Below are 72,089 nucleotides of genomic sequence, written 5' to 3'. Positions count from 1 at the left end.
CTCGGTGTTCTGTGCTCTGTGTTCTGTGCTCTGCGTTCTGTACTCTGTGTTCTGTTCTCTGTGTTCTGTGCTCTGTGCTTTGTGCTTTGTGCTCTGTACTCTGTGAGGTTCCTCTCCCCCTTCTCTTTTTCTACTCTCAGTGCAGTCTATTCCTCTCCTCTCTTCTCTCCTCCTCCTCTTCTCCTTCCCCTTCTCTCCTACCCTCTTCTCCATCTCTCCTCTCCTATTCCACTCAGCACAGCATTTATCAAATCAAATCAAATCAAGTTTATTTTATATAGCCCTTCGTACATCAGCTAATATCTCGAAGTGCTGTACAGAAACCCAGCCTAAAACCCCAAACAGCAACCAATGCAGGTGTAGAAGCACAGTGGCTAGGAAAAACTCCCTAGAAAGGCCAAAACCTAGGAAGAAACCTAGAGAGGAACCAGGCTATGAGGGGTGGCCAGTCCTCTTCTGGCTGTGCCGGGTGGAGATTATAACAGAACATGGCCAAGATGTTCAAAATGTTCATAAGTGACAAGCATGGTCAAATAATAATCAGGAATAAATGTCAGTTGGCTTTTCATAGCCGATCATTAAGAGTTGAAAACAGCAGGTCTGGGACAGGTAGGGGTTCCATAACCGCAGGCAGAACAGTTGAAACTGGAATAGCAGCAAGGCCAGGCGGACTGGGGACAGCAAGGAGTCATCATGCCCGGTAGTCCTGACGTATGGTCCTAGGGCTCAGGTCCTCCGAGAGAGAGAAAGAAAGAGAGAAGGAGAGAATTAGAGAGAGCCAAGATTCAGAGCCTTCCAGAGCCTTTCGGTTCACCTTCACACTCCTGGGCCAGACTACACTCAAATCATAGGACCTACTGAAGAGATAAGTCTTCAGTAAAGACTTAAAGGTTGAGACCGAGTCTACGTCTCGCACATGGGTAGGCAGACCGTTCCATAAAAATGGAGCTCTATAGGAGAAAGGCCTGCCTCCAGCTGTTCGCTTAGAAATTCTAGGGACAATTAGGAGGCTTGCGTCTTGTGACCGTAGCGTACGTGTAGGTATGTACGGCAGGACCAACTCGGAAAGATAGGTAGGAGCAAGCCCATGTAACGCTTTATAGGTTAACAGTAAAACCTTGAAATCAGCCCTTGCCTTAACAAGAAGCCAGTGTAGGGAAGCTAGCACTGGAGTAATATGAATCAATTTCTTGGTTCTAGTCAGGATTCTAGCAGCCGTATTTAGCACTAACTGAAGTTTATTTAGTGCTTTATCCGGGTAGCCGGAAAGTAGAGCATTGCAGTAGTCTAACCTAGAAGTAACAAATGCATGGATTAATTTTTCTGCATCATTTTTGGACAGAAAATTTCTGATTTTTGCAATGTTACGTAGATGGAAAAAAGCTGTCCTTGAAACAGTCTTGATATGTTCGTCAAAAGAGAGATCAGGGTCAAGAGAAACGCCGAGGTCCTTCACAGTTTTATTTGAGACGACTTTACAACCACCAAGATTAATTGTCAGATTTAACAGAAGATCTCTTTGTTTCTTGGGACCTAGAACAAGCATCTCTGTTTTGTCCGAGTTTAAAAGTAGAAAGTTTTCAGCCATCCACTTCCTTATGTTTGAAACACAGGCTTCCAGCGAGGGCAATTTTGGGGCTTCACCATGTTTCATTGAAATGTACAGCTGTGTGTCATCCGCATAGCAGTGAAAGTTAACATTATGTTTTCGAATAACATCCCCAAGAGGTAAAATATATAGTGAAAACAATAGTGGTCCTAAAACGGAACCTTGAGGAACACCGAAATGTACAGTTGATTTGTCAGAGGACAAACCATTCACAGAGACAAACTGATATCTTTCCGACAGATAAGATCTAAACCAGGCCAGAACTTGTCCATGTAGACCAATTTGGGTTTCCAGTCTCTCCAAAAGAATGTGGTGATCGATGGTGTCAAAGGCAGCACTAAGGTCTAGTAGCACGAGGACAGATGCAGAGCCTCGGTCTGACGCCATTAAAAGGTTATTTACCACCTTCACAAGTGCAGTCTCAGTGCTATGATGGGGTCTAAAACCAGACTGAAGCATTTCGTATACATTGTTTGTCTTCAGAAAGGCAGTGAGTTGCTGCGCAACAGCTTTTTCTAACATTTTAGAGAGGAATGGAAGATTCGATATAGGCCGATAGTGTTTTATATTTTCCGGGTCAAGGTTTGGCTTTTTCAAGAGAGGCTCTATTACTGCCACTTTTAGTGAGTTTGGTACACATCCGGTGGATAGAGAGCATACACATCCGGTGGATAGAGAGCATACACATCCGGTGGATAGAGAGCATACACATCCGGTGGATAGAGAGCATACACATCCGGTGGATAGAGAGCATACACATCCGGTGGATAGAGAGCATACACATCCGGTGGATAGAGAGCATACACATCCGGTGGATAGAGAGCATACACATCCGGTGGATAGAGAGCATACACATCCGGTGGATAGAGAGCATACACATCCGGTGGATAGAGAGCATACACATCCGGTGGATAGAGAGCATACACATCCGGTGGATAGAGAGCATACACATCCGGTGGATGTTCAACATAGGAGGGCCGAGCACAGGAAGCAGCTCTTTCAGTAGTTTAGTTGGAATAGGATCCAGTATGCAGCTTGAAGGTTTAGAGGCCATGATTATTTTCATCATCGTGTCAAGAGATATAGTACTAAAACACTTAAGTGTCTCTCCCGATCCCAGGCCCTGGCAGAGCTGTGCAGATCCAGGACAGCTAAGCCCTGGAGGAATACGCAGATTTAAAGAGGAGTCCGTAATTTGCTTTCTAATGATCATGATCTTTTCCTCAAAGAAGTTCATGAATTTATTACTGCTGAAGTGAAAGCCATCCTCTCTTGGGGAATGCTGCTTTTTAGTTAGCTTTGCAACAGTATCAAAAATAAATTTTGGATTGTTCTTATTTTCCTCAATTAAGTTGGAAAAGTAGGATAATCGAGCAGCAGTGCGGGCTCTTCGATACTGCACGGTACAGTCTTTCCAAGCTAATCGGAAGACTTCCAGTTTGGTGTGGCGCCATTTCCGTTCCAATTTTCTGGAAGCTTGCTTCAGAGCTCGGGTATTTTCTGTATACCAGGGAGCTAGTTTCTTATGACAAATGTTTTTCGTTTTTAGGGGTGCAACTGCATCTAGGGTATTGCGCAAGGTTAAATTGAGTTCCTCAGTTAGGTGGTTAAAAGGTCATTTACCACCTTCACAAGTGCAGTCTCGGTGCTATGATGGGGTCTAAAACCAGACTGAAGCATTTCGTATACATTGTTTGTCTTCAGGAAGGCAGTGAGTTGCTGTGCAACAGCTTTTTCAAAAAAAATTGAGAGGAATGGAAGATTCGATATAAGCTGATATTTTTTTATATTTTCCGGGTCAAGGTTTGGCTTTTTCAAGAGACTGCCACTGCCACTTTTAGTGAGTTTGGTACACATCCGGTGGATAGAGAGCCGTTTATCAGCCCTAAGTAACTCTGACTAAAGTGATGGTGATGGTGCCAGGCGATCGCCAGCAGGCCAACAGCGTCCGTTCAGTCCCTCCTCTTATCGATCCAGCCAGCCCCCCCCCCCCCCCCCCGAGTGGCCTGTCCAGCTGCCCGCCCGACAACCCCGTCAGAAAGTCAATACCCTGATAAACACTGCCCTCCGCTTGGGCCCTGAATCCCTGAATTACCACTTTAGGAGCCAATTGTCTTGACAGTCAGAGAGAGAGAGAGAGAGAGAGAGAGAGAGAGAAAATCCCTGCTCCTACTAAGTGGTAACTGAACATATTTTATCGAAAATTAGATTGTGAAATGTATTTATTTTTCAATGGACCCTGGAGGTGCGGTGTGTCATCGAGGTGCAGCCTTTACACACTCGTAAACAAGACAGGAAACATACGTAGAGCTCTGGCAAAGTACTCACAGAAGTGAGATTTATACAAGGTCTGGAATGGAGGCCGATCTGCTTCCTAACTAAATGCTTGTGATTTACGCTCTAATGCTGAATACCAATGAGGTGCTTGAAAAACGATATGAGATGAAGTCTGATTTTAATTAACTGCATTGCAGGTTTTAAAACAACATTAAGTAAATGATAAAGGAGTCCCTTAAAGGGGGATGGAAACACTGTGATTTAGAACGCCAGATGTACATCCTAAAGTGGATCCATTCCCCTTTAAAGCCGAACTCTATATGCATCACTTGTACATGTTAATGCAATGTGCAAGTGACATTGTCCTACGTCATACTTCATGGTCCTGCCCCCTAATCTTTTGAATGCGCTTGAAAATGATATCATCAAATTCGTGAAAACTCACCCGTTAAAGGTATTTATGAAGTTGTATTTGTGTTTATGGATGAATTTATATCTGCCAGGAGTCTTTTATTACGCACTAAGTTCTTTGCCCATTGAATACCATTAAAAAAGTTTATATTTTTTTTAAACGACAAGCCTACTTCCTCGAAATTACATGACACTGTACTGAGTAACTATTCAGTAGTGTCCCTCAGGACCTAGCTCTTCCTAGCCTGGTCCCAGACCTGTTTGTGCTGTCTTAACACCACCTACGGGATTGACAAGAGAGCACAAACAGACCTGGGACCAGGCTAACTCACTCTCACTTTGTCATTGGCTTTGAGTGTCTCCTCTATTGAAAGCTGGCTAAATCTATGTGTCACAATGCATAACCTACAGTTATCTAACGTTCGGAAACTATTATGACACAACTCTCTGAGAACATCAGACAAAGAAAGTGAAAAAGAACACGTCTCTGTCAAATGTTTCTGCATTCCAAACTGCACCCTATTCCCACAGTCTGGCCTCAAAGACGTAACATATTAAACACACGTATGTGACACTCAAATTAGTAAAATATGTTACGTTTGGTATGGTTACAGACATCAGAAAGTTACTTAACCCTTTAAGCTAACCCTTCCCTTACCTTAACCTTAAAACCCTTAAAGCTAACCCTTCCCCTAACCTTAACCTTAAAACCCTTTAAGCTAACCCTTCCCCTAACCTTAACCTTAACCCTTTAAGCTAACCCTTCCCCTTACCTTAACCTTAACCCTTTAAGCTAACCCTTCCCCTAAACCTAACCTTAACCCTTTAAGCTAACCCTTCCCCTAACCACAACCATAACCTTAACCCATTAACCTAACTCCTAACCTTAACACTTAACACTTAACCCTAACCTTAACACCTAACCTTAAGCCCCTTACCCTAACCCATAGCCTAGCTAATGTTACCCACATAGCCACCTAGCTAAGGTTGGTCACAACAATGTGGAATTTGTAATAAATCATATGTGTTGCAAATTCGTAACGTATTGTATGAATTGAAATTCATAAGGTATCACACGAGTTGGAATTCGTAACATATTATACTAAATGGGGGGAGACAGATTTACATTTACTATTTTACGTCAATCCCTGAGTCCAGGTTGTGTCCCAACATAGTGCACTCTAGCTTTTTGGGCCCTGGTGTCACGACTTCTGCCGAAGTTGGCTCCCCTGCCTGTTCGGGCGGTGCTCGGCGGTCGTCGTCACCGGCCTACTAGCCGCCACCGATCCCTTTTTCGTTGTCTGTTGGTTGTGTCTTATTAGTTTCACCTGTGTCCTGTTGTATGTGCTTGATGAGCGTCCTTATTTATAGTATGTGTCCCCGTCCTTGTTTTGTGCGGGATTGTTTTGTGTTACGTGTGTTGTTAAGGTAGAGGTGTTTATGTTCTGGACCTGGCACCCTGTGTTTTGGGTGGTCCAATTGATTTAACCGCGCCCTGTGTTTGGGCTTGTGGGTTTTTGTGTGCCGTATTAAAGTGCACCTTTTTCCCCTGTGGAACTCTCTGCTCCTGATTCCTTCCTCACCCGCCTAGTCCCGCGTGACACCTGGTCAAGAAGAGAACACGGAACATTGGCCCAGTCAGGGAACAAGAAGAGAACACGGAACATTGGCCCAGTCAGGGAACAAGAAGAGAACATGGAACATTGGCCAAGTCAGGGAACAAGAAGAGAACACGGAACATTGGCCCAGTCAGGGAACAAGAAGAGAACACAGAACATTGGCCCAGTCAGGGAACAAGAAGAGAACACGGAACATTGGCCCAGTCAGGGAACAAGAAGAGAACACGGAACATTGGCCCAGTCAGGGAACAAGAAGAGAACACGGAACATTGGCCAAGTCAGGGAACAAGAAGAGAACACGGAACATTGGCCCAGTCAGGGAACAAGAAGAGAACACGGAACATTGGCACAGTCAGGGAACAAGAAGAGAACTGGGAACATTGGCCAAGTCAGGGAACAAGAATAGAACACGGAACATTGGCCCAGTCAGGGAACAAGAATAGAACACGGAACATTGGCCCAGTCAGGGAACAAGAAGAGAACACGGAACATTGGCCCAGTCAGGGAACAAGAAGAGAACACGGAACATTGGCCCAGTCAGGGAACAAGAAGAGAAATCTAAACGACAAAAAGCATCTGGGACGGTATTCAAAAAGCATCTCTTAGTAGGAATGCTGATCCAGGATCAGGCCCCCCCATGTAATCAACCCCCCTTCCCCCATGTTATCTTATCCATTGTGATCAACAAAAGAAAACTGATCCCAGAACAGCACTCCTAGTCAGACTCCTCTGAGACTGAATAGAGAAACCAATGAGTCATGTTAGAGAATAATGAATGCGATGTGTGTCTAGGTCCTTAATTTGAAACAATAATCCTTGAAACTTCCCACAAAGACTCCTGACTACAGTATAGCTGTATAACTGTATAAGCTGTATAAGCTTGATTGAGACCTTTTAATTGAAGGTCTTTCCAATGTCCCTTTCATGTCCTCAAAGCGTTCCAATGTTAAACAAAAGATTCTCTTCCTTAATGCTGACTACAGTCCATGTGTTTCTCCTCCTTAATGCTGACTACTGTCCATGTGTTTCTCCTCAACACTGACTACTGTCCATGTGTTTCTCCTCAACACTGACTACTGTCCATGTGTTTCTCCCCCTTAATGCTGACTACAGTCCATGTGTTTCTCCTCCTTAATGCTGACTGATGTCCATGTGTTTCTCCTCCTTAATGCTGACTACAGTCCATGTGTTTCTCCTCCTTAATGCTGACTACTGTCCATGTGTTTCTCCCCCTTAATGCTGACTACAGTCCATGTGTTTCTCCTCCTTAATGCTGACTACTGTCCATGTGTTTCTCCTCCTTAATGCTGACTACAATCCATGTGTTTCTCCTCCTTAATGCTGACTACAGTCCATGCGTTTCTCTTCCTTAATGCTGACTACTGTCCATGTGTTTCTCCTCCTTAATGCTGACTACAGTCCATATATTTCTCCTCCTTAATGCTGACTACAGTCCATGTGTTTCTCCTCCTTAATGCTGACTACTGTCCATGTGTTTCTCCTCCTTAATGCTGACTACTGCCCATATATTTCTCCTCCTTAATGCTGACTACAGTCCATGTGTTTCTCCTCCTTAATGCTGACTACAGTCCATGTGTTTCTCCTCCTTAATGCTGACTACAGTCCATGCGTTTCTCTTCCTTAATGCTGACTACTGTCCATGTGTTTCTCCTCCTTAATGCTGACTACAGTCCATGCGTTTCTCTTCCTTAATGCTGACTACTGTCCATGTGTTTCTCCTCCTTAATGCTGACTACAGTCCATGCGTTTCTCTTCCTTAATGCTGACTACTGTCCATGTGTTTCTCCTCCTTAATGCTGACTACAGTCCATGCGTTTCTCTTCCTTAATGCTGACTACTGTCCATGTGTTTCTCCTCCTTAATGCTGACTACAGTCCATATATTTCTCCTCCTTAATGCTGACTACAGTCCATGTGTTTCTCTTCCTTAATGCTGACTACAGTCCATGTGTTTCTCCTCCTTAATGCTGACTACTGTCCATGTGTTTCTCCTCCTTAATGCTGACTACAATCCATGTGTTTCACAGTTCTCATGTTTCTCGGCACCTCTCCTGTCGGGACAAAGTGTGATATTGCTAGGTAGTTATAAATGCCTGCATATTTGTATGATTGTCGTTGTATAAACCTATCGCAGCCAAGCAGAGATCCATGCTGAAGATATTTTACCTGTAATTATGGGATGGCTAGCTTTCCACAGTGCCTGGGACGCCTACCAGCTTGCCTTGGTCTTCATGGGGATTCTGGTCTTTTCTTGTGGTTGTCGCGCTGCAATTAACACTGTCTCCGTTTGCTGGGTGGCAAAACGCACTGAGACTGACACACACACGCGAACCCACGCACACAACACACACACACACACACACACACACACACACACAAACACACACACACACACACACACACACACACACACACACACACACACACACACACACACACACACGGCATGAACGGATACACACACACACACACACACGCACACACACACAGAGGAGCCTTTGGCTGGAGGCAATGGGAAAGAAAGCACATGATAGGAAAAACATAGTTAATTATGTTTGACAGGTATCTATTAAAGTGCCTTCTAAGCCAGACCTTGGAGGTCTTCACACATCTAATGGAAATATAGGCTGTGTCCCAAATGGCTCCCTTTTACCTATGTAGCGCACTACATTTGACCAGGGTCCATATACACTCTTAGAAAACAAAGGTGCTGTCTAAAACCCAAAAGGGTTCTTCGGCTGTCCCCATAGGAGCACCCTTTGAAGAATCCTTTATGGTTCCAGTTAGAAATCTTTTGGTTCCAGGTAGAACTCTTTTTTGTTTCAGGTAGAACCTTTTGGTTCCAGGTAGAACCCTTTGTGTTCCATGTAAAAAAAAACATTTCACAGAGGGTTCTACATGGAACCCAAAAGGGTTCTCCTATGGAGACAGCCGAAGAACACTTTTGGAACCCTTTTTTCTAAGAGCATAGAGCTCTGGTTAAAAGTAGTGCACCACATAGGGAATTGTGCAGTTTGGGGATACAGACATACACTCAAGTAATTGACATTTAGATCATATTTCTGATCCGAGGGGTTACATTTATACCAAACGATTTTCAAACATCATTCTAAAAATATGTTAACTAATCAAAATGTATGGTAAATAAGCTATCATAGCATTATTTATGGGGCTTAAATCAACAGAGAGAACAGCTCCTGGTTTACCCAATAAACCCTCACACCGCCTGGTATACTTTCTTTCATTGGCGTGATTATACTTATGGTGTGTTATCTTCATTTTGGTAATGGAAAAAGTGACAAAGTCAACGTTGTTTTGAATGGCAACACATTAACCCTGGCCTCCAGTGTCATGGACCCCTCTGGAACTTTCATTACGCACACCTGTCCCCTATTCCCACGGATTAGTACCTGTATAAGTGTGCCCTTTGGTTTCCATTGGGCTGTCGATTATTGTTCCAAATTACGTTGGTGCGTGTGAGTGCATGCGCTCTGTGTTTTAGCTTTCGTACCATTGTGGATCGCGCAGATGATTACGGGTCTCGTCCCGTGTGATAATCATTGTGCTTGTGTGTTATTTATTCGAGGTACTCCTCACTCTTTTGTTTTGAGTTTCTACCCTACGTTTTGTTACGTGTTTGTTTGGTCTTCGTCCCCGTGCCTTTACACGGCGCCTGTCTCCCAAACCTTCGTGTCAACGTGACATCCAGGGAAAAGTGGTGTTTGGTTATAGTGTCTCCAATAGGACCTGAAGGATAATAAAATGACATTTTATAAAATGCTATTAGTCACATGTGCCAAATACAACAGGTGTAGACCTTACAGTGATATGCTTACTTACGAGCCCAAAAACCAACAATGCAGTTTTAAAAAATACAGATAAGAATAAGAAATAAAAGTAACAAGTAATTAAAGAGCAGCAGTAAAATAACAATAGCGAGAGGGTACCGGTACAGAGTCAATGTGCGGGGGCACCCGTTAGTTGCGGTAATATGTACATGTAGGTGGAGTTATTAAAGTGACTATGCATAGATGACAACAACAGAGAGTAGCAGCAGTGTAAAAGGGGGGAGGGGGGGGCAATGCAAATAGACTGGGTAGCCATTTGTTTAGGTGTTCAGGAGTCATATGGCTTGGGGGTAGAAGCTGTTTAGAAGCCTCTTGGACCTAAACTTGAAGCTCCCGTACCACTTGCTGTGCGGTAGCGGAAAGATCAGTCTATGACTGGGGTGGCTGGAGTCTTTGACAATTTTTGGGCTTTCCTCTGACACCGCCTAGTATAGAGGTCCTGGATGGCAGGAAGCTTGGACCCAGTACACCTGCGCCATTCGGCCGGAGTGCCTTGCGGTTGGAGGAAGAGCAGTTGCCGTACCAGGCAGTGATGCATCCCGTCGGATGCTCTCGATGGTGCAGCTGTAGAACTTTTTGAGGATCTGAGGACCCATGTCAAATCTTTTCAGTCTCCTGAGGGGGAATAGGTTTTGTCATGCCCTCTTCACGACTGTCTGGTGCGCATGAACAATGTCAGTTAGTTGGTGATGTGGACACCAAGAAACTTGAAGCTCTCAACCTGCTCCTCTGCAGCCCCATCGATGAGAATGGGGGCATGCTCAGTCCTCCTTTTTCCTGTAGTCCACAATCATCTCCTTTGTCCTGATCACGTTGAGGGAGAAGATGTTGTCCTGGCATCACACGGCCAGGTCTCTGACCTCCTCTCTATAGGCTGTCTCGTCGTTGTTCGGGCCTACCACTGTTGTGTCATCGGCAAATGTAATAATGGTGTTGGAGTCGTGCCTGGCCGTGCAGTCATGAGTGAACAGGGAGTACAGGAGGGGACTGAGCACGCACCCCTGAGGGGCTCTGGGGTTGAGGATCAGCGTGGAGGATGTGTTGTTACATACCCTTACCACCTGGGGGCGGCCCGTCAGGAAGTCAGGAAGTCCAGGATCCAGTTGCAGAGGGAGGTGCTTAGTCCCAGGGTCCTTAGCTTATTGATGAGCTTTGAGGGCACTATGGTGTTGAACACTGAGCAGTAGTCGATTAATAGCATTCTCACATAGGTGTTCCTTTTGTCCAAGTGTGAAAGGGCAGTGTGGAGTGCAATAGAGATTGCATCATCTCTGGATCTGTTGGGGCGGTATGCAAATTGGAGTGGGTCTAGGGTTTCTGGGATAATGGGGTTGATGTTAGCCATGACCAGCCTTTCAAAGCACTTCATGGCTACAGACGTGAGTGCTATGGGCCGGAGGTCATCTAGGCAGGTTACCTTAGTGTTCTTGGGCACAGGCACTATGGTGGTCTGCTTAAAACATGTCAGTATTACAGACTCAGACAGGGAGAGGTTGAAAATGTCAGTTGGTCAGCGCGTGCAGTCCACGTCCTGGTATTCTGTCTGGCTCTGCGGCCTTGTGAATGTTGACTGTTTAGGTCTTACTCACATCGGATACGGAGAGCGTGATCACATAGCGTCAGAGCTGGTGTAGTACGATTCCATCTTTGTCCTGTATTGATGCTTTACCTGTTTGATGGTTCGTCTGAGGGCATAGCAGGATTTCTTATAAGCTTCCAGGTTTAAAGTCCCGCTCCTTGAAAGTGTCAGCTCTAGCCTTTAGCTCAGTGTGGATGTTGACTGTGATCAACGGCTTCATGTTGTGATATGTATGTCCTGTCACTGTGGGGACGACATCGATTCACTTATTGATGAAGCCAATGACTGATGTGGTGTACTCCTCAATTCCATCGAAGGAATCCCGGAACTTATTCCAGTCTGTGCTAGCAAAACAGTCCTGTAGCTTAGCATCTGCTTCATCTGCTTTTTTATTGATGTAGTCACTGGTGCTTCCTGCTTTAATCTTTGCTTGTAAGCAGGATTCAGGAGGATAGAATTGTGGTCAGATTTTCCAAATGGAGGGCGAGGGAGAGCTGAAAACTCTCTAGGTAGATAGTGTGGACTACAGCCTATCATGAGATATGCTAACTCAGGCGAGCAATAGTTCGAGACTTCCTTAGATATCGTGCACCAGCTGTTATTTACAAAAAATACATAGTCTGCCGCCCCTTGTCTTACCAGCCGATACAGCGTACAAACAGCCAGCTGTGTGTTGATAGTGTGGTCGTTCAGCGACTCCATGAAGCATAACATATTACAGTTTTGAATGTCTCGTTGGTAGTTTAATCTTCCGCGTAGGTCATCTATTTTATTGTCCAAAGATTGCACGTTTGCTAGCAGAATGGAAGGAAGTGGGGTTTATTCGATCACCTATGAATTCTCAGAAGGCAGCCCGCCCTCCTGCCCCTTTTTCTCTGCCTCCTCTTCAGGCAAATCACGGAGACCTGGGCCGGCGTCGGCCTCGTCAGACTCGTTAAAGGGAAAAAATAATTCTGCCAGTCCGTGGTGAGTAATCGCTGTTCTGATGTCTAGAAGTTATTTTCGGTCATAATAGACGGTAGCTGCAACATTATGCACAAAATATGTAAAAAATACATTTAAAAAAGTTACAAACAACGCAAATAAACCAACAAAAAACAGAATCGTTTGGGTTCTGCCTTCTTCTCCGGGTGTGTCTGTGTGTGCCTGCTCTGCTAGAGCCTGAAGATGGCAGACATGTATATAGCAGGGAATCAGGTACACCTGACCATGTCATCTCTACCTGACTGTCTGTCTTTCTGTCTGACTATCTGACTGTCTGACTGTCTGACTGTCTGACTAACTGACTGTCTGACTGTCTGACTAACTGACTTTCTGTCTGACTGTGTGTCTGTCTGACTGACTGTGACCATGTCATCTCTGTCTGTCTGTCTGTCTGTCTGTCTGTCTGTCTGTCTGTCTGTCTGTCTGTCTGTCTGTCTGTGTCTGTCTATTTGTATTTCTCACTGTTTCTCTCTCTCTCCCTTCAGTGTGAAGGGTTTGGGGATCACCTATAAAGCCAGGGGAGATTAGGGTGATAGTTGTGTAGCCTCGTTCTTTTGTCTCCGTCCACATTCTTCAGAAATGTAAGAAGGCACCAATTATCTTTCAGGTCCTAATGCCCCAGGTCTTAGACGTGCACCTTTAAAAGCTCCTCAGGTTCATGTCCCCCAGCCATAGAGAAGACCATGGGATGTAGATGGGTTATCTTCCACTGCAATTATACTGTCCACCTACTACGCAAAAGAGCACAGAGAAAAGATTCCCAATATAAAGCAAACACACCCAAAGGTCAGTTAGTGTACCCCTCAAAGAAAAACAACATTGTTATGTGTATCCTAGAGGAAGTACTGTAGGTCAATTACCAGGTTTGCTTAAAAAATTATTACACATAAATTATACAATAATTTGTATATGATAAAAAAGCTTGATCTGTGGCACGTACTGGGAGATACTGGGAGATACTGGGAGATACTGGGAGACACTGGGAGAGTGAACTGCCCAACACCACGTCATCTGGCCAGTGCTGAATATAATCAACATTTTTTAAAATGATATTATCTCTGCTCTCCAAGAGGCTCTGAGGTGTGAGATTATGGAGTTCGAGCTACTGTAGCTTCCTCTGCAGTGCCCATTTTCCTGCTTTCTGGTCTCTGCAGATCATCAAAGTCACAGGGCACATGTAGTGTGAGGGATTACAGTCTAAGGGACAGCCCTGCCCCAGCCCCATTCACATTTTGGCATGGGCGGGCAACAGCCTCGGTACAAGTGAGTTTTTAATGCATTCCATCTCACTTTAATTACTCCAATCTCTGCGAGGGCACACAGGAAGAAAAAAAAAAGAAATCCCTGAAAGCTTTCTCCGTTTTCTTGCCGAGCAGATTACCCCACTGCCCTGCCAAGTCCGCGCCACGCTGCATCCTAAGATAGAATTCAAATTCAAATTGTGAGGCTAAAGAAAGTGCAGCTGTCACCTCGTGCCTCTACCCCTCTGGCCTGCGAAGTCCCCACCGCCCCCCCGTCGGATCAAAGAGGAGCTGTCCTCCTCCTCTGCCCGGGTAAAAATGAGCGGTCCTGGCTGTAAGGCCTGCCAGTGTCTGGTCCCCCTGGGGCCGGGGCCGCCTGCCTAATCCCTCTCTCCTGACTCCACACTGACAGGCTGAATAAAGGCATTAAACCCCACAAAATAATTACCAATTTAAACATGGGGAGAAGCCATCAGGTATGGGGGGGGGGGGGGGGGGCAGATGAGGATGGTACTGGGTACTGTAGTGATGGTTTCCCTGCCAAAAACAACCTGTATTTCTCCTCTTGTTTGGTTGGTTTGTGGTTCCAGAAGTTCTGGATGAATGACCTTACACAGCGGTATCAGACCAGGGACAGACTTCTAAAAGGATCCAGAAAGAGCCCCAATGTACGGGAACGTTTCTGCTGTCAAGGATGTGTCTGAATGTGGCCTCCACGACAGCAGAAATATGAAGGTTTGTAAGGGACAGTGTTCATGTTTTAGGAGTGAGGTGGTGTTGAGGTGTGTGTGTGTATGCACATGCATGTGTCTATGTGCGTGCACATGTCTGTACGTGTGCGTGTCCGTATTTGCCATCTGCAGATTAGTGTGCTACGAGGCCTGCGGTTCTAATCCAACAGCGCCACACTGCCAAATCCAGGTAAAGTGATCCTAAATCCACCCAGCGTTCACCCTCCTCTGTTCTCCCTCTCACCCTCCTCTGTTCTCCCTCTGCCTCTCTCCTTCCTATCTTCTCCCTCCCTCTCTCCTCTCTTCTCCCTCTTATCTTCTCCCTCTCCCTCTCGCCCTCCTCCCTCCTTTCTCCTTCCTCTCTTCTCTCTCTCCTCTCCCTCTCTCCCTCCTCTCTTCTCCCTCTCAACTCTTCTCCCTCTCCTCTCCTCTCCTCTCCCTCTGTTCTTGAATCCCTGTGGTAAGCCCCAACTATTAGTGCTGGAGAGATCAGTCTCTCTGCCATCCTCCTCTCTAAAGACCGGTAGGCTGCAAGACCCACGCACTGACAACTTAATCTCTTCTCTGATAAAAGAAGGAGTGAATAGGGGAATTGCCGTGTGACAAAAGAGTTCAGACTTGACCATGATTCTTTTCCTCTGTCTTTCTCTGTCTGGGTGATTGGAGGCTGAGACCAGAGGTTTACCTGTTCTCTCTTCAAACCAGAGAAATCTGTGAGGTTGGAGGCTGAGACCAGAGGTTTACCTGTTCTCTCTTCAAACCAGAGAAATCTGTGAGGTTGGAGGCTGAGACCAGAGGTTTACCTGTTCTCTCTTCAAACCAGAGAAATCTGTGAGGTTGGAGGCTGAGACCAGAGGTTTACTTGTTCTCTGTTCAAACCAGAGAAATCTGTGAGGTTGGAGGCTGAGACCAGAGGTTTACCTGTTCTCTCTTCAAACCAGAGAAATCTGGGTGGTTGGAGGTTGAGACCAGAGGTTTACCTGTTCTCATCAAACAGGTTAATATCTGTGACTGTACAGCACGACACACAATACTATATTTGTCAAATTATTTGAAACCATTTTTATGTAGTTTCGTGTTCTCCATATTCAAGGCTTCAATTATGTAAAATAACTATATAAATCAAAGATGGTGTAATCTGACAGAAATACAAGTCCTCGAGAGGCCTGAGAGACTGTGCAATATGTCTTCTCTTCAGTCATGCCAAAACCAAAATTCTTGTGCCCTGATCAGCTCGTCTTAACACGCACGACTGACTCCTCTTGGCAGAGTGACAGACACATCCTGTAAATCAACCAAGAATTTACATACGTGTTTATCTTCCTCTGCATTCAATAACCGCCAATGATTGAGCAAGCAACAGTGACGAATGTACACACACACACACACACACACACACACACACACGCACACACACACACACACACACACACACACACACACACACACACACACACACACACACACACACACACACTCACACAACGAAACCGCTGAATGCTGAAGCGCGTAGTGCGTAAAAATGGTCTGTCCTCGACTGCAACACTCACTACCGAGTTCCAAACTGTCTCTGGAAGCAACATCAGCACAAGAACTGTTTGGTCGGGAGGTTCATGAAATGGGTTTCCATGGCCGAGCAGCTGCACACAAGCCTAAGATCACCATAACGCAATGCCAAGCGTCGGATGGAGTGCTGTAAAGCTTGCCGGCATTGGACTCTGGAGAAGTGGAAACGTTTTCTCTGGAGTGATGAATCTGGCAATCCGTCTGACTATTCTGGGTTTGTCAGATTCCAGGAGAATGCTACCTGCCCCAATGCATAGTGCCAACTGTAAAGTTTGGTGGAGGAGGAAGAATGGTTTGGGGCTGTTTTTCATGGTTTGGGCTAGGCCCCTTAGTTCCATTAAAGATACATTTTAACGCTACAGTATACAATGCACTTCTAGATGATTCTGTTCTTCCAACTTTGTGGCAACTGTTTAGGGAAGGCCCTTTCCTGTTTCAGCATGACAATGCCCCCGTGCACAAAACAAGGTCCATACTGGAATGGTTTGTCGAGGTCGGTGTGGAAGAACTTGACTGGCCTGCAAAGACCCCTGACCTAAACCCCATCAAACACCTTTGGGATGAATTGGAACGCAGACTGCAAGCCACGCCTAATCGCCCAACATTAGTGCCTGACCTCACTAATGCTCGTGTGGCTGAATGGAAGCAAGATCCCGCAGCAATGTTCCCACATCTAGTGGAAAGCCTTCCCAGAAGAGTGGAGGCTGTTATAGCAACAAAGGGTGGACCAACTCCATATTAATACCCATGACTTTGGAATGAGATGTTTGACAAGCAGTTGTCCACATACTTTTGGTCATGTAGTGTATGTAGATATGCACACACACACACGCATATACACATTAAAACACACACAAGAGTCCGCTTCAGGGCACGCTGTTAGATCCACCTGCTCTGCTCTGTTATGGCTGGTATTCCATTGATGTTTCTCATTTTATTCTCCATCCGCTGGAGACAGGGTGTGTGTCTGATATGACTTCTGGTTTGAGGTGTCTGACAGTGCCAGAACTACACTTTGTGTGTATGTATGTGTGTGTCTATGTGCGTGCGTGTGTGTGCTTGTGCCCATGTGAAAAAAAATACTATAGTGTAGTATGGTATAAATACTGTAATATTTGCTGTAGTGTTTTTGCGGACTTTACTGTAGTATTTAAAAGTCTGCAAGTATTTACAGTTAACTATAGTATAAATACTGAAGTAAAATAAAACTTTAGTATGTACAATAGTAATTAAAGTAGTATTTTTGCGGACTGTACTACATACAGTAGTATTTACTGAAGTGTTTTTGCAGATTGTAGTATTTGCTATAGTGTTTAAAAAAAATCTTTAACACAGAAGTGTAGGTTTTCTCCTTCAGGAAAGTGGATGAATACATAAAGAGTACATTTTCCATGACCTGTAACTAGGACCAGTTACCTCAGTGCGTCTGCTCTTTTCTATAACGGAACACATTACATTGTCTACTTGGCATGTAGATTTCTCACTTAAGGGTGGCACAAATTGCGATATAGAGTATATGCAAATGAAATACTGTGGTATTTACTCAAGTTTAAAAAGTGTTGTGTTTTTGAGGACCGTAGTGTTTTTGTGGACATTACTGTAATATTTACTACGGTGGTTTTTATGGATAATATTCTAGTAAATCGTGAAGTACGATTACAAAAAACTGATATGTGGAAATCTATTTTTCATCTTCGTATCCTAAAATTATCATTTCACGGTCAAATTATTTCTGATTTATGAGTTGGGCTTTGTTTTCCAACTGCCAACTCAATTCGAAGGTACTACTTTTATCTTGTTGATTGAAAATCTGCCCTTGGTATTGTTTGGGGCTAAACCCATAATCCGTTTACCTCTCTACTGACTCCGTTGTAACCCACAAGATGATGTGTATGTTCCAAATGGCACCCTCTTCCCCTACATAGCGCACTACTTTTGACCAGGACCTATAGGGCTCTGGTCAAAAGTAGTGCACTAAATAGGGAGTAGGGTGCCATTTAGTGTACATCCTATGTCAATGCCACTTTCTGAACTGTGTATGATTCACCAACGAAAACAATTATGTAAGTAAGTCTAAGTTAGAGAACAACTATAACAGGGTTTCTTGTGTTCTAGGACGTTACCTTTTAACAGGCTTCCTGAATACACTCTTTGTTATTATGGCCAACTTCACCAACATTCCCTTGACGATATAGCCTGGTCCCAGATCTCTGTGTATGTATCTATCTTCTCTGACTCTAACACGTCTCTGACTGTTTGTTATAACTAACTCACTAAATACATTTTTCCTGACATTCAAGGAGATGACATTCATGGAGATGGCATTCATGGAGATGGCATTCATGGCGATTTGCATTCATGGTATTTGCTTTGCATGTCTGCTCAGCTGTAAATTACCTTCTCCGGGATCAAATCAAATCAAATCAAATTTATTTATAAAGCCTTTCTTACATCAGCTGATATCTCAAAGTGCCGTACAGAAACTCAGCTTAAAACCCCAAACAGCAAGCAATGCAGGTGTAGAAGCACGGTGGCTAGGAAAAACTCCCTGGAAAGGCCAGAACCTAGGAAGAAACCTAGAGAGGAACCAGGCAATGAGGAGTGGTGTCCCGCCCTGAAAATAGAGAGCCTTTTTATTCTCTATTTTGGTTAGGTCGGGGTGTGACCAGGGGGGGGGGGGGGGGGGGGGGGGTGTTCCTATCTAGGTGTTATGTTTCTATGTTGGCCTGGTATGGTTCCCAATCAGAGGCAGCTGTTTATCGTTGTCTCTGATTGGGGATCATATTTAGGCAGCCATTCCCCCACTGTGTTTTGTGGGATCTTGTTTTGAGTTAGTGCATGTAGCACCTCTTATGTTACTGTTCGTTGTTTGATTCCTTTTGTTTTTTTGTAAGTTTCACATAAATAAAGATGTGGAACTCAGAGCACGCTGCGCCTTGGTCAGTCTCTACACACAACCGTGACAGGTGGTCAGTCCTCTTCTGGCCGTGCCGGGTGGATATTATAACAGAACATGGCCAAGATGTTCAAATGTTCATAGATGACCAGCAGGGTCAAATAATGATAATAACAGTGGTTGTAGAGGGTGCAACAGGTCAGCACCTCAGGAGTAAATGTCAGTTGGCTTTCATAGCCAATCATTCAGAGTATCTCCTGCTCCTGCTGTCTCTAGAGAGTTGAAAACAGCAGGTCTGGGACAGGTAGCACGTCCGGTGAACAGGTCAGGGTTCCATAGCCGCAGGCAGAACAGTTGAAACTGTAGCAGCAGCACAGTCAGGTGGATTGGGGACAGCAAGGACTCATCAGGCCAGGTAGTCCTGAGGCATGGTCCTAGGGCTCAGGTCCTCTGAGAGAAAGAAAGAAAGAAAGAAAGAAAGAAAGAAAGAAAGAAAGAAAGAAAGAAAGAAAGAAAGAAAGAAAGAAAGAGAGAGAGAGAGAGAGAGAGAAAGAAAGAGAGAAAGAGAGAGATCATTAGAGAGAGCATACTTAAATTCACAAAGGGTACCGGATAAGACAGAAGAAATACTCCAGATATAAAAGACTGACCCTAGCACCCCGACACCAAAACTACTGCAGCATAAATACTGGAGGCTGAGACAGGAGGGGTCGGGAGACACTGTGGCCCCATCAGATGATACCTCCGGACAGGGCCAAACTGGCAGGATATAACCCCACCCACATTGCAAAATCACAGCCCCCACAACACTAGAGGGATAACTTCAACCACCAACTTACCATCCTGGGACAAGGCCGAGTATAGCCCACAAAGATCTCAGCCATGGCACAACCCAAGTTGGGGGCGCCAACCCAGACAGGAAGATCACGTCAGTGACTCAACCAACTCAAGTGACGTACCCCTCCTAGGAACGGCATGGAAGAGCACCAGTAAGCCAGTGACTCAGCCCCTGTAATAGCGTTAGAGGCAGAGAATCCCAGTGGAGAGGGGAACCGGCCAGGCAGAGTCAGCAAGGACGGTTCGTTGCTTCAGAGCCTTTCCGTTCACCTTCACACTCCTGGGTCAGACTATACTCAATCATAGGACCTACTGAAGAGATGAGTCTTCAATAAAGACTTAAAGGTTGAGACCGAGTCTGCGTCTCTCACATGGGTAGGCAGACCATTCCATAAAAATGGAGCTCTATAGGAGAAAGCCCTGCCTCCAGCCGTTTGCTTAGAAATTCTAGGGACAATTAGGAGGCCTGCGTCTTGTGACCGTAACGTACGTGTAGGTATGTACGGCAGGACCAAATCGGAAAGATAGGTAGGAAAAAGCCCATGTAATGCTTTGTAGGATAGCAGTAAAACCTTGAAATCAGCCCTTGCCTTAACAGAAAGCCAGTGTAGAGAGGCCAGCACTGGAGTAATATGATCGCATTTTTTGGTTTTAGTCAAGATTCTAGCAGCCGTATTTAGCACTAACTGAAGTTTATTTAGTGCTTTTTCCGGGTAGCCGTAAAGTAGAGCATTGCAATAGCATTGTAATATCCTAGAAGTGACAAAAGCATGGATTAATTTTTCTGCATCATTTTTGGACAGAAAGTTTCAGATTTTTTCAATGTTACGTAGATGGAAAAAAGCAGTCCTTGAAACAGTCTTGATATGTTCGTCAAAAGAGAGATCAGGGTCCAGAGTAACGCCGTAGTCCTTCACAGTTTTATTTGAGACGACTTTACAACCATCAAGATTAATTGTCAGATTCAACAGAAGATTTCTTTGTTTCTTGGGACCTAGAACAAGCATCGCTGTGTTGTCCGAGTTTAAAAGTAGAACATTTGCAGCCATCCACTTCCTTATGTCTGAAACACAGGCTTCTAGCGAGGGCAAAGTTGGGGCTTCACCATGTTTCATTGAAATGTACAGCTGTGTGTCATCCGCATAGCAGTGAAGTTAACATTGTGTTTTCGAATAACATCCCCAAGAGGTAAAATATATAGTGAAAACAATAGTGGTCCTAAAACGGAACCTTGAGGAACACCGAAATTTACAGTTGATTTGTCAGAGAAGAAACCATCCACAGAGACAAACTGATATCTTTCCGACAGATAAAATCTAAACCAGGCCAGAACTTGTCCGTGTATACTAATTTGGGTTTCCAATCTCTCCAAAAGAATGTGGTGATCGATGGTATCAAAAGCAGGGATCAGTGTCCCTTCCACGGGACGGTTTAGCTAATGTAGGCTATTGCGATTAGCATGAGGTTGTAAGTAACAAGAAAACTTCCCAGGACATAGACATATCTGATTTGGGTTTAAAGTTTAAATTCTTGTTAATCTAACAGCACTGTCCAATTTACAGTAGCTATTACAGTGAAAGAATACCATGCTATTGTTTGAGGAGAGTTCACAATTTTGAACATGAAAAGATATTAATAGACAAATTAGGCACATTTAAGCAGTCTTGATACAATATTTTGAACAGAAATGCAATGGGTCGTTGGATCAGTCTAACACGTTGCACATATACTGATGCCATCTAGTGGCCAATATCTAACTTGCACCTGGGCTGGAATAATACATTATGGCCTTTCTCTTGCATTTCTTGAAGCTATATAACAAATAGTGCTGACACTAAACACTACACATAGACAATCACCCACAAACTACCTAATGACTATGGCTGCCAAAATATGGCTCCCAATCAGAGACAACGATAGACAGCTGTCTCTAATTGAAAAACAATCTAGGCAACCATAGACATACATACACCTAGACTAAACACTGCCCCATAAACATACAAAAAACTCTAGACAATACAAAACACATACATCCCCCATGTCACACCCTGGCCTAACTAAAATAATAAAGAAAACAAAGATAACTAAAGCCAGGGCGTGACAGTTATCTAACCCACTAACTCACTAAATACTAAATTGTTACCTAACTCACTAACTCTAAATAATATATTGTTATCTAACTCATTCACTAAATAATATATTATTATCTAACTCACTCTCTAAATAATATATTGTTATTTAACTCAATAACTCACTAAATCATATATTGTTACCAAACTCACTAACTCTAAATAATTTATTGTTATCTAACTCACTAACTCTAAATAATGTATTGTTATCTAACTCACTAACTCCCTGAATAATATATTTTTATCTAATCCACTAACTCTCTAAATAATATATTGTTATCTAACTCACAAACTCTAAATAATATATTGTTATGTACTTCACTCTCTAAATAATATATTGTTATCTAACTCACTAACTCCCTGAATAATATATTTTTATCTAATTCACTAACTCTCTAAATAATATATTGTTATCTAACTGACAACCTCTAAATAATATATTGTTATCAAACTCACAAGCTCTAAATAATATATTGTTACCTAACTCACTAACTCTGAATAATATATTCTTACCTAACTCAATAACTCACTAAATCATATATTGTTGCCTAACTCACAAGCTCTAAATAATATATTCTTACCTAACTCACAAGCTCTAAATAATATATTGTTACCTAACTCACAAACTCTAAATAATATATTCTTATCAAACTCACAAGCTCTAAATAATATATTCTTACCTAACTCACAAACTCTAAATAATATATTGTTACCTAACTCACAAGCTCTAAATAATATATTCTTACCTAACTCACAAGCTCTAAATAATATATTCTTACCTAACTCACAAACTCTAAATAATATATTCTTATCAAACTCACAAACTCTAAATAATATATTGTCATCTAACTCACTAACTCTAAATAATATATTGTTACCTAACTCACAAGCTCTAAATAATACATTCTTACCTAACTCACAAGCTCTAAATAATATATTCTTACCTAACTCACAAACTCTAAATAATATATTCTTACCTAACTCACAAGCTCTAAATATATTCTTACCTAACTCACAGGCTCTAAATAATATATTCTTACCTAACTCACAAGCTCTAAATAATATATTCTTACCTAACTCACAAGCTCTAAATAATATATTGTTACCTAACTCACAAACTCTAAATAATATATTGTCATCTAACTCACTAACTCTAAATAATATATTGTTACCTAACTCACAAGCTCTAAATAATATATTCTTACCTAACTCACAAACTCTAAATAATATATTGTTACCTAACTCACAAGCTCTAAATAATATATTGTTATCCAACTCACTCTAAATAATATATTGTTATCTAACTCACTCTAAATAATATATTGTTATCTAACTCACTCTAAATAATATATTGTTACCTAACTCACAAGCTCTAAATAATATATTGTTATCCAACTCACTCTAAATAATATACTGTTATCTAACTCACACTAAATGATATATTGTTATCCAACTCACTCTAAATAATATATTGTTACCTAACTCACAAGCTCTAAATAATATATTGTTATCCAACTCACTCTAAATAATATATTGTTATCTAACTCACTCTAAATAATATATTGTTATCTAACTCACTCTAAATAATATATTGTTACCTAACTCACATTCTCTAAATAATATATTGTTATCTAACTCACACTAAATAATATATTGTTATCTAACTCACTCTAAATAATATATTGTTATCTAACTCACTCTAAATAATATATTGTTATCTAACTCACTCTAAATAATCTTGTCCACGTGATGACTCATACAAAATTCTTGCCATTTAAGTTTCTCTGAAATCCACCGTAGTTTTCCTGAAATCCTAGTCGGAAGACTCCCAGAATCAGGACGGAATAAACAGGAAAGACGGAATAATCCATCCAGGATTTCTGGAAAACCCTAATCAAGTGAGTGTTTCTGTTGATACCTGACTGTATGGCATGAATTATAGCCGGGTCTGTGTATGTAAACAGGCCGAAATATCTGGGTCCAGGCTAAGAGCGCAGAGCCCAGAGGACCAATATGAACCTTGTGAACACCTCTGTCTATAGTGTCAGTGTTTACATTACATTATAGTGTATGGCGTGACATGAACATTCAGGGAAGTTGGCTAAGGCACACTGCAGACCTAACGACCAGGGATCAAGGTAAGGACATTTTGCCCGGTGGATAGGTATGTACCTTGTGTGTTTTTGTGCTCAGTACACATGAGTTTGATTGACTTTTGCAGAGGAACTGGTCGAACGGCTTCAGCCTTTGACAAACTGAAAGGTGTGTGTGAAGGTATGCCCAGTATGTAAGATCTGAAAAAGGTGGGTGTGTGTGTGTGTGTGTGTAAGGATGTACAGCAGTAAACACTTAATACAAATAAGAGACAGAGGCATACATAGACAGCATTGCTGACTTCACATGGCTGAGTGAGATAACGATTGACGGTAACTAGTACATAGGGGGGCTATTGTTTCAATCACCTACAACTGAAGGTCATTCATTACTTCACATGGCCAATCACTGCTAGGTAAAACAATGACACAGAGATTCGTGAAACACAAACACCTTTTATCATAGACTGCACACCCACATGAAAAAATAAAACAGTTTACTATAGAATAATACAGTATTTACTATAGAATTCTAAAGTAAACTGTAGTTTCCTCTAGAATACTACACTACACAGTGTAGTATCCTCTAGAGTACTATACACCACACTGTAGTATACTGTAGAGAACTATACTACACACTGTAGTATGTGTAGTACTTACAGTATGATCCGCAACGTTATCTGAACGTTCACCTTGCAACAGAACAAAGAACCTGAGCACACGCAGGAGTGGCTTTTGGACAAGTCATTGAATGTCCTTGAGTGGCCCAGCCAGAGCCCGGACTTGAACCCGATCAAACATCTCTGGAAAGACCTGACATTAGCTGTGCCCCGACGCTCCCCATCCAACCTGACAGAGTTTGAGAGGATCTGCAGAAAAGAATTGGAGAAACTCCCCAAATACAGATGTGCCAAGCTTGTAGTATTATACCCAAGAAGACTCGAAGCTAATTGCTGCCAAAGGTGCTTCAACAAAGTACTGAGTAAAGGGTATGAATACTTATGTAAATGTGATATTTCAGTTGTGTATTTTTTATACATTTGCAAAAATATCTACAATCCTATTTTTGCTTTGTCATTATGAGGTATTGAGTGTAGATTGATGAGATGAAAAAAAACAATTTAATCAATTTTAGCATAAGGCTGTAACCTAACAAAATGTGTAAGAAATCAAGGGGTCTGAATGCTTTCCGAAAGCACTGTAAAAAAAAAAAAATATGTACTACAGTATTTATACTACAGTTAACTGTACATACTACAGTATTCACTGGAGTGTTTTTGCAGACTTCAGTCCACAAAAACAATACGTTGAATACTACAGTCAATTCTGAAAAAAAGCATGACAGTGAATACCAGTATATATACCATAGTATACTACAGCATTTTTTCATGTGGGCATATTCAACACATTCAACCTTACAGAGACACACGTAGACACTAGAACATCGGAGAACAACGCTAGCAGCACTGACTGAGGTGTGTATTATAATGGCTGGTTTTATTATTTTAGAAGGTTACACTCTAAAAAGGAGAAAACCTTCAGGCCTTCGGTAATGTCTTTACTAGATTCTCCACTTTAGTGCTAATGCTCTGCCTGTCATTAGCAATCTAGGAAGCACAATAAGTCACCTATACAATAGGCCTCCACTGCCGACTCAGAGAGAAATGAAAAATACATATGGACATACATATGCCAGCCTATGCAGCATAAAAACCTCTCAAAGAAAATAGACATTATTCAGAATAATTGCCCTCTGAAGGACAAACACGCTCTGTGAATAGGAGATCCTTCAGGTGCAATCATTGGTATGAACACTGCAGAAATCCTTGCTGCTCTGTCGAGTTCATTGTTGTGGAAGGCCACATGGCTGACACAGGAGGTTTGTCAACTGTGTCACAAATGGCAACCCTTTTCCCTATTTAGTCACTGTTGGAAATGCATTCCAGATGACTACCACATCAACTGGTTGAGAGTGTACAAAGCTGTCATCAAGGCAAAGAAAGGGTGGCTACTTTGAAGAATCTCAAATATAAAATATATTTTGATTTGTTTAAACCTTTTTTGGTTACTACATGATTCCATATGTGTTATTTCATAGTTTGATATCTTCACTATTATACTACAATGTAGAAAATTGTAAAATAAAGAAAAAACATTAAATGAGAAGGTGTGTCAAAACAATTGACTAATACTGTATATATTTACATATATACACACATACATACATACCTGCATACATACATATATACACATATACATAGAGTTGAAGTCGGAAGTTTACATACATTTAGGTTGGAGTCATTGAAACTCGTTTTCAACCACTCCACAAATTTCTTGTTAAAACTTCTTATGGCTACAGGGGCAGTATTGAGTAGCTTGGATGAAGAGGTGCCCAGAGTAAACTGCCTGCTCCTCAGTCCCAGTTGCTAACATATGCACATTATTATTAGTATTGGATAGAAAACACTCTGAAGTTTCTAAAACTGTTTGAATGATGTTTGTGAGTATAACAGAACTCATATGGCAGGCAAAAACCTGAGAAGAAAATCCAACCAGGAAGTGAGAAATCTGAGGTTTGTAGGTTTTCAACTCATCACCTATCGAATACCCAGTGGGATATGGGTCAGTTAGCTTCCTACGGCTTCCACTAGATGTCAACAGTCTTTAGAACCTTGTCTGATGCGTCTACTGTGAAGTGGGGACGAAGGAGAGGGGATTGAGTAAGGTCTATCATGACCTGAACATGCGCTGACCATGCGTGTTCATGTGAGAGCGAGTTCTGTTCTATCGCATTTCTGAAGACAAATGAATTCTCCGGTTGGAACATGATTGCGGATTTATGTTAAAAACGTCCTAAAGATTGATTCAATACATCGTTTGACATGTTTCTACTGACTGTTACGGAACTTTTTGACATTTCGTCTGATTTTAGTGAACGGCCTTCGTGACTTTGGATTTGTTTACCAAACGCGCTAACAAAGTAGCTATTTGGACATAAATGATGGACATTACTGAACAAAACAAACATTTCTTGTGGAAGTGGGAGTCCTGAGAGTGCATTCCGACAAAGATCAGCAAAGGTAAGTGAATATTTATAATGCTATTTATGACTTTTGTTGACTCCACAATTTAGCGGGTAACTGTATGGCTTGCTTTTGTGGCTGAACGGTGTTCTCAAAATATTGAACATTGTGCTTTTGCCGTAAAGCTTTTTTGAAATCTGACACAGCGGTTGCATTAAGAACAAGTTTATCTTTAATTCTATGTAAAACATGTATCTTTCATCAAAGTTTATGATGAGTATTTCTGTTGTTTGATGTGGCTTTCTGCAATTTCTCCGGATATTCTGCAGGCATTTCTGAACATAGCGCAAATGTAAACTGAGGTTTTTGGATATAAATATGAACCTTTTCGAACAAAACATATATGTATTGTGTAACATGAAGTCCTATGAGTGTCATCTGATGAAGATCATCAAAGGTTAGTGATTAATTTTAACTCTATTTCTGCTTTTGTGACTCCTGTCTTTGGCTGGAAAAATTGCTGTGTTTTTCGGTGATTTGGTGGTGACCTAACATAATCGTTTGTGGTGCTTTCGCTGTAAATCCTTTTTGAAATCACTGTGGTGGGATTAACAAGAAGTGTATCTTTAAAATGGTGTGGAATACTTGTATGCTTGAGGAATTTTAATTATGAGATTTCTGTTGTTTTTCAATTTGGCGCACTGCACTTTCACTGGCTGTTGTCATATCGATCACGTTAACAAGATAGCAGCCCTAAGAAGTTTTAAGAAACTATAGTTACAGAAAGTCGGTTAGGACATCTAGTTTGCGCATGACACAAGTAATTTTTTAAACAGACAGATTATTTCACTTATAATTCACTGTATCACAATTCCAGTACGTCAGAAGTTTACATATACTAAGTTGACTGTGCCTTAAACAGCTAATTGACATAATTTGAGTCAATTGGAGGTGGACCTGTGGATGTATTTCAAGGCCTAACTTCAAACTCAGTGCCTCTTTGCTTGACATCTTGGGAAAATCAAAATAAATCAGCCAAGACAACAGAAAAAAATTGTAGACCTCCACAAGTCTGGTTCATCCTTGGGAGCAATTTCCAAATGCCTGAAGGTACCATGTTCATCTGTACAAACAATAGTACCCATGTATAAACACCATGGGACCACGCTGTCATACCGCTAAGGAAGGAGACGCATTCTGTCGCCTAGAGATGAACGTACTTTGGTGCAAATCAATCCCAGAGCAACAGCAAAGGACTTTGTGAAGATGCTGGAGGAAACGGGTACAAAAGTATCTATATCCACAGTCAAACGAGTCCTATATCGACATAACCTGAAAGGCCACTCAGCAAGGAAGAAGCCACTGCTCCAAAACCACAAAAAAAAGCCAGAGTACGGTTTGCAACTGCACATGGGGACAAAGATTGGACTTTTTGGAGAAATGTCCTCTGGTCTGATGAAACAAAAATAGAACTGTTTGGCCATAATGACCATCGTTATGTTTGGAGGAAAAAGGGGGAGGATTGCAAGCCGAAGACACCATCCCAACCGTGAAGCACGGGAGTGGCAGCATCATGTTGTGGGGTGCTTTGCTGCAGGAGGGACAGGTGCACTTCATTAAATAGATGGCATCATGAGGGAGGGAAATTATGTGGATATACAGTGCCTTGCAAAAGTGTTCATCCCCATTGGTGTTTTTCCTATTTTGTTGCATTACAACCTGTAATTTAAATTGATTTTTATTTGGATTTCATGTAATGGACATACACAAAATATTCCAAATAGGTGAATTGAAATGAAAAAACAACAACTGAAAAGTGGTGCGTGCATATGTATTCACTCCCTTTGTTATTAAGCCCCTAAATAAGATCTGGTGCAACCATTTACCTTCAGAAGTCACATAATTAGTTAAATAAAGTCCACCTCTGTGCAATTTAAGTGTCAAATGATCTCAGTATATACAGTATACACCTGTTCTGAAAGGCCCCAGAGTCTGCAACACCACCAAGCAAGCGGCACCATGAAGAACAAGGAGCTCTCCAAACAGGTCAGGGACCAAAGTTGTGGAGAAGTACAGATCAGGGTTGAGTTATAAAACAATATCCGAAAATTTGAACATCCCACGGAACACCATTAAATCCATTCATTAAAAAATGTAAAGAATTTGGCACCACAACAAACCTGCCAAGAGAGGGCCTCCCACCAAAACTCACGGACCAGGCAAGAAGGGCAATAATCAGAGAGACAACAAAGAGACCAATGATAACCCTGAAGGAGCTGCGTAGCTCCACAGTGGAGATTGGAGTATCTGTCCATAGGACCATTTTAAGCCATACACTCCACAGAGCTGGGCTTTACGGAAGAGTGGCCAGAAAAAAAACCATTGCATAAAGAAAGAAATGAGCAAAAATGTTCACCAAAAGGCATGTGGGAGACTCCCTAAACATATGGAAGAAAGTACTCTGGTCAGATGAGAGTAAAATGTTGCTTTTTGGCCATCAAGGAAAACGCAATGTCTGGCGCAAACCCAACACCTCCCATCACCTCGAGAACACCATCCCCAATGTGAAGCATGGTGGTGCAGCATTATGCTGTGGGGATGTTTTTCATCGAAAGGGACTGGGAAACTGGTCAGAATTGAAGGAATGATGGATGCCGCTAAATACAAGGAAATTCTTGAGAGAAACCTGTTTCAGTCTTCCAGAGATTTGAGACTGGGACGGAGGTTCACCTTCCAGCAGGACAATGACCCTAAGCATACTGCTAAAGCAACGCTCGAGTGGTTTAAGGGGAAACATTTAAATGTCTTGGAATGGCCTAGTCAAATCCTAGACATCAATTCAATTGAGAATCTGTATTATGACTTAAAGATTGCAGTACACCAGCGGAACCCATCCAACTTGAAGGAGCTGGAGCAGTTTTGCCTTGAAGAATGGGCAAAAATCCCAGTGGCTAGATGTGCCAAGCTTATAGAGACATACCCCAAGAGACTTGCAGCTGTAATTGCTGCAAAAGGTGGCTCTACAAAGTATTGACTTTGGGGGGGAGAATAGTTATGCACGCTCAAGTTCAGTTTTCTTGTCTTATTTATTTTTGTTTCACAAACAAAAACAAATTTTGCATCTTCAAAGTGGTAGTCATGTTGTGTAAATCAAATGATACATACCCCCCAACAATCTATTTAAATCCCAGGTTGTAAGGCAAACAAAATAGGACAAATGCCATTGGGGGTGAATACTTTCGCAAGCCACTGTATTGAAGCAACATCTCTAGACATCAGTCAGAAAGTTAAATCTTGGTCGCAAATGGGTCTTCCAAATGGACAATGACCCCAAGCATACTTCCAAAGTTGTGGCAAAATGGCTTAAGGACAACAAAGTAAAGTTATTGGAGTGGCCATCACAAAGACCTGAACTCAAATCCTATAGAAAATGTCTGGGCAGAACTGAAAAGTGTGTGCGAGCAAGGAGGCCTGCAAACCTAACTCAGTTACACCAGCTCTGTCAGGAGAAATGGGCCAAAATTCACCCAACTTATTGTGGGAAGCTTGTGGAAGGCTACCCGAAACGTTTGACCCAAGTTAACAAATTTAAAGGCAATGCTACAAAATACAAAATTGAGTGTATGTAAACTTCTGACTGACTGGGAATGTGCTGAAAGAAATAAAAGCTGAAAGAAATCATTCTCTCAACTATTATTCTGACATTTCACATTCTTAAAATAAATTGGTGTTCCTAACTGACCTAAAACAGGGAATATTTATTAGGATTAAATGTTAGGAATTGTGAAAAACTGAGTTTAAATGCATTTGGCTAAGGTGTATGTAAACTTCCGGCTTCAACTGTACGTATTTACATAAATATACATACATTGCCTTCAGAAAGTATTCAAACCCCTTGACTTTTTCCACATTTTGTTACATTAGAGCCTTATTCCAAAATTGATTACATTTTTTCCTTCATCAATCTGCACACAATACACCATAATGACAAAGGAACAACAGGTTATAGAATTTTTTTCAAAATGTTTAAAAATAGAAAACTGAAATATCACATTTATGTTTTCAGACCCTTTTCAGCCCCCCCTACTCAGTACTTTTTTGAAGCACCTTTGGCAGCAATTACAGCAATGAGTCTTCTTGGATATGACGGCACATGCTTGGCACACCTGTATTTGTGGAGTTTCTCCCATTCTTCTCTGCAGATCCTCTCAAGCTCTATCAGGTTGGATGGGGAGCATTGCTGCACAGCTATTTTCAGGTCTCTCCAGAGATGTTTGATCGGGTTCAAAGCCGGTCTCTGGTTGGGCCACTCAAGGACATTCAGAGACTTGTCCCAAAGCCACTCCTGCATATTCTTGGCTGTGTGCTTAGGGTCGTTGTCCTGTTGGAAGGTAAACCTTCGCCCCAGTCTAAGGTCTTGAGCACTCTGGAACAGGTTTTCATCAAGGATCTCTCTGTACTTTGCTCCGTTCATCTTTACCTCGATCCTGATTAGTCTCCCAGTCCCTGCCGCTGAAAAACATCCCCACAGCATGATGCTGCCACTACCATGCTTCACCGTAGGAATGGTGCCAACTTCTGTTTGTAGCTTCCTAAAATGTGGGTTACAAACTAATACTATGACCCCACTATGGAAAGGGGAGACTCTCATGAACACAATGGTGTTCACCATTTTGAAGGTAATCAGTACCGGATTAAAACATTTTATGGCAGTATGGAAGTAGTTTGTGCCAACAAAAAGAAGGGGTTAAATGTGTCCAAATAATTATATAGATATTTCTATACACAGTACCGCTCAAAAGTTTGGAGTCACTTAGAAATGTCCTTGTTTTTGAAAGGAAAACACATTTTTTTCCATTAAAATAACATCAAATTGATCAGAAATACAGTGTAGACATTGTTAATGCTGTTAACAACTATTGTAGTTGGAAACGGCACATTTTTTATGGATTATCTACATAGGCTTATAGACGCCCATTATCAGCAACCATCACTCCTGTGTTCCAATGGCACGTTGTGTTAGCTAATCCAAGTTAATCATTTTAAAAGGCTAATTGATCATTAGAAAACACTTTTGCAAATATGTTAGCACAGCTGAAAACAGTTCTGATTAAAGAAGCAATAAAACTGGACTTCTTTAGACTAGTTGAGTATATGGAGCATCAGCATTTGTGGGTTTGTTTACAGGTTCAAAATGGCCAGAAACAAAGACCTTCTGAAACTTGTTGGTCTATTCCTGTTCTGAGAAATTAAGCCTATTCCATGCGAGAAATTGCCAAGAAACTGAAGATCTCATACAATGCTGTGTACTACTCCCTTCACAGAACAGTGCAAACTGGCTCTAACCAGAATAGAAAGCGGAATGGGAGGCCCTGGTGCACAACTGAGCAAGAGAACAAGTACATTAGAGTGTATATTTCTCAAGCTTTCTTATATCTATCTTCTAGAATAAAGGACAGACATTTCAAAACCTTATTCCTGATTATTTATTTGTTGACGGCCTGTTTTGGCATTTATGAATGTGTTATTCAATTAGTTTCTATGGGCTAAAGTAGTGAATTAGTCCAATTTCAATATTTCATCAAATAATTGTTTAGATATTTTTTTATGCCTAGAAATCAAATAGCTAAAGGATCCTTGGTATCTTAAAACAATTCCATAGCTAAAGGATCCATGGTATCTTAACAATTCCATAACTAAAGGATCCATGGTATCTTAAAACAATTCCATAGCCTAGACTTTTAGGGGACTTTTTTGGTCTGCGATGCTTTATGCAAGAAGCAAACTTTAAAATACCCAGGAAAGACGTGACTCCCGGGGATACAATTGTTTTCTTTCTTTGACATTGAGGCTGAGCTAGAACCTTTTATAGCCGAGGATATAACATTTCTTTTTTATTATTTGCTTAGGAAATAGGAAAAAGAAAACCATATGTTTTTTGCGTTGGTAGGCCTACTCTGTTTGGGGTGGGAAAGTAGGCCAAGCTAAGATTCATAATGATTTCTCATATGTAATTATTTGCAAACAGGGACAGTTTAGTTGGAAACAAGACACTGATTTGGAGATATGATAAATATGATATGATGAACACACGGGTCTATCTCTCTGTCCATTCTCAGCATGTAATTTCAGTCATTTGTGTGGAATTAAAAAGATAAAGGCAAGGGCGGACTTGAACTAGAAATCACTTCTGGCATTTCTAACACACCGGACCATGTTTTCTTCAAGTCCCCCATTATTACCCAGATAATTATAGTTTGCCCGAAATGCCAGATGGCCCGTCCGTTCCTGGATAAAGGTCTCCAGTCATGTCAAATTATGTAGAATTGCATGGAATGTTTATTAAGGATTTTTTTTCTCAGATCTGCAAATACGATGATAGATTAATGCAATGATTTTACTCTAAAGGAGATCTTTCCTCCCCTACTCTTGTCCACAGTGGTCTGCAAATACACAACCTTTTGACCAGCAGCCATGTGCACTAAAACAATTCATGCACTATCAAAATTCCTGTGTTGCTATATAATGCTTACAGGACAAATAACAGTTTCTAAAAGTGCATATCGAAGTCTCTGGTTTGTCCTAGAAGTGAAACGGTAGACACCTTCTCTGTTATCCACTTCATGTTTTAAGTATTATTTTGGGTACAGAGCTCGCCAGTTTTGTAGTCCTATAACCTGGAAATTAGTTACCTCTGGTTCGTTCAGCCATCCCTATCGGATACATTTATGGGGAATGAATCGGATTTTGGAATAAACGCTGAAAATAAGGTCTGCGGTTAACACAGGAGATCTTCTACGTTTGTCTATGAGATACAGTTACCAGGTCTCAGGTAAAGACTGTGTTGAAGTAACAATATTTATTACAGCAACAGGGGCAGGCAAACGACAGGTCAAGGCAGGTAGGGGTCGATAATCCAGAGTAGTGGGGCAAAGGTACAGGACGGCAGGCAGAGTGGTCAGGCAGGCGGGCTCAGAGACAGGACAGACAATGGTCAAAACCAGGAGGGCGAGAAAAATAGAGACTGGGGAAAAGCAGGAGCTGAGACAAACCGCTGATTGACTTGACAAACAAGACGAACTGGCAACAGACAAACAGAGAACACAGGTATAAGTACCCAGGGGATAATGGGGGAGAGGAGGAGGGTGGAGACAAGCACAAGGACAAGGACAGGTAAAACAGGGCGTGACAACAGTACTATCAGTCAGTCAACATGACCTTTATGAATTATTAGCCTTTATGTGCTTTTTTTATTACCACATCAATTCTTCAAAATTCGTTAAAAAAAATTGGGCCCCTCCTCTTGCCCATTCATTGTACTGTGGTAAGTGTGTTAGTATAAAGGCAGGAAGTTGGGCCTTCGGGGGGAGGAGTCCTTGCTAGACGCGGGAGCGGTATAGTTTTTTGACCAGACAGACAGACAGACAGACAGACAGACAGACAGACAGACAGACAGACAGGTAGGTCATATTATGTATTTTCCATATCAAGTAATCTATGCTTTAAGTTGATTGGAGAATAATTTCCTTGTTATATATAAGAAGAATTTAAAAAATTGTTCGACCAGGATCCCTGGATGTCATTGAATGTTTGGCCGTTTGGAAACCTTGAGTGTGGACTGTATGCGTACGAAACAAACCCGCTTCAGGCTTGGGCAGTGGCCATGGTAAAGAGGAAAGGAAGCCACTACACCTGTTATATCCACTTCAATCAGTGTAAATGAAGGGGAGGAGACAGGGTTAAAGAAGGATTTTCAAGTTGAGGCATGGACTGTGTATGTGTGCCATTCAGAGGGTGAACGGGCCAAACAAAAGATTTAAGTGCCTTTGAACGGGGTATGGTAGTAGGTGCCAGTCGCACCGGTTTGTGTCAAGAACTGCAACGCTGCGGGGTTTTTCCCGCTCAGAAGTTTCCCATGTGTATCAAGAATGGTCCACCACCTAAAGGACATCCAGCCAACTTGACACAACTGTGGGAAGTATTGGAGTCAACATGGGTCAGCATCCCTGTGGAACGCTTTAGACACCTTGTAGTGTCCATGCCCCGACAAATTGAGACTGTTCTGAGAGCAACTCAATATTAGGAAGGTGTTCTTAATGTTTTGTACACTCAGTGTATAGAGCAGTGCAGTAGGCTAGGTAGGTATATACAAATATATATGGACAAGGCCTTGATAATTAATGAAGCGTGGAAGGAAAGGGGGAGTGTGGAAGGAAAGGGGGAGTGTGGAAGGAAAGGGGGAGTGTGGAAGGAAAGGGGGAGTGTGGAAGGAAAGGGGGAGTGTGGAAGGAAAGGGGGAGTGTGGTAGGAAAGGGGCAGTGTGGAAGGAAAGGGGGAGTGTGGAAGGAAAGGGGGAGTGTGGAAGGAAAGGGGGAGTGTGGAAGGAAAGGGGGAGTGTGGAAGGAAAGGGGGAGTGTGGAAGGAAAGGGGGAGTGTGGAAGGAAAGGGGGAGTGTGGAAGGAAAGGGGGAGTGTGGAAGGAAAGGGGGAGTGTGGGAGGAAAGGGGGAGTGTGGAAGGAAAGGGGGAGTGTGGAAGGAAAGGGGGAGTGTGGGAGGAAAGGGGGAGTGTGGAAGGAAAGGGGGAGTGTGGAAGGAAAGAGAAAAGGACACAATGGCTCCCTATTCTGTTTATAGTGCACTACATTTTACCAGGGGACTGGGTGCCATTTGGGATGCGGGTGGAGAAATAAATAGATTAGAAAAAGCTATTGACTTTTCCCTGAAGCAAGAGGAGAGGAGGGAGTTGTTGTGTATGGTCCCACCCCTTATGCTTTAATTATCTGTGATCGTGAGAGAAATTAATCACTCGCTAGGTTTCCATCTAATTGGCGACAGATTTTCATGCAAATATTCAAAAATACACAAAGAAAATATGCACATTTCCCCACCAGTGGTGTGTTTCCACCAAACGTGTTGCAGATGAAAATCAGTGCGTGATGACACAGTGCACACAAAATGTACTTTTTTGCTTCAGTTTTCATGTACCAAATAAAAATCTAAAGGTCAATGTGTTTCCATCGCATTTTTAACTCTACCAATACTTTTGTCACAGAAACTGTTTGCTTTAAATAGCAAATATGCCTACTCTGGTGTTGACACGTGCACTGCACGCTGTGCACGCTGGTATATAAAATAAGTAAATAATAGTCTACATGATGAGATTATTATGGAAAAGAGCGAGAAAATTTGTATTTGTCAAATTGCAGTCAAGCATTGATCATCAGAATATTTATTGGAAAGGAGCATCACTTTCAAGTTCATCCTCATTTTTTTTTAAATATGTGGCCGAATAAACCTTTATTTAAGCAGGCAAGTCAGTTAAGAACAAATTCTTATTTACAAAGACGGCCTAGGAACAGTGGGTAAACTGCCTTGTTCAGGGGCAAAACGACAGATTTTTACCTTGTCAGTTCAGAGATTCGATCTTGCAACCTTTCAATTACTAGTCCAACGCTCTAACCACTAGGCTACCTGCCGCCCTCGTCATGTGACTTTGATATAATGGCTATGATATAAATATTTGCACTTAAAGGCATTTCCACTGCTATTTCTCGCATAATACATTTTACCGACACAAAAAGATTCCACCATGTCAAACAAACAAATTAACCGTTTATGAAATTGCACCAAAACTTCCTCTTTCCATCACAGCTGTCGTGATTTTTGTTATACTGCATAAAAACTGTGGATGGAAACAACACAGAAGGCTACTTCTGCCTCCCTCTCCACCCCCTCTCTCCCTCTTTCTCCCCCTCTCCCCCTTCCCTCTCCACCCCCTTTCTTCCCTTACCACCATCTCCCTGTCCCTCTCTTCCGTACCGCCCCCTACCCTCTCTTCCCTAACCTCTCTTCCCTACCGCCCCCTACTCTCTCTTCCCTAGCCTCTCTTCCCTACCGCCCCCTACCCTCTCTTCCCTAGCCTCTCTTCCCTACCGCCCCCTACCCTCTCTTCCCTAGCCTCTCTTCCCTACCGCCCCCTACCCTCTCTTCCCTAGCCTCTCTTCCCTACCGCCCCCTACCCTCTCTTCCCTAACCTCTCTTCCGTACCGCCCCCTACCCTCTCTTCCCTAACCTCTCTTCCGTACCGCCCCCTACCCTCTCTTCCCTAACCTCTCTTCCCTACCGCCCCCTACCCTCTCTTCCCTACCGCCCCCTACCCTCTCTTCCCTAGCCTCTCTTCCCTACCGCCCCCTACCCTCTCTTCCCTACCGCCCCCTACCCTCTCTTCCCTACCGCCCCCTACCCTCTCTTCCCTACCGCCCCCTACCCTCTCTTCCCTAGCCTCTCACCCCTACCGCCCTCTACCCTCCTTTCCCTATCGCCCTCTACTCCCTACTCCCTCCCTTTTTCCCTCTCTTCCCTACCGCCCTCTACCCTCTACTCCCTACCCCCTCCCTTCTTCCCTACCGCCCTCTACCCTCTACTCCATACCCCCTCCCTTCTTCCCTCTCTTCCCTACCGCACCTCCCCCTCTACTCCCTACCACCCTCTCCCCCTCCCTTCTTCCCTCTCTTCTCCACCTCCCCCTCTTCTCCACCTCCCCCTCTTCCCCACCACCCGCTCTTCCCCACCACCCGCTCTTCCCCACCACCCGCTCTTCCCCACCACCCTCTCACTCCACCACCCTCTCACTCCACCACCCTCTCACTCCACCACCCTCTCACTCCACCACCCTCTCACTCCACCACCCTTTCACTCCACCACCCTCTCACTCCACCACCCTCTCACTCCACCACCCTCTCACTCCACCACCCTCTCACTCCACCACCCTCTCACTCTACCACCCTCTCACTCTACCACCCTCTCACTCTACCACCCTCCCACTCTACCACCCTCCCACTCTACCACCCTCTCACTCTACCACCCTCTCACTCTACCACCCTCCCTCTCTACCACCCTCTCACTCTACCACCCTTTCTCTCTACCACCCTCTCACTCTACCACCCTCTCAATCTACCACCCTCCCTCTTTCCTCCTCACCAGGCATGTTTCTATTCGCCCACACAGAGGACTCGAGGTGAGGGGGTATTTTTACGTCCCTGGCGTTTGGAGGAGCTCCATATGGCCGGGATCAAAGGTGTTGCTGGTTGCACGGTTCTGCTTGGTTGGCAGCCACCGACGTTAATTAGAAAACAAGATCAGAGGCGGTATTAAAATCCAATTAAGGTCCCATGAACAGATTGCCAAGTGATGTTCACTAATCCATTTCTGAGGACCATGTAAATTTTAGTGGCATCATTTGGTTTTATGTGTGTGTGTCTGTGTGTGTGTCGGTGTGTCGGTGTGTCACCGGCAGGGCTACCTCTGGCTGTTTGTGACATTGTCTGATGTTTTCTAATATATGACATCTTATAAAATCAACGACAATCGGTAACCTCTAAAAGTCCCGAGGAGCTAAAGCATAATCACCCATGTAGAATACTTGATCGCTCAGTCATAATTTGTATTTATTTTACCTTTATTTAATTAGGCAAGTCAGTTAAGAAGAAATTCTTATTTACACTGACGGCCTGGGAACTACCTTGTTCAGGGACGGAACAACCAATGTTTACCTTGTCAGCTGGGGGATTTGATCTTGTGACCTTCCGGTTACTAGTCCAACACTCTAACCAATAGGTTACCTGCCACCCCAATAATGAAACCCAATTAAAATGGAATATGTAAGAGAGATGAGGCCAACATGAAATTCACTAGTTCAGATGCCTTGTAAGAGCTGGGATTTAATTTGATTAACCGTAAAACAGAAGAAGACCTTACAGTGAAATGCTGAATACAACAGGTGTAGTAGACCTTACAGTGAAATGCTGAATACAACAGGTGTAGTAGACCTTACAGTGAAATGCTGAATACAACAGGTGTAGTAGACCTTACAGTGAAATGCTGAATACAACAGGTGTAGTAGACCTTACAGTGAAATGCTGAATACAACAGGTGTAGTAGACCTTACAGTGAAATGCTGAATACAACAGGTGTAGTAGACCTTACAGTGAAATGCTGAATACAACAGGTGTAGTAGACCTTACAGTGAAATGCTGAATACAACAGGTGTAGTAGACCTTACAGTGAAATGCTGAATACAACAGGTGTAGTAGACCTTACAGTGAAATGCTGAATACAACAGGTGTAGTAGACCTTACAGTAGAATGCTGAATACAACAGGTGTAGTAGACCTTACAGTAGAATGCTGAATAAAACAGGTGTAGTAGACCTTACAGTGAAATGCTGAATACAACAGGTGTAGTAGACCTTACAGTGAAATGCTGAATACAACAGGTGTAGTAGACCTTACAATGAAATGCTGAATACAACAGGTGTAGTAGACCTTACAGTGAAATGCTGAATACAAAAGGTGTAGTAGACCTTACAGTGAAATGCTGAATACAACAGGTGTAGTAGACCTTACAGTGAAATGCTGAATACAACAGGTGTAGTAGACCTTACAGTGAAATGCTGAATACAAAAGGTGTAGTAGACCTTACAGTGAAATGCTGAATACAACAGGTGTAGTAGACCTTACAGTGAAATGCTGAATACAACAGGTGTAGTAGACCTTACAGTGAAATGCTGAATACAACAGGTGTAGTAGACCTTACAGTGAAATGCTGAATACAACAGGTGTAGTAGACCTTACAGTGAAATGCTGAATACAACAGGTGTAGTAGACCTTACAGTAGAATGCTGAATAAAACTGGTGTAGTAGACCTTACAGTGAAATGCTGAATACAACAGGTGTAGTAGACCTTACAGTGAAATGCTGAATACAACAGGTGTAGTAGACCTTACAGTGAAATGCTGAATACAACAGGTGTAGTAGACCTTACAGTGAAATGCTGAATACAACAGGTGTAGTAGACCTTACAGTAGAATGCTGAATAAAACTGGTGTAGTAGACCTTACAGTGAAATGCTGAATACAACAGGTGTAGTAGACCTTACAGTGAAATGCTGAATACAACAGGTGTAGTAGACCTTACAATGAAATGCTGAATACAACAGGTGTAGTAGACCTTACAGTGAAATGCTGAATACAAAAGGTGTAGTAGACCTTACAGTGAAATGCTGAATACAACAGGTGTAGTAGACCTTACAGTGAAATGCTGAATACAACAGGTGTAGTAGACTTTACAGTGAAATGCTGAATACAACAGGTGTAGTAGACCTTACAGTGAAATGCTGAATACAACACGTGTAGTAGACCTTACAGTGAAATGCTGAATACAACAGGTGTAGTAGACCTTACAGTGAAATGCTGAATACAACAGGTGTAGTAGACCTTACAGTAGAATGCTGAATAAAACTGGTGTAGTAGACCTTACAGTGAAATGCTGAATACAACAGGTGTAGTAGACCTTACAGTGAAATGCTGAATACAACAGGTGTAGTAGACCTTACAATGAAATGCTGAATACAACAGGTGTAGTAGACCTTACAGTGAAATGCTGAATACAACAGGTGTAGTAGACCTTACAGTGAAATGCTGAATACAACAGGTGTAGTAGACTTTACAGTGAAATGCTGAATACAACAGGTGTAGTAGACCTTACAGTGAAATGCTGAATACAACAGGTGTAGTAGACCTTACAGTGAAATGCTGAATACAACAGGTGTAGTAGACCTCACAGTGAAATGCTGAATACAACAGGTGTAGTAGACCTCACAATGAAATGCTGAATACAACAGGTGAGTAGACCTTACAGTGAAATGCTGAATACAACAGGTGTAGTAGACCTTACAGTGAAATGCTGAATACAACAGGTGTAGTAGACCTTACAGTGAAATGCTGAATACAACAGGTGAGTAGACCTTACAGTGAAATGCTGAATACAACAGGTGTAGTAGACCTTACAGTGAAATGCTGAATACAACAGGTGTAGTAGACCTTACAGTGAAATGCTGAATACAAAAGGTGTAGTAGACCTTACAGTGAAATGCTGAATACAACAGGTGTAGTAGACCTCACAATGAAATGCTGAATACAACAGGTGAGTAGACCTTACAGTGAAATGCTGAATACAACACGTGTAGTAGACCTCACAATGAAATGCTGAATACAACAGGTGAGTAGACCTTACAGTGAAATGCTTACTAACGATGCAGTTGCAAAATAATAACACAAGAGGAATTAAATACAGAAGAATGGAGAACCAATAGTTATATACATAGAGTACCAGATCAATGTGCAAGGTAATAGCTATATACATAGAGTACCAGATCAATGTGCAGGGTAATAGTTATATACAGGGAGTACCAGATCAATGTGGAGGGGTAATAGCTATATACAGGGAGTACCAGTACCAGATCAATGTGGAGGGTAATAGCTATATACAGAGAGTACCAGTACCAGATCAATGTGCAGGGGTAATAGCTATATACAGGGAGTACCAGATCAATGTGCAGGGTAACAGCTATATACAGGGAGTACCAGATCAATGTGCAGGGTAACAGCTATATACAGGGAGTACCAGATCAATGTGGAGGGGTAATAGCTATATACAGGGAGTACCAGTACCAGATCAATGTGGAGGGTAATAGCTATATACAGAGAGTACCAGTACCAGATCAATGTGCAGGGTAATAGCTATATACAGGGAGTACCAGATCAATGTGCAGGGTAACAGCTATATACAGGGAGTACCAGATCAATGTGCAGGGTAACAGCTATATACAGGGAGTACCAGATCAATGTGCAGGGTAACAGCTATATACAGGGAGTACCAGATCAATGTGCAGGGTAACAGCTATATACAGGGAGTACCAGATCAATGTGCAGGGTAATAACTATTGTAACGGCTGGTGCTCTCCTCATCCTCGGACGAGGTGAGGAGAGAAGGATCTTCAGACCAAAACGCAGCTTCAGGGAAATAAGCCATCTTTATTATAAATACGACGGCAACACGAAACAAAACAAAACACTTTCAAAACTACAAAAACAAGAATACGACGTAGACGACAAAACCTGAACATGAACTTACTTAACTGAAACGTAAAACTCACGGACAGGAAACATACTACATCGAAACGAACAACCGAAACAATCCCGTATGGTGTAAGACATAACACAGACACAGGAGACAATCACCCACAACGAACACTGTGACAACGCCTACCTAAATATGACTCTTAATTAGAGGAACGCCAAACACCTGCCTCTAATTAAGAGCCATACCAGGTAACCCAAAACCAACACAGAAACAGAAAACATAGAATGCCCACCCAAGCTCACGTCCTGACCAACTAACACACATAACAACTAACATAAATAGGTCAGGAACGTGACAACTATATACAGGGAGTACCAGATCAATGTGCAGGGGTAATAGCTATATACAGGGAGAACCAGATCAATGTGCAGGGGTAATAGCTATATACAGGGAGTACCAGTACCAGATCAATGTGCAGGGTAACAGCTATATACAGGGAGTACCAGATCAATGTGCAGGGTAATAGCTATATACAGGGAGTACCAGTACCAGATCAATGTGCAGGGTAACAGCTATATACAGGGAGTACCAGATCAATGTGCAGGGCAATAGTTATATACAGAGAGTACCAGTACCAGATCAATGTGCAGGGTAATAGTTATATACAGGGAGTACCAGTACCAGATCAATGTGCAGGGTAATAGCTATATACAGGGAGTACCAGTACCAGATCAATGTGCAGGGGTAATAGTTATATACAGGGAGTACCAGATCAATGTGCAGGGTAATAGTTATATACAGAGAGTACCAGTACCAGATCAATGTGCAGGGTAACAGCTATATACAGGGAGTACCAGATCAATGTGCAGGGTAATAGCTATATACAGGGAGTACCAGTACCAGATCAATGTGCAGGGTAACAGCTATATACAGGGAGTACCAGGTCAATGTGCAGGGGTAATAGCTATATACAGGGAGTACCAGTACCAGATCAATGTGCAGGGGTAATAGCTATATACGTGGAGTACCAGTACCAGATTAATGTGCAGGGTAATAGCTATATACAGGGAGTACCAGTACCAGATCAATGTGCAGGGTAATAATTATATACAGGGAGTACCAGATCAATGTGTAGGGTAATAGTTATATACATAGAGTACCAGATCAATGTGCAGGGGTAATAGCTATATACAGGGAGTACCAGATCAATGTGTAGGGTAATAGTTATATACATAGAGTACCAGATCAATGTGCAGGGTAATAGCTATATACCGAGAGTACCAGTACCAGATTAATGTGCAGGGTAATAGCCATGTACAGGGAGTACCAGATCAATGTGTAGGGTAATAGCTATATACAGGGAGTACCAGATCAATGTGTAGGGTAATAGTTATATACATAGAGTACCAGATCAATGTGCAGGGTAATAGCTATATACCGAGAGTACCAGTACCAGATCAATGTGCAGGGTAATAGCTATATACCGAGAGTACCAGATCAATGTGTAGGGTAATAGTTATGTACAGGGAGTACCAGATCAATGTGCAGGGTAATAGCTATATACAGGGAGTACCAGATCAATGTGCAGGGTAATAGTTATATACAGGGAGTACCAGATCAATGTGCAGGGGTAAAAGTTATATACAGAGAGTACCAGATCAATGTGCAGGGGTAATAGCTATATACAGGGAGTACCAGATCAATGTGCAGGGTAATAGTTATATACAGGGAGTACCAGATCAATGTGCAGGGGTAAAAGTTATATACAGAGAGTACCAGATCAATGTGCAGGGGTAATAGCTATATACAGGGAGTACCAGATCAATGTGCAGGGTAATAGTTATATACAGGGAGTACCAGATCAATGTGCAGGGGTAATAGCTATATACAGGGAGTACCAGATCAATGTGCAGGGTAATAGTTATATACAGAGAGTACCAGATCAATGTGCAGGGTAATAGCTATATACAGGGAGTACCAGATCAATGTGCAGGGTAATAGCTATATACAGGGAGTACCAGTACCAGATCAATGTGCAGGGGTAATAGCTATATAAAGAGTACCAGTACCAGATCAATGTGCAGGGGAAAATAGTTATATACAGAGAGTACCAGATCAATGTGCAGGGGTAATAGCTATATACAGGGAGTACCAGATCAATGTGCAGGGATATGAAGTATTTGAGGTAGATATGTACATGAAGGCAGGGTAAAGTGACTAGGCATTAGAATAGATACGAGTACATTAAATAACAGCATAATTAGTGAAATTGAGTGCGGCGTGTCAGTGTAGCGTTTGTATGTAGTGCTTATCAAGGTTTCCCCAATCTCGCTCCTCAGGACCCCAAGAGGTGCACCTTTCATTTTTTGCCCTAAAACTACACAGCCGATTTAAATAATCAACTCAAAATTTGATCATTTGAATCAGCTGTGTAGCATTGGGGCAAAGAATGAAATGTGCACCTAAGAACCAATTTTGGGAAACACTGGTATATAGTTGTGTGCGCGGGGACAGTGGTCCGGTACCGTTTGCAGAGTTAACTATCTATGGCTTGGGAGGCTGACGTCTTTCACAATGTCAGACCTTCCTTATACCCCAGAGGTTCTGATTGCAGGGAGCTCGGCCCCAGTGATGTACTGGGCCAGCCGCACAACCCTCTAGGCCACACCAAGTAGTGATGTACTGGGCCAGCCGCACCACCCTCTAGGCCACACCAAGCAGTGATGGAGCTCTCAATAGCGCAGCTGTATAACTCTACAATACAAAAGCCTACGGCAAATCTTCAGCCACCTGAGGGGGCTTTTGGTTGCCCTTTTCAAACTACGCTGACCACATTTATTGCTTGGTGATAAAGATGCCAGGACACTAACTTCAACCCACTATAGCCCTGTTGATGTGGGCATGCACGCTTCCTGGCTACCATCAGATAAATGGTCGTACTGATGTCAAGATAGAAGTTGTCCTTGAACCACACTGTCAAGTCTGACCTCCCTATAGTCCATGTACCAGCAAACAAATGGAGACACACCCCTCAGAGCCTGTTCCCCCCCAGCTCTAGATGATTTTAGGATGGTATCTGTATAGCATTGTGACAAGTGCCACATTTTAAGGGACATAAAAAGTTTTGATTAAGCATGAGAAGTGTCTGCAGCTGGTGTCCCATGGCCTGAAACAGCCATGTTACCGCTGACAAGCCCTGGTCATGTTGTAAGGAGCACACAAAGGACAGCGGATTAAGTAGTCAGGCAAATGAGGCTTAAGTGGCAGAAGTACCCAAAATTAAGACACTACGCAAATGTGGGCATGAGCTCTTCAAGGGACAGTCAAATCTCAGCAACTGGATTTGGTAGATAAGGATGCCTGTAGAAAAGCAATGGAGTAGGACACTGGCCAGAAGTTAAATTTGATGGAATGTATATTGTACAAACTGAATGTTCCTGCTAGTGTGTAGAACCAAACAATGCTTTAAGGAAAATATATAAACCAACCCGGACAATAAACATTTATTTCAAGTAGTTTATTAGCAGTCAACGCAGCCATGTGACAGCAGGATCAGGGTTAGCAGGATCAGGGTTAGCAGGATCAGGGTTAGCAGGATCAGGGTTAGCAGGATCAGGGTTAGCAGGATCAGGGTTAGCAGGATCAGGGTTAGCAGGATCAGGGTTAGCACAGAACCTGAGGATGAGAAGGAAAGTGTTAAAGCTGCTCAACACATCAGAAAACAAGTGACAGAAATCAAAGCCAAAAACATTACCTGGTCACTGCCAGCGGGCATGAGGATATAGTGGTCGGTATTGGACGGGAGCAGGACGGTACCTGACGAAACCAGCTGAGCTCCATTGGTCATTTCCATGCTCATATTTGGTTCTTAAATGGGTGATGGTGCCAGCAGGGAACTTCCCAGTGATGAACAGCTCACCATAATTAGCCTCAAGACCTTCCTGGCTAGGTTCTGGTCTAGTAACTTTGGTTAGAGGTGGGACTATTGTAGCAGGGAGTGGGGCTGGAATAGATCTTGCCTCAACTACACCCTCAGGAAGTGGGAACCGTTGGTCTTCGAACTCCCTCTGACTGTTGCCATGTTCATAAACACTCTCAAAGTGAGAGATATCCCCTGCCTGGAACTTACTTGGGGAAGACTCACACAGTGGAGGTAAAGGAAGAAAACTAGGGTAAGCGACTCCGGCAGAGAGACATCTAGTCTGTTCAGGAACCTGAGGTCTGAGGTAAGGGGAAACAGTAGACTTCAGGGGAGAAAAACCCTGACTGACAAGATTAGAGCCCCCATCAATAGGACTCCTAGAATCAGTAGGACCAGGGAGGCTTGAACCAGAAGAAATGGGTTCATGTTTACGGAAGTAACGTGTGTAGGCGTCAATTTGGCTGGGTTTGACAACTGGACCATATAGAGTTGAAGTTCTGGGGTAGACTTGGCCCATCCTGTAGGCTGGGGAGAGAAGACCATACCATTACTTTACAGATCTTAGAAAAGTCACTATTCAAACCTAAAGTGTGAATTAAAAAAAAAACACCAAAGCTAATGGCAGACACATTACCCAACACATGTTACATACAGTAATCAATTGTTCTTACCTTGTTGATAAGGATAGCAATGAACATCCCAGAACAGCAACACCAGGAACAGTCCCCTAGATAACAACAAACAGTTACATGATGTAGACTACAACACTTATTGAGAAACATAATTCCATTCATCTTTCACTGTTACTTACACAGCACAGCACATAGACGCCATAATAGTCATTGCACAATGGGAACATGTAGAGTAAAGTGAAATGACTGTGGCGTGTATTTATATGTTGTAAAGGACAACCTGTAACCAATCACAGCCTGATTGGAGAATGCTGGCCAGCTGGTGTTAATTCACTTGCCTTGTCTAACTCCAACTCAACCCCTACGCCCTTATATCCCATTTCTGTCAGATCCACACAAGGGCAACGGGGTAGGGATAATGGTTGGTGTGGAATTGGGCCTCAATTAACTTCAGCTGTCCATCGTTATCTAATCGGGCTGTGATTGGTTACAGGGTGTCCTCTACAACATATAAATACACTCCAGCATCTCTTCTCCTCATATCAACAGTTCTCATTGTGCAATGGGTATAATGTCTGTAGTGTAAGTGATGTTTAAGTTGATGCTTTGGTGGTTTTTACACTACTGCTGTCTTTAATCATGTAAATGTTTGTGTTTTCTAGGGGGCTCCTCCTGGTTTTTCTGTTCTGGCGTGTTCGTTGTTATAGCTATCAACAAGTTAAGAACACCAACTGGCTGTGGTCAACAGTGTGTTGGATAATGTTTTTGCCAGAACCTTCTGGTGTATTTTTTTTTTCAAGGTCTTTAAAGTATTCTTCAGCTTCTAAAAGACTATAGTACTAAACATATTTTTATTCTGTTCCCCAGCCTACAGAATGGACTCATTTCCCCTGAGGGTGCCTTCACTGCATGATGGACCTGGCTATGACCCAGGAACTGTCGTCCCCGGGCATAGCGGCCCTTCAAATCTCCCTGGTCCTGTTGCATCTGGGAGTTGTGGTGTTGTCTCCAGTCAGTGTTCAGAGTTCTTGTCCAAACTCCTATAAAGTGATTTTTAAGACTGCTCCTATCCCCTTCATTCCTCAGGCTCCTGAACAGGCTGGATGTGTTCCTGCTTGCTTAACTTACCCTAGTTCACTTTTGCTACTTCCCCTTTCAGTCTCCAATTAAGTTCCAGGAAGGGATTCTCTCACATTGAGTGTCTGAAAATGCAGCAGTCAGTCTGAAGACCAACGGTTCCCACTTCCTGAGGGTGCAGTTGAGGTCAGGTTCTATTCCAGCCCCACTCCCTGCTACAATAGCCCCACCCTGAGTTGTTAGACCAGAACCTAGCCAGGAAGGGTTTGAGGCTAATTATGGTGAGCTGTTCATCACTGGGAAGTTCCCTGCTGGCACCATCACCAAGGTAAAGAGGACTCTAGCTCTGCCAAGGGTCAGGTTGGCTCCAGTCCTTCCCAGCAGAGCTAGGGAGGCTACTATGGTTTTCATGACAGTAACGTCATAACCACAGGTACAACGTAATTTTTTTTTGTTGCCATTTTTTGTGTAGTATAATAAACGAAAGCATGACTAACTTGTTCTGGGTTTCTGATGCTCCCCAGGTTCTAGCTGATTCCAGTTCTTCTCAGGTGACCACCAGCTCTGACCCTCAGGACCTTGAACAGGATTTTCTAGCCCCTTGGTCCCCTGGCTTAATCGATGCTCTCTGGAGTAAGAAATCAGAAGTAGGGTTCCTGGATTTCTGTACATAATTGTAACCAATATATGTTGCTAATACGTTTAACACTGTTTGTGTTCCTCAGATCCCAGTCAACGGATGTAGTTTCTGACATCACTATTACTACCATCATAGGGGCTGCTCAGACCAGACTCTGCTCAGACCAGACTCTGCTCAGACCAGACTCTGCTCAGACCAGACTCTGCTCAGACCAGACTCTGCTCAGACCAGACTCTGCTCAGACCAGACTCTGCTCAGACCAGACTCTGCTCAGACCAGACTCTGCTCAGACCAGACTCTGCTCAGACCAGACTCTGCTCAGACCAGACTCTGCTCAGACCAGACTCTGCTCAGACCAGACTCTGCTCAGACCAGACTCTGCTCAGACCAGACTCTGCTCAGACCAGACTCTGCTCAGACCAGACTCTGCTCAGACCAGACTCTGCTCAGACCAGACTCTGCTCAGACCAGACTCTGCTCAGACCAGACTCTGCTCAGACCAGACTCTGCTCAGACCAGACTCTGCTCAGACCAGACTCTGCTCAGACCAGTGCAGGATAAAGTCAGAGCTACAGTAAGCCAGAATGCAAATAGACCATTGCCATATATGGATCTGTGCCATTTACTTTGAAATGGACAGTGTTTACAGCATCAGCGGTTGTGCATAGATGCTCTTGTTTTTGACATGAAAGCGTCAGCTGCATGTAGCCACGTGTGCAATTTTGTTCATATTCTTTGCTAGTTAACCCAGTTTAATCATTTGTAGTCAGCAATGGTGAGTGACAAGAGCACAATGTGTACATTTGTAGGCATATTTGAGAAGCGAAGGCTTGTTTAAGCTAAGTAGCCAATAGGCAGAGGGTAGCATTTGCCTGATTCTCTGTAATCATAAGGGAAAAATAATGCATTTTGTAAAGTGGTTTCTTGCATCAAACAACATTTTCAGTCACCTGAAGGACAAGTGGATAAGTCGTTTAATGTCAAGCCTTGCATGTTTATTTTATGTAGGCCAAGATTGAACACCACACATTGGCTGCTACTGTTGGCTGAATGATAGAACAGCTATTTCCATGTTAAAATATTATGGGAGGCATTTTCTACATTGTTTTTGATGGTACAGTAGTCCACTCTCTGGTAGCCTTGTATGCATTATGATCAAATAGACACAGTAGCCTACATGGCAACTGTTCAAATGCTAACTTAAAACAAGTACAGCCTCAGTGTTCACAGTAAACTGGCTCTGGAAGTTGCAGAGAATTTTCACAACATTCAAGTTTGCACTCAGCAGAAATTTGCTCAGTGCAGGAAAAAAAATTGCAGCAACATTGCTACAGTAGCTGTAGAATTTGACCAGTTTTTCTATTTAAGTGTTTTTTTTGTTTTTTTTGCTGGGTGGTGAGTAACATTTCCCACCATTTAGGCAAATTGTGCATTAAATTGGCGACAGCCTGTATTCCCCCAAACTGTTGCTGTGAGATGTTACCCCCACTCTTCCACCAAGGCTCCTGCAAGTTCCTGGACATTTCTGGGGGGAATGGCCCCAGCCCTCACCCTCGATCCAACAGGTCCCAGATGGGATTGAACATCCCTTTGAGCATTGTGATATTATTAGTTACACTTTGGATGGTGTATCAACACACCCAGTCACTACAAAGTTACAGGCGTCCTTCCTAACTTAATTGCAGGAGAGGAAGGAAACATTTACATTTAAGTCATTTAGCAGACGCTCTTATCCAGAGCGACTTACAAATTGGTGCATTCACCTTATGACATCCAGTGGAACAGCTACTTTACAATAGTGCATCTAAAACCACTCAGGGATTTCACCATGAGGCCAATGTTGACCATAAAACAGTTACAGAGTTAAATGGTTGTGACAAGAGAACTGAGGACGGCTCAACAATATTGTAGTTACTCCACAATACTAACCTAATTGACAAAGCGAAAAGAAGGAAGCCTGTACAGAAGAAAAATTATCCAAAACATCCTTCCTGCAAAAAATTTGGAAAAATCAATTAACAATGAACACATTACTGAGTACCACTCTATATTTTCAAGCATAGCGGTGGCTGGATCATCTCATAGGTATGGGTATGCTCAACAAGAGGCGGCACTCCTAGTGGCCAGGGACTTTAATGCAGGAAAACGTGAATCCGTTTAACCTCATTTCTATCAGCATGTTAAATGTGCAACCAGAGGGGAAAAAACTCTAGACCACCTTTACTCCACATACAGAGACGCGTACATAGCTCTCCCTCACCCTCCATTTGGCAAATCTGACCATAATTCTATCCTCCTGAATCATGCTTAAAATAAAAAATTAAAGCAGGACGTACCAGTGACTCGGTCAATAAAAAAGTGGTCAGATGAAGCAGATGCTAAACTACAGGACTGTTTTGCTAGCACAGACTGGAAAATGTTCCGGGATTCTTCCGATGACATTGAGGAGTACACCACATCAGTCACTGGCTTTATCAATAAGTGCTTTGATGACGTCGTCCCCACAGCGACTGTAAGTACATACTCCAACCAGAAGCCATGGATAACAGGCAACATCTACACTGAGCTAAAGGGTAGAGCTGCTGCTTTCAAGGAGCGGGACTCAAACCTAGAAGCTTATAAGAAATCCTGCTATGCCCTCCGACGAACCATCAAACAGGCAAAGAGTCAATACAGGACAAAGATTGAATCGTAGTACACCAGCTCCAATGCCCGTTGGATGTGGCAGGGCTTGCAAACTATTACAGTCAACAAAGGGAAGCATAGCCGAGAGCTGCCCAGTGACACAAGCCTATCAGACAAGCTTAATTACTTCTATGCTCGCATCTAGGCAAGTTACACTGAAACATACATGAGAGCATCAGCTGTTCTGGAAGACTGTGTGGTCACACTCTCCGCAGCTGATGTGAGTAAGACCTTTAAACAGGTCTACATTCACAAGGCTGCAGGGCCAGACGGATTACCAGGACATGTACTCCGAGCATGCGCTGACTAACTGGCAAGTGTCTTCACTGATATTTTCATACTTTTCTTATTTGAGTCTGTAATACCAACATGTTACAAGCAGACCAACATAGTCCCTGTGCCCATAACACTAAGGTAACCTGCCTAAATGACTACCGACCCGTAGCACTCATATCTATAGCCATGAAGTGCTTTGAAAGGCTGGTCATGGTTCACATCAACCCCATTGTCCCAGAAACCCTAGACCCACTCCAATTTGTATACCACCCCAACAGAACGACAGATGATGCAATCTCTATTGCACTCCACACTGCGCTTTCACACCTGGACAAAAGGAACACCTATGTGAGATTGCTGTTCATTGACTATAGCTCAGCGTTCAACACCATCGTGCTCTCGAAGCTCATCAATAAGCTAAGGATCCTGGGACTAAACACCTCCCTCTTCAACTGGATCCTGGACTTCCTGGCGGGCCGACCCCAGGTGGTAAGGGTAGGTAACAACATATCCGCCATGTTGATCCTCAACACGGGGGCCCCACATGGGTGTGTGCTCAGTCCCGTCCTGTACTCCCTGTTAACTCATGACTGCACAGACAGGCATGACTCCAACACCATCATTCAATTTGTCGATGACACAACAGTGGTTGGCCTGATCATCGACAACGACGAGACCTGACCATGTGGTGCAATGCTAACAACCTCTCCCTCAACGTGATCAAGACAAAGGAGATGATTGTGGCCTACAGGGAAAGGAGGACCGTGCACGCCCCCTTTCTCATCGATGGGGCTGTAGTGAAGCAGGTTGAGAGCTTCAAGTTCCTTGGTCCAAGCACACCAAGACAGTTGTGAAGAGGACACGAAAAAACCTATTCCCCCTCAGGAGACTGAAAAGATTTTGCATTGTTCCTCAGATCCTTAAAAGGTTCTACAGCTGCACCATCAAGAGCATCCTGACGGGATGCATCACTGCCTAGTATGGCAACTGCTTGGCCTCCGAATGCAAGGCACTACAGAGGTTAGGGCGTATGGCCCAGTATATCACTGGGGCCAAGCTTCCTGCCACCCAGGACCTCTATACCAAGCTGTGTCAGAGGAAGGCCCTAAAAATTGTCAAAGACTCCAGCCACCCCAGCCATGCTACAGCATGAGAAGCGGTACTAGAGCGCTATGTCCTAGAGACTTCTAAACAGCTTCTACCCCCAAGCCATAAGACTCTTGAATATCTAAGCAAATTGCTACCCAGACTATTTGCATTGCCCCGCCCCCCTCTCTTTTACTACTTTCTGTTACTATCTATGCATAGTCACTTTCATAACTCTACCTACACGTACATATTACCTCAATTCCCCGCACATTGACTCTGTACCGATAGCTCCTGTATATAGCCTCACTATTGTTATTTTACTGCTACTGCTCTAATTTATTTACTTCTTTTGTATTTTTCTTAAACTGCATTGTTGTTAAGGGCTTGTAAGTAAACATTTCACTGTAAGGTCTACACCTGTTGTATTCAGCGCATGTGACAAATACAATTTAATTTGATTTGTTTGTACTCATTAAGGACTGTGGAGTTTTTCTGAATAAAAAAGAAACGGAATGGAACTAAGCACTGACAAACTCCTAGAGGAAAGCCTGGTTCTGTCTGCTGTCCACCAGACACTGGGAGATGAATTCACCTTCGAGCAGGACAATAATCTGAAACACAAGGCCAAATCTACACTGGAGTTGCTTACCAAGAAGACAGGAACTGTCTTGGTGAAGTTTTGACTTAAATCTACTTGAAAATCTATTGCTAGACCTGAAAATGGTTGTCTAGCAATGATCAACAACCAATTTGATAGAGCTTGAAGAATTTTGAAAAAAATTATATTGTACAATCCAGGTTTTTTATTTTTTTTATTTAACCTTTATTTAACCAGGTAAGCTAGTTGAGAACAAGTTCTCATTTACAACTGCGACCTGGCCAAGATAAAGCAAAGCAGTGTGACACAAACAACAGCACAGAGTTACACATGGAGTAAACAATAAACAAGCCAATTACACAATAAACAAGTCAATGACACATTAGAAAAAAAGAAAGTCTATATACAGTGTGTGCAAAAGGCATGAGGAGGTAGGCAGTAAATAGGCCATAGTAGTGAATAATTACAATTTAGCAGATTAACACTGGAGTGATAAATGAGAAGATGATGATGTGCAAGTAGAGATACTGGTGTACAAAAGAGCAGAAAAGTAAATAAAATAAAAACAGCATAGGCTCTGTTCAATCCTAATTTAAGGCAGTCACCTAACCCCAGACAGTTCCAGATAGCAGTACTAACACAATAGAGGCCCAAGACTTCTCTCAGACACAGAATTCCGTTATTACATTATCGCATCGTAAGACTATCTACTATGAGTGTTCACTTCCATTTCAGTTTCCAGGGTCTTGGTTGCTTTGGACCCCCCCTAGGCGAGTCTTGATATCAGGCCAGTAGTTGTCAAGCCTGTCCTCGCCTGGGCCCCCAGGGCAACAGACACAGAGAGAGAGAGAAAACCACCCGAGCCACTGCCTGTTCACACCGCTATCATCCAGAAGGCGAGGTCAGTACATGTGCATCAAAGCTGGGACCCGAGAGACTGAAAAACAGCTTCTATCTCAAGCCCATCAGACTCATAAACAGCAATCACTAACTCAGAGAGGCTGCTGCCTACATTAAGACCCAATCACTGGTCGCTTTAATAAATGAATCACTAGTCACTTTATACAATGCCACTCTAAATAATGACAATTTAATAATGATTACATATCTTACATTACTCACATGATATGTAGATAGTGTATTTTTTACCATCAATTGCACCTTGCCTATGCCGCTCGTCCGTTGCTCATCCATATATTTATATGCACATACAGTTGAGAGAATGATTTCTTTCAGCTTTTATTTCTTTCATCACATTCCCAGTGGGTCAGAAGTTTACATACACTCAATTAGTAGTTGGTAGCATTTCCTTTAAATTGTTTAACTTGGGTCAAACGTTTCAGGTAGCCTTCCACAAGCTTCCCACAATAAAGTTGGGTGAATTTTGGCCCATTTCTACTGACAGAGCTGGTGTAACTGTGTCAGGTTGTAGGCCTCCTTGCTTGCACACACTTTTTCAGTTCTGCCCACACATTTTCTATAGGATTGAGGTCAAGGCTTTGTGATGACAACTCCAATACCTTGACTTTGTTGTCCTTCAGCCATTTTGCCAAACATTGGAAGTATGCTTGGGGTCATTGTCTATTTGGAAGACCTATTTGCGACCAAGCTTTAACTTCCTGATTGATGTCTTGAGATGTTGCTTCAATATATCCACATAATTTTCCTCCCTCATGATGCCATCTGTTTTGTGAAGTGCACCCGTCCCTCCTGCAGCAAAGCACCCCCACAACATGATGCTGCCACCCCCGTGCTTCACGGTTGGGATGGTGTTCTTCAGCTTGCAAGCCTCCCCCTTTTTCCTCCAAACATAACAATGGTCATTATGGCCAAACAGTTCTATATTTGTTTCATCAGACCAGAGGACATTTCTCCAAAAAGTACGATCTTTGTCCCCATGTGCAGTTGCAAACTGTAGTCTGGCTTTTTTTATGGCGGTTTTGGAGCAGTGGCTTCTTCCTTGCTGAGCAGCCTTTCAGGTTATGTCGAGATAGGACTTGTTTTACTGTGGATATAGATACTTTTGTACCTGTTTCCTCCAGCATCTTCACACGGTCCTTTGCTGTTGTTCTGGGATTGATTTGCACTTTTCGCACCAAAGTACGTTCATCTCTAGGAGACAGAATGTGTCTCCTTCCTGAGCGTTATGGCGGCTGCGTGTTCCCATGGTGTTTATACTTGCATACTATTGTTTGTACAGATGAACGTGGTGCCTTCAGGCATTTGGAAATTGCTCCCAACGATGAACCAAACTTGTGGAGGTCTACAATTGTTTTTCTGAGGTCTTGGCTGATTTCTTTTGATTTTCCAATAATGTCAAGCAAAGAGGCACTGAGTTTGAAGGTAGGCCTTGAAATACATCCACAGGTACAACTCCAATTGACTCAAATGATGTCAGTTAGCCTATCAGAAGCTTCTAAAGCCATGACTTCATTTTCTGAAATTTTCCAAGCTGTTTAAAGGCACAGACCCACTGGAATTGTGATACTGTGAGTTATAAGTCAAATAATCTGTCTGTAAACAATTGTTGGAAAAATTACTTGTGTCATGCACAAAGTAGATGTATGTCCTAACTGACTTGTCAAAACTATAGTTTGTTAACAAGATTTTTGTGGAGTAGTTGAAAAATGAGTTTTTATGATTCCAACCTAAGTGTATATAAACTTCCGACGTCAACTGTATACTTGTTAGATATTGCTGCACTGTCGGAACTAGAAGCATTTCGCTACATTCACATTAACATCTGCTAACCATGTGTGTGTGACCAATAAAATGTGATTTGATTTGATTTGAAAGAAAAGAAAGGAGGGAAGCAGAAAAGCAGAGAGGGAAGCAGAAAAGCAGAGAGGGAAGCAGAAAAGCAGAGAGGGAAGCAGAAAAGCAGAGAGGGAAGCAGAAAAGCAGAGAGGGAAGCAGAAAAGCAGAGAGGGAAGCAGAAAAGCAGGGAGGGAAGCAGAAAAGCAGGGAGGGAAGCAGAAAATCAGGGAGGGAAGCAGAAAAGCAGGGAGGGAGGCAGAAAAGCAGGGAGGGAAGCTGCTTTACTGTCTTGTACATCACAAACTTTTGCCACTCAAGACAAATGTAAACTGTGCATTTCCCCCAGAAAGACTATTGTCTCTTTAGGGTAGACCACAAATCACCTTTACTCTATATAACTATTGCTATAATTTTGCCAATTCACAAATATTTCTGCTGGATGGAAGGGTGCGTTTTTAGATTCTCCACTGTGTGCCATGTTGTGCATCGCTCCGTCGCTGCAAGCTTCTAGCTTCTGGACAGCAGAGCAGAGAACTGACGTCTAACATGAAGTACATCCCCTTCCATTCCATTCTCATGGTTCCCATCACAGGTTTCACCCTGCAGGTTTCAAAGCTGTCATACTGTAATCATCAAAGGCCGCATGGATGTGTCCACACTGAGTACTGCTGGCCACCACAGCTCTCCTAGCCACTACTGGCCACCACAGCTCTCCTAGCCAATACTGGCCACCACAGCTCTCCTAGCCAATACTGGCCACCACAGCTCTCCTAGCCAATACTGCCCACCACAGCTCTCTTAGCCAATACTGGCCACCACAGCTCTCCTAGCCACTACTGTCCACCACAGCTCTCCTAGCCACTACTGGCCACCACAGCTCTCCTAGCCACTACTGGCCACCACAGCTCTCCTAGCCACTACTGGCCACCACAGCTCTCCTAGCCAATACTGGCCACCACAGCTCTCCTAGCCAATACTGGCCACCACAGCTCTCTTAGCCAATACTGGCCACCACAGCTCTCCTAGCCACTACTGGCCACCACAGCTCTCCTAGTCACTACTGGCCACCACAGTTCTCCTAGCCACTACTGGCCACCACAGTTCTCCTAGCCACTACTGGCCACCACAGCTCTCTTAGCCAATACTGGCCACCACAGCTCTCCTAGCCAATACTGGCCACCACAGCTCTCCTAGCCAATACTGGCCACCACAGTTCTCCTAGCCACTGCTGGCAACCACAGCTCTCCTAGCCACTACTGGTCACCACAGCTCTCATAGTCACTACTGGCCACCACAGCTCTCATAGTCACTACTGGCCACAACAGCTCTCCTAGCCACTACTGGCCACCACAGTTCTCATAGTCACTACTGGCCACCACAGATCTCATAGTCACTACTGGCCACCACAGTTCTCATAGCCACTACTGGCCACCACAGTTCTCCTAGCCACTACTGGCCACCACATTTCTCCTAGCCACTGATGGCCACCACAGCTCTCCTAGCCACTACTGGCCACCACAGTTCTCCTAGCCACTACTGGCCACCACAGTTCTCCTAGCCACTACTGGCCACCACAGCTCTCCTAGTCAATACTGGCAACCACAGCTCTCCTAGCCACTACTGGCCATAACAGCTCTCCTAGCCACTACTGGCCACCACAGCTCTCATAGTCACTACTGGCCACCACAGCTCTCATAGTCACTACTGGCCACAACAGCTCTCCTAGCCACTACTGGCCACCACACTTCTCATAGTCACTACTGGCCACCACAGCTCTCATAATCACTACTGGCCACCACAGTTCACCTAGCCACTACTGGCCACCACAGTTCTCCTAGCCACTGCTGGCCACCACAGTTCTCCTAGCCACTGCTGGCCACCACAGTTCTCCTAGCCACTACTGGCCACCACAGTTCTCCTAGCCACTACTGGCCCCCACAGCTCTCCTAGTCACTACTGGCCACCACAGTTCTTCTAGCCACTGCTGGCCACCACAGTTCACCTAGCCACTACTGGCCACCACAGTTCTCCTAGCCACTACTGGCCACCACAGCTCTCCTAGCCACTACTGGCCACCACAGTTCTTATAGTCACTACTGGCCACCACAGCTCTCTTAGCCACTACTGGCCACCACAGCTCTCCTAGCCAATACCAGCAGCTAGCCAATGTCATAGTTCACATATGACATGCCATTACACTTCCCTTTAAGTCATCTTAACGGATGTACTGTAAGGCCCCACTGTCTTTTTCCAACGCCTGTCTTTGTCTCCAAGTATCCGATGCCATGGGAAAAAAGTGGGATACAGTGACAGGAGGTCTCTCATTCTCCCTTAACCAAAGGGCTGGGACAGGCAGTCACAGAGAGAGTGAACTCTGAAATCACTGGTCTTAGTAAAACCACGTCCTCTACTAAACAGGGTGGCAGTAGGGGTTGTGGTCCTGGTCTCGACCACACAGAGCCGTGGACCACACTGGGCCCCCATGGATCCTGATGTCTTTGTTTCCAGTTATCTACTGTCCCTGACTCTGACCGCTGGCCAATCAAATGTTGGCGCTGCCCGCCCGAACGGGCAGGGTAGTCTGCGCTAGGTTGCACTGCGCTAGAGAGGTGAAGACTGCGACCAGAGCAAATCCACTCCACCTGTGCAGCCCCTGAGAACTAGAGAGAGGGATGGAGGCAGAGACAGAGAGAGGGCAGAACTGTGAGAGAGAAAGGCAGGGATGGAGAGATGGACCAATAAAAAGAAGGAAAGAGAGAGAGGTCTTTTTAGAAGGGTGGTCAGGAAACTCTGAGCAGTGTGGTCACTTGACAGCTGTGGTCTTCTAGAATCAGAGGATTCTATCCCTCAGGGAGTTCTGACCCAGAGAGGAACAAGGACTCTGTGGTCGTATCGACCGTACAGTGAAGTAAAGGAAATACATACTTACTTATTCGGAGAGAAAAAAACACATCCATACCAACTCAGTGGGAGGTTGTTTCTGTTTCATTCACTGGAGAAAGATGTCGCCTGGTATTAAAAGTTGTACATTTCACAAACAGTAATGATCAACAATTTTATTTAACTACAAATAAAATAAATTGACTGCCCATTGTTCGTACAATCCCCTTCTAACTAAAGAAGAACCAGAGGCCATTGTTCAACATGTAGACGCTCCAGTTAACTTAAGTCTGAACACCTACCATATCATACGAGCATAACATTCCCCATTGGGAAGTTGTGTATGGAAGAGGGAACCTTGTTGATGAAACACCTATTAACCTCAAAGGGTGAAGATAGTTGGTAATCTGTTCTAGCTCAACAATGACGTGTGTCTTTATCAAGTTGATCCTGTGTTTTTCTCTGTGATAGCTGTACGGGTCATGGTGACAGAGGTCTCTAAGACGCTCTGACACCTCTCTGTAGAAGAACAGTCAAACCAAGTGTTTGTTTGTCTTCCTGCTAAAACCACACCGTTTGTCTGCATATTTACTCTTTCTCTCTTTCTTACCTTCTATTTTTTTCTGTCTCTACCTACCTCTCTCTCTCTCTCTCTCTCTCTCTCTCTCTCTCTCTCACAAGCACACGTTCCCTTTTCCCCTCCACCCCTCCCTCCATCTCCCTCCCATCTCTACCTCCCCTTTCTATGTGGTGTAATTCCAGTTTATTCAGCCAGACCTCCCCAGAGCACCTAAACACAGGCAGGTAAATTACCGCAGCACGGCGGCTGGCGGGCGCTCTTCCTCTCTCCCTCTTTCTGCCCGAGGGGGTCAGTCAGTGTCATTGTTGACGTTGGACACATGTTCATCTAATATAAAATCTTCTCATTTGATTTGGACTGTAATTATGTCGTTAACAAAAAAAATAGCTGTGAAGGCTGTGGCCTGCCAGTGTGATCTGCTTTCATCAAGTGCAGACTGGTTTAATTATAGACTATAGACAGTATTCACCATCCCACCATCAGCCCTCGTTCTTTAGGCCTGGCTGGGCAGCCTGCCTCTCCTGCTGTTTCTTTAAGCCATCACATTCTTTTATGGTGTGTTAATCACAAGGCAATAGGAGCTGTTAGCGATGTGATGAGATGTCTTAGGGTGGAAGAGCTGCTTGGAGCCTGGACACTAGTTCATACAGATCCTGGGAATGGGAGGGAGGGCAGGGAGTGGAGGGAGTGGAGAGAGGGGAGGGAGGGAGGGAGGGAGGGAGGGAGGGAGGGGAGGGAGGGAGGGAGGGAGGGAGGGAGGGAGGGAGGGGAGGGAGGGAGGGAGGGAGGGAGGGAGGGAGGGAGGGAGGGAGGGAGGGAGGGAGGGAGGGAGGGAATATGCAGTTAAGTGATTGAACATGATGATGGAATTTTATGTCTCGACTTTTTGTTTTTTGATGTGTGTAGATGCACATGCGCGTTTGATAATGACATGTTTTCTTTCCAGATCTGAAGCATACTGACATACTGACATTAAAGGAATGATTGTAGTCGCTGTGTTTCAAATTTGGAAAATTACTCAGACATATGGTTGCAAAAAACTCTGGGAACGTTCAAGAAATCCCCTTGTTTACCCCAAAATCCCGGTTTCTGGATTTCCATTATCAGAATAAGCAGGACATCTGCATCCCTCCAACCAGGAATTCTGGAGAACCAGTGAATGTATTGGACGTCCCTGGAATTTTGTCCACCTTACACAGACATCAATTCACCTGAATCGGACTCCTTTGACAAGTTACTAATAGGTTGGAAAGCATTTCCTTTAAGCCCATACATGAGGCTTTTATTCATTTATTTAACCATTATTTAACTAGGCAAGTCAGTTAAGAACAAATTATTATTTACAATGAAGGCCTACTAAAACGCAAAAGGCCTCCTGCGGGGATGGGGGTTTGGGATTAAAAAAATAAAATACAATATAAATATAGGACAAAACACACATCACAACAAGAGAGACAACACTACATAAAGAGAGACCTAAGACAACAGCATAGCAAGGCAGCAACACAATATAACAACATGGTAGCAACACAACATGGCAGCAATACAACATGGTAGCAACATAAACATGATACAAATTATATTGGGCACAGACAACAGCACAAAGGGCAAGAAGGTGGAGACAACAATACATCACACAAAGCAGCCACAGCTGTCAGTAAGAGAAAGTCTTTGAATGAAGAGATTGAGATAAAACTGTCCAGTTTGAGTGGCAGAACAGGTATTGACTGACAGAATAGGTGTTGACTGGCAGAACAGGTGTTGACTGGCAGAACGGATATTGTATGTGGAGGATGAGGGCTACAGTAGATATCTCAGATAGGGGGGAGTGAGGCCTAAGAGGGTTTTATAAATAAGCATCAACCAGTGGGTCTTGCGACGGGTATACAGAGATAACCAGTTTACAGAGGAGTATAGTGTGCAGTGATGTGTCCTATAGGGAGCATTGGTGGCAAATCTGATGGCCGAATGGTAAAGAACATCTAGCCGCTCGAGAGCACCCTTACCTGACGATCAATGAATTACAACTCCATAATCTGGTATGGGTAGGATGGTCAACTGAATCAGGGTTAGTTTGGCAACTGGGGTGAAAGAGGAGCGATTACGATAGAGGAAAACAACTGTAGATTTTACGTCAGCCTGCAGCTGTGATATGTGCTGAGAGAAGGACAGCACACCATCTAGCCTTATTCCCAAGGACTTGTATGAGGTGACTACCTCAAGCTCTAAACCCTCTGAGGTAGTAATCACACCTGTGGGAGGAGAGGCATTATTCTTACCAAACCCCATGACCTTTGTTTTGGAGGTGTTCAAAACAAGGTTATAAAACCTTAAAACAAGGTTAAAACCCGCTAGCGGAACCCCTCGCCAACAGCCAATGAAATAGCAGGGCGCCAAATATAAATCAACAGAAATCTCATAAATCAAATTTCTCAAACATACAAGTATTAGGAACCATTTTAAAGATAAAATTCTCGTTAATCCAGCCACAGTGTCTGATTTCAAAAATGCTTTACAGCGACAGCTCCACAAACGATTATATTGGGTCACAACCAAGTCACAGAAAAACCCAGCCCTTTTTCCCGTTAAAGAGAGGAGTCACAAAAAGCACAAATAGAGATAAAATTAATCACTAACCTTTGATGATCTTCATCAGATGACACTCATAGGACTTCATGTTAAACAATACATGTATATTTTGTTCTGTAAAGTTCATATTTATATCCAAAAATCGTATTTTACATTGGCGTGTTAGATTCAGTAGTTCCAAAACATGCAGTGATATTGCAGAGAGCCACATGAATTCACAGAAATACTCATAATAAATGTTGATGAAAATACAGCTATTATACATGAAACTTTAGATACACTTCTCCTTAATGCAACCGCTGTGTCAGATTTCAAAAAAACTTTATGGAAAAAGCATAATCTGAGAACGGCGCTCAGAGCCCAATCCAGCCAGAGAAATATCCGTCATGTTGGGTAGTCAACATTATTCATAAAGAAAATTATAAAAATTCACTTACCTTTGATGATCTTCATCAGAATGCACTCCCAGGAATCGCAGTTCCACAATAAATGCTTGTTTTGTTCGATAATGTCCATCATTTATGTCAATTTATGTCCAATAGCTTCTTTTGTTAGGGCGTTTGGTAAACAAATCCAAAAACGCGATCTGGTCCATTCGAACGAAACGTTCAAAAAGTTATATTACAGGTCGAAGAAACTTGTCAAACTAAGTATAGAATCAATCGTTAGGATGTTTTTATCAAAAAAGTTCAATAATGTTCCAACCGGAGAATTCCATTGTCTGTAGAAAAGCAATGGAACGAGAGCTACCTCTCAAGTGAAAGCGCGTGACTGAGAACGAGGCTGTAGGCAGACCCTTCAGTCAAACAGCTCCCATCCGGCCCCCCTTCACATGAGCAGCCTGAAACAACGTTATAAAGACGGTTGACATCTAGTGGAAGCCTTAGGAAGTGCAAAATAACCAATATCCCACTTTGTATTCGATAGGGGTGAGTTCAAAAACTACAAACCTCAGATTTCCCACTTCCTGTTTGGATTTTCTTCTCAGGTTTTTGCCTGCCATATGAGTTCTGTTATACTCACAGACATCATTCAAACAGTTTTAGAAACTTCAGATAGTTTTCTATACAATTCTAATAATAATATGCATATATTAGCATCTGGGACTGAGTAGGAGGCAGTTCTATCTGGGCACGCTATTCATCCAAAAGTGAAAATGCTGCCCCCTATCCCAAACAAGTTTAAGAGTAGAGAAAGCTTGTTGGACACTAAGAAAGTTTTGTTGTAGAGCATTTAGCACAAAATCCGGGGAGGAACCAGTTGAGTACAAGACTATCATCTGCATATAAATGGATGAGAGAGCATCCTACTGCCTGAGCTATGTTGTTGATGTAAATTGAGAAGAGTGTGGGGCCTAGGATCGAGCCTTGGTGTACTCCCTTGGTGACAGTAAGTGGCTGAGACAGCAGATGTTCCGACTTCATACACCGCACTCTTTGAGAGAGATAGTTAGCAAACCAGCCCAAAGACCCCTCAGAGACATCAGTACTCCTTAGCCAGTCCACAAGAATGGAATGGTCTATCGTATCAAAAGCTTTGGCCAAGTCAATAAAAATAGCAGCACAATATTGCTTAGAATCAAGGGCAATGGTGACATCATTAAGGACCTTTAAGGTTGCACATCCATAACATGAGCGGAAACCAGATTGCATGCCAGAGAGAATACTATAGACATCAAGAAAGCCAGTCAGTTGATTATTGATACGTTTTTCAACACTTTTGATAAACAGGGCATAATAGAAATAGGCCTATCACAGTTAGGATCAACTCTATCTCCCCCTTTAAATTTACATTTACATTTAAGTCATTTAGCAGACGCTCTTATCCAGAGCGACTTACAAATTGGTGCATTCACCTAATGACATCCAGTGGAACAGCCACTTTACAATAGTGCATCTAGATCTTTTAAGGGGGGGGGGGGGGGGGGGGGCAGAAGGATTGCTTTATCCTATCCTAGGTATTCCTTGAAGAGGTGGGGTTTCAGGTGTCTCCGGAAGGTGGTGATTGACTCCGCTGTCCTGGCGTCGTGAGGGAGTTTGTTCCACCATTGGAGTGCCAGAGCAGCGAACAGTTTTGACTGGGCTGAGCGGGAACTGTACTTCCTCAGTGGTAGGGAGGCGAGCAGGCCAGAGGTGGATGAACGCAGTGCCCTTGTTTGGGTGTAGGGCCTGATCAGAGCCTGAAGGTACTGAGGTGCCGTTCCCCTCACAGCTCCGTAGGCAAGCACCATGGTCTTGTAGCGGATGCGAGCTTCAACTGGAAGCCAGTGGAGAGAGCGGAGGAGCGGGGTGACGTGAGAGAACTTGGGAAGGTTGAACACCAGACGGGCTGCGGCGTTCTGGATGAGTTGTAGGGGTTTAAATAAAGGACGAACCGTGGCTGCCTTCCAATGCAAGCAATGGGAACCTCCCCAGAAAGGAGAGACAGGTTAAAAAGGTCAGAGATAGGTTTGGCAGCAACTTTAAAGAAGATAGGGTCTAAACCATCTGACCCAGATGGTTTTTTGGGGGTGTCAAGTTTAAGGAGCTCCTTCAGCACCTCGGATTCAGTGACCATCTGCAGGGAGAATCTTTGTAGCGGGGCAGGGGAAAAGAGGGAGGAGCATCGGGGATAGTCGCATTAGAAGTAGGAGATGAGGAAATGTTGGATGGGCAAGGAGGCATGGCTGAGTCAAATAGGAATCCTGACTTAATGAAGTGGTGATAAAAGAGCTCAGCCATGTGCTTCTTGTCAGTAACAACCACATCATCAACATTAAGGGACATGGGCAGCTGTGAGGAGGAGGGTTTATTCTCCAGGTATTTAACTGTTTTCCAGAACTTCTTGGGGTTAGACCCACAGAGAGAGAACTGCTCCTTAAAGTTACTAACTTTAGCCTTCCGGATAGCCTGAGTGTACTTATTTCTCATTTGCCTGAACGATAGCCAGTCAGCCTGAGTATGCGTGTGCCATTCCCCAAATGCAATTCTTAAGGTGGAGTAACTTTGTAAGATCACGGTCGAACCAGAGGCTGAACCTGCTTTGAATTTTCATTTTCTTTATGGGGGTGTGTTTGTTAACAATTCCACTGAAAATATCCAAAAAGAAGGTCCAAGCGTCTTCGACAGAGGGGATCAAGCTCATTCTATACCATTTTGTAGAGGCCAGTTCATGAAGGAAGGCTTGCTCATTAAAGTTTTTTAGCAAGTGTCTGTGACAAATCGGGACAGGTCATTTCACTGAGCAGCCATTACAAACACAGGCTGTAAAACAGTGATCACTAAGGTCATTACAGAAAACACCAGACTGATACATTTCAGGATTATTTGTGAGGATAACATCAAGGAGAGAAGCCTTTTGTGGGTGTTTGGAGTCATAACTTGTGGGATTGGTAATAATCTGATAAAGATTTAGGGAGTCCCATTGCTTTAGGATTTGGTCAGGTGGTTTAAGCATGTCCCAGTTTAGGTCACCTAGCAGGACAAATTCAGAATTAGTGTAAGGGGCCAGGAGAGAGCTTAGGGCAGGTAGGGTACAGACAGTTGCTGATGGAGGATGATAACAACTAGCAACAGTCAACAAAGAGCTATTTGAAAGTTTAATGCTTAAAACCAGCAAATCAAATTGTTTGGGGAGAGACTTGGTGGAGACAACCGAGCAGAAGGTGATCCTTGGTAAAGATTGCCACTCCTCCACCTTTGGAAGATCTGTCTTGCCGAAAAAGATTATAACCAGAAAGGTTAACATCAGTTTTCAAAACACTCTTTCTTTACCACGTCTCAGTACTGACCAACACATCTGGATTGGAGCTGTGAACCCACACTTTCAATTGATCCATTTTAGATAATAAGCTTCTAGTGTTAACGTGCAGGAAATCCTGGCTTTTACGAGAGCAGAAATCAGTGAAGCAGATATCAGAGCACAAGTCAGAATTGGGGCTAGCAACAGTAGATGGGCCAGGATGTACATGCACATTTCCAGATATCATCAACAGTAATACAATCAAGGCACGGCAGAGGACAGACAGAGCTCTGTAGTGCTGGATTATGAACTGTGCATCTTGTGCATTAGATGGCAACAAGATCATATTGTACAGTAGTTTACTTCAACAGACATTTGATCAATACTTTACAAGTACTCATAAAGATTTAGCTACTTTAGCTAAAGTATAACTTGTGGCCTCAAAATCTATGAATCTGTTCCACTTTGGGTAGAGCTACTGTACTGTACTAAAAACGTTAAAAACGTTATTCTGGGAACAAGAGTCTGTGAAGTGTTATAGACATATGAGATGTTATCTATGCATTTTATGAGCTGACGGCTTCCTTCTACACGCTGCCTTGTCTTTGTAATCTGGCTGTTCATGGTGTCAATATCTTAATGTGTGTTTTCTGGGCTCTATATTTGCCACATGGTTCGTTTAAAGCAGATCTTTAGCTGTTATATAGATCTTCACAGCAGGGTGCCAAATCAGGCGGAGAGCTGAGCTGTTACACGGAGCCAATATGTATTTCTAGCCCTTCCACTTCCACCATTTAAAGATAAACTGCAGATTAGTGTTATTTACTCGTAGATATATTTGATTTTGATCATATATGATTCATCTTCAGAAAGTTCAATTTAAAGGTAATTTCCTATTGAGGCGGCATGTTCTGCATTTACCGCGGGAACATTGCCTTTAAATTTCTATCGCGCTGTAGCACAGCTCTTCAGCTCTACGGACTCGAGCCCTAAGATAACCCTGTTATTGGGGAGAATCCTAAATTGCCAGTGACATGTATCCTTAGTCTCCCATTGACGTCAATGAATAACTGAGTGAAAAATCAGGGGAAACATGGAAGTTAGGATTTCCTCATTATAAGCACGTAGTCCCATATCATGTAGACTTCAGAGTCATGGCTCTATTCGTCACATCATTATCTATCGACAATATTAAACTCCTGACTGCACCCTCCGTGGCTTCCAAGCATTTCCTGGTGCCACCTTATTAGTCTTCCCTTCTTCAAGTGGAGGGCTCAGTGATTGTGTCAGAGTAGAGTAGTTCCTCAAGTGTTCGTCTTCTCCCCCTCTCTTCCTCTCCTCCTCTCTTCCTCTCCTCCTCTCCTCCTCCATCATTGTCTTCAGTGAAAGGCCCCACCTGCCTGGCTAATAAAACCTTCCATGTCATTTCAGGATATCAGGAAGTGAGGAAACACAAAGGGCTCACTAGGGGTCATGTAAAGTTCTAGTCAGGGTTGGGTAGGTTACTTTCTAAATGTAATCCGTTACAGTTACTAGTTACCTGTCCAAAATTGTAATCAGTAAAGTAACTTTTAGATTACCCAAACTCAGTAACGTAATCTGATTACCTTCAGTTACTTTTAGATTACTTTCCCTTTAAGAGGCATTAGAAGAAGACAAAAATGTATGTTACCAATTGAATGACATCTATTGCAGGATAAATCTATGTTAAAGTTTACATAGTTGGCCATATATGGATGTTCAATGTTACTTTATGGGTTGGCTATGTAGGTTTCTTCTAACCCATCACTTTCTACGACATATAATAATACAATTAAATGATATCTTTACATTAATATATAATTTACAAGTCCAAACATGGATGTAGCAACTACAGATTGCCCCTTTAAGTCTATCAAAAGTGTACAAGTGTGAGAATGTGTCCATGAGGCCTATGGATATTTTTTTTTTATCAGCATGAATTAGATTGAGCAAAAAAAGCCCCACTTTTATTCCATAGGCTGGGATCCACACTATGCAGCTGTTTTCACTGGCTGTCTACTGGTTGATAGGCAGCTTTAACTTTGTGAATTCAACCATTATTGGGTTTGTGAATCTGTGAACAGTCATCCACAACAACCACAATGCGTAAGGTGCAAATAGCTAAACGAGAGAGCAGCAGTGTGATTCACATCAATACGCTATGTAGATATCAATAATACGTGATATCCGTATCGGCGTAGACTACACCAATGATGTCATCCTTACCTCCAGGCATTTATTCAAGTTGGATCATCTTCGGCTGCCGACAGCAGTCACATCATTGGAAGACATAGCTTGCATTCATCCTTACCGCCAAGCGTTTATTCAAGTTGGATCATCTTTGAATGCCGACAGCAGTCGTACCATTGGAAGACATAGCTTGGACTGTAGCCTACACCACTGCTGTCATCCTTACCTCCAAGCGTTTAATCAAGTTGGATAATCTTTGGATGCCGACGGCAGTCGCACCATTGGAAGACAAAGCTTGGACTGTAACCTACAAAAGCTTATTCCTGCTCTTTTCCCGCGATCCATCAAACACATTTGGTGTGTCATCATAGTGGTCTCTGACATCATAGTGGTCTCTGACATCATAGTGGTCTCTGACATCATAGTGGTCTCTGACTTGTGGTCAGACTCGATCAGGTGGAACAAACTTAAACGTGCGCCTCTTTTTCAATGCTGATTTGAATGTCATTAAGAAAACAGAAAAGTGTTAAAGATTTTTTTCTCGCAAACATCCTTTCTGAATTTATAAGTAATCCTCTAAGTAATCATCTAGTTTTTCAAAAGTAGCTGTAATCTGATGACAATATTTTTTGCTGGTAACGTAACAGATGACAGTTACCGTTTTTATTGTAGTCGTTACTCCCCAACCCTAGTTCCTGTGTTCTACAGCATCATACTGAGGGCAGGTGCTATTGAGGGCAAGGCTTCAAGCACCATCACTAGACACAGGGTTAATCATTATCACTCACCAGTGGTTTCCTGAACTATAAAGAATGATAATAATGTTAGTATATTGTAATGTATAGCGTCATATTGAGGGCAGATGTTAGGTCTACATATTGAGGGTACGGCTTCAAGCACCATCACTGGAGATAAGATGAATCAAGCTTGGTGGTGATATAATACAGACGTTATTTTACATCAAGTTGAGGGTAGCAGGTGATACTAAAGCACCAGTCCCCAGACATAGGGTCATTACTGCTAAATATGCAGCCAGAGATCACAATAATTGTTCAAATCGAGGACAGGTCTGAATGAACAAAAGAGAAAAAAAAATATTAAAATAGTTAAAAATAGTTTGAGAATCGCCTCGTCTCCGAGGAATGATCCTCGGTGGTGGTGGGGAAATGGATTGTCATCAGTAAATTGTTGCTGTGACACTGCAAACAAGGGAACTAAAAACAAGTTAACAAATAAATACGCCACAAGATGTAAGGCCATTGGTTGAGGGAGAAGGAGATTTTTGCAAGAAATATTATTGTGCCATGCTGATAGGCTGAAAGGTATCAGGTGAATGACATTCCGCATGTGTTTAAGAGTAAAAGTGGAGGAGAGGCATGACTCTACACTGATGATGGTAGTGTTTGTGAACACTGTGTTTGTGAACACTACCATATAAATATGAGCTATGCCCGTAGAAGAAACACTGTGAAGGATAATTAAGGAAAGGGAAAGGGGGATACCTAGTCAGTTGGTCAACTGGATGCATTCAACTGAAATGTGTCTTCCTGCATTTAACGCAAACGCCGGCTGCCATAATCGACATCTACGTCTTCGGCGCCCGGGGGAACAGTCGGTTAACTGCCTTGCTCAGGGGTAGAACGACAGATTTTTACCTTGTCAGCTCGGCGATTCGATCCAGATACCTTTCGGTTACTAGGCCAAATGATGTTTACTGAATTGAGTTAAAGTGAGCTAGCCATACAGGCCCGCCTTACTAACCTAAGTTATCAACTATGTTTTTTTGAAGCGTTTGTAGCAATGTTGGTAATGTAAGATGTGATCATGTCAGCAGTAATGGTGATTAGTCACATTAATAAAACGTCAGATAGGGCAACTGAAACTTTTATTGGACTTGGTGACTTTCTTTTCAGCACATTACAAAAATACATATATATTCAAAGCAGCTGATCTGTAACATTACTGCTGCTTTGGACAATAATGCAGTCCATCAAAAAACAAGAAAAATATTATTTTTTACAAATAGCAAAAAGTTGTGAAAGTTGAAAATGTGTTAAAATGTCATGTTAAGCGCCATCACAATAATTTCTACCAACCAGGAGAAGAAATGTTGTCCATGAATGTCTCCTAATATACATGTTATGAAAAGCATTTCTCCCAGAACCCATTGTTAAAAATCCCAATCTCAAAATTCCTCTGATATTCTGGATGATTTCAAAACATTTTCAAATTTTTGTTATTGTATTTTTTAACATACATCTAAGGATAGCTTTACCAAAAAAAACCATTTTTTTTTAAACATTGACAAAAAGCAACACCATTTGAATCGACTCAAAATCGGATTCGGACTGTGAACATAGGTTATAACAGAATGTTGGCACCTCTTAAAAAAAAAAAATTCTGCATCACTTGTCAATATTACAAATACACTGGCTATTGTCATACAGCGAGCAAGAAATCATACTTAACTAGTCATAAGAATCTATTTTAAAATCCCTCCACCATGATAATCATAGAAAACTGCTCGCTATGGCACTCAAAACATTGAAGAAAAGAATACTTTGTTATTTCAAAACACAGAGGATTTCATCATTAACATACTTCAAACACTGTAAACTTTATTCTGAGACCGAATGTCCTTGTACTATTTGACTTGTTCTGTTCTGCTGTCTGTCTTCCTGATTTCTCCTATCCACTGTCTCAATGCTATAAAATAAACTCCAAAAAAGGCATATTTTAATGGTTTTATATGAAACTTGTTCAAAATTGAGAATTGTAGTTTTCTCCTCTCCACTTTCTCAATGCAAATATAACATAACTACATTCACATTTCAATAGCTTTTATCAAACTTGTTGTGAAGTGAGAATTGTAGAACTATGTGTAGGAATACCGTAAATATTCACTCTTTTTTGTATATCAAAATCTGATTTCGGTCAACAAGCTGATAGTAAATAGGAAGCACACCCATGTCCAATTGGCTAAAAACACACAGCAAATGTAAAGCAGGTATGTGAGGTGATATGTTTGAGGTGAGATAATTTACTCTGTTGGAGATGATTGTATAAAGGGGTGATGTGGCCTAAATCTTCCCTACTATTGGTCCGTTCTCTCTCTGATGTCACTGGTATTAGATTTGACAAGCAGATATGCATTTGGGTTTAAATAGACTTTTCATATGCTTTACATTTTGTTTGAATTACTATGATCCTTACGCGCATCTCTCTCGTTCCCTCTATTTCTTTCTTTCTTTCTTTCCTCTCTCTTTCTCTCTCTCTCTCTCTCTCATTCCCTCTATTTCTCTCTTTCTTTCCTTCTTTCTTTCCTCTCTCTCTCTCTCTCTCTCTCTTTTCTCTATTTCAGTCTTTCGTGTTCTACCTCAAGAATGATCCAATCAGATCTCAAGGTCGTGTGGCCATCATCCTAACAGCTGTGCTGGACATTTTGAACATAATTCAATGTAACCCAAAAGCCTTTTTTTTAGCTACATCCCAGGATGAGCCATCCTCATTCCTCACAGCTGAAAATCCCAAATTGTAAATCTGTTATTGGGTGTTAAACCCCCATATCACTTTGAGAAGCAACATTAACAACCCCCACTTTTTCTTTTTCAAAGCTGCTCTACTAATACATGAGTGTTGAGTTAGTGAGGTGTGAAAGCAGGCAGATTGAGGCTTAGAGCACACAGTGGAGAAACACAGGCATTGATATGAAATACATTTTGATACTGGTTTAGCTGAATCCTGAGGGGATCAGAACTCACCCAGGTCGAACAGAACATTACTGTTCTAGAATTCACCAGACGGAACAATGGAATGATTCTAGAAGTGGAATGTACTGTACGATGTAGAATGTTTAAAAGTTTAACTTCACTAATTGCCTTTGATTAAGCTTCATCAAGTGTCAAGAGGGAGTAACGACCTTGCCACTATGTTGTTCAAATGTAAACAGTATGACCATAGGAAGGAAGCACTATTGAGAGGACCTGTATTGCAATAATCTGGTAAAGTTAGTTTTAAAACAACAAAAATGTAGCTATACTATTCAGTACGTAGACAACTCAAGCAGCTAGTCTTTTGATTGATTTATAGTGGCCATTCTGAATGTAAAATACAGGGCTGGTATTATAGATCAAAGAAAAACAAATATTTAGATAATGTTTGAAGAATTAAAAAAAGGCCTCCCAAAACATCCACAAATAAACGTGTATATAACAGTTCTCCTTTCCACAGTTACTACAGCAAATCTGGAGTATATAACAGTTCTCCTTTCCACAGTTACTACAGCAAATCAACTGATGTATGTCAAATATCCTATGGCGATTTAATCCTGCATCTAAGGAATGTTAGTCAATGTGTGCAACCGCTATTTACATCCCCTGCTCATATTGGGAACATACGGCTGGATTACATCATTATAATAATTGCATTTAGACATTGTATAACACATGCTGATATTTATAAAAAATATCATTTTGTTTGTATAAAATTGTCTGTAACCTCTTCAGATTTTTATAACACAACAACATTTGGGATTTTTTAAATTCTAAAATTATAATTCATATTTTATTGTCATATTGACATTCAGTGCGTTATGTCACATACGAGGAGATGGATTGTAGTCCGCTGTTGACCTAAAAGGGTAATGATAAG

General features: G+C 42.8%; 1 protein-coding gene and 1 long non-coding RNA gene across 2 annotated transcripts in view; both read right to left on the bottom strand.

Moving 5' to 3' along the window:
* Nucleotides 1-45,285: 45,285 nt before the first annotated feature.
* Nucleotides 45,286-46,584, bottom strand: LOC129825501 (uncharacterized). The gene is made up of 4 exons (XR_008754895.1): nucleotides 46,517-46,584; nucleotides 46,377-46,432; nucleotides 45,538-46,230; nucleotides 45,286-45,458 (listed from the first exon to the last, which is right to left on the bottom strand). It is a non-coding gene; the product is annotated as an uncharacterized LOC129825501 (long non-coding RNA).
* A 22,723-nt stretch (nucleotides 46,585-69,307) lies between these two features.
* Nucleotides 69,308-72,089, bottom strand: part of bcl11bb (BCL11 transcription factor B b) — a 71,022-nt gene continuing 68,240 nt past the window's right edge. Inside the window, exon 5 of the mRNA XM_055885652.1 lies at nucleotides 69,308-72,089. This exon is cut by the window's right edge and continues 1,103 nt beyond it. The gene's annotated coding sequence lies outside the window, so the exon portion shown is untranslated.

The sequence above is a fragment of the Salvelinus fontinalis genome, chromosome 27 (assembly GCF_029448725.1).
Source record: "Salvelinus fontinalis isolate EN_2023a chromosome 27, ASM2944872v1, whole genome shotgun sequence".
Classification (NCBI taxonomy): domain Eukaryota; kingdom Metazoa; phylum Chordata; class Actinopteri; order Salmoniformes; family Salmonidae; genus Salvelinus; species Salvelinus fontinalis.
Note: the sequence above shows the minus strand (reverse complement) of the source record. Positions and strands in the feature narration are given on the sequence as shown.